General features: G+C 43.9%; 1 protein-coding gene across 1 annotated transcript; it reads right to left on the bottom strand.

Moving 5' to 3' along the window:
- Nucleotides 1-18,242: 18,242 nt before the first annotated feature.
- Nucleotides 18,243-59,689, bottom strand: mcidas (multiciliate differentiation and DNA synthesis associated cell cycle protein). Its single transcript, XM_070862526.1, has 7 exons — nt 59,588-59,689; nt 59,099-59,177; nt 58,919-59,010; nt 25,171-25,240; nt 23,383-23,612; nt 19,673-19,783; nt 18,243-18,707 (listed from the first exon to the last, which is right to left on the bottom strand). The coding sequence occupies exons 1-7, from the start codon at nt 59,687-59,689 to the stop codon at nt 18,243-18,245; spliced, it is 1,149 nt and encodes a 382-aa protein (XP_070718627.1).
- Between the last annotated feature and the right edge of the window lie 1,259 nt (nt 59,690-60,948).

Here is a 60,948-nt window from a genome sequence, read left to right on the forward strand (position 1 = left end):
ATACTGGCTTCATCAGTGGCAAAGTTAATTTAATTGGCTGACTTGTGAAACATGGCATCAGTCACCTGGGTGATGCATCTGTGGGCAGCCAACTATGAGATCCCGCAAATGTCTGCTGCAGATCCCCGGAAGGAGCCTGAGGTGAAGAAGTTGAGGGCGATGGTGACTTTGACAGCCACTGATAAGGAGTGTCCATCAGGACCTCTGGACAACAGGTCTCTGCAATAACCTGGCACGATAACCTGAGCCTCCTGTAGCACTGCTGCTTAGTCATGTTGCAGAAGCTCATCCCCTACCTGTATACCCTGTGTTAGGCGTATCACCTCCTGCACACAGCAGCCCTGTGGTGTCCCCCTCTCTCCTGTGGAGCATCAGGTCATTGAGGAGATGGTTGCTGGTGTGGCTGCTGCTGCTGGTGGTGAGGCTCATCTTGGTCCAATTCTGAGGACCAAGGTGAGACAATATAAGCGGCACCCATGCTGATGAAATAAATGGCAGGTAAAGTGAAGATCAGAGAACCAATCCCTCAATGTAGTGATAATGAGTAGCCATGTGCTGAAAGTGGCTTCTGAGGTTTCAGAAATGACCTGCAAACTGCTGATAACTAAATCTGTGGACAAAATAAGTAAGCAAGAGCCTTTCCATGAGGAAAGTAATGAGGTGTGATGTTGCTTTTCCCAGCTCTCAATGAATGGACTTGCCAATGGCCACTGAGCTTCCCTTCACAGGTGAGCTACCCGACCAAGCTGCGTGAATCCGGTGCTCCTGCAGTAAAAGTCAAAAGCTGGTGTTGAAAACCCTCTTCTGGGTCTCTCAACAAGCAGTCAATAATTTAAATGAGGTTGCATGCCTCTGCCGATCGAGTCCCTGTCGCACCTTCAAAGCCACCCGAGTTAAATGCACAAGGCGTCGGGATGACGTCGGGTTCCCGCGTGCTCGCAATTTCTGTGATTTTTACTGCTGACCCACCCCCAAACTCACATGCTCGGTAACGGGAAAATTCCAGCCACCGTGTCCGTGCCAGCCAAAAAAGAGCTATCCAGCCTAATCCACTTTCCAGCTCTTGGTCCGTAGCCTTGTAGGTTACGTCAAGTGCACATCCAAGTCATTTTTGAATGTGATGAGCGTCTGTCCTCATAAACATCTGTCCTCTCGTTTTGTTCTTATTGCCCAAGTCAAATAACATGGTTACATCTGCACCATCTATTCCTCTCAATATTTTAAAGATCTTCTCTACTCAGATCTTCCTACAATATCACAGCTGGGATGGAGACTTCAGCACAATATGATATCAAGTCAATGGAGTTCCGCATCGATGTTCCCATCTGCTACATTGTTGCAGTGCTCCTGTGATTGGACTTTTCCTATCATCTCCCACCGAAACTACCAAGAAAAAAATATAAATGAAATGATTAGCCTGTGTTGCCACCATCAATCCCTTTACCATCCAGCCTCTTATGTAAGTCATGGATCCCCATGGCACTCAGGCAATAGGGAAAAAGTGAAATCCAACCAAGACGTTACTGTTGCCAGCAGGCAAATATTCCAGTTAATAATAATGAGAAAAACCTGTTCCTGTTAACAAGAAAAAATCTTATTCTGGAGAATTTACAAAATATCTGAAAAGCCAGGCTTGCCAAAAAAACATCAACACACTTTATCATCATCATAGGCAGTCCCTCAGAATCGAGGAAGACTTGCTTCCACTCTTAAAATGAGTCCTTAGATGGCTGAACAGTCCAATACGAGAACCACAGACTCTGTCACAGGCGGGACAGATAGTCGTTGAGGGAAGGGGTGGGCAGGGAGCCTGGTTTGCCGTATGCTCTTTCCACTGCCTGCGCTTGAGTTCTGCATGCTCTCGGCGATGAGACTCGAGGTGCTCAGCGCCCTCCCGGATGCACTTCCTCCACTTAGGGTGGTCTTTGGCCAGGGACTCCCAGGTGTCGGTGGGGATGTTGCACTTTATCAGGGAGGCTTTGAGGGTGTCCTTGTAATGTTTCCTCTGCCCACATTTGGCTCGTTTGCCATGAAGGAGTTCCGAGTAAAGCGCTTGCTCTGGGAGTCTTCTGTCCTGGCATGCGGACAATGTGGCCTGCCCAGCGGAGCTGATCAAGCGTGGTCAATGCTTCTATGCTGGGGATGCTGGCCTGGTCAAGGACGCTAATGTTGGTGCGTCTGTCCTTTCAGGGGATTTGTAGGATCTTGCGGAGACATCGTTGGTGGCATTTCTCCAGTGACTTGAGGTGTCTATTGTACATGGTCCATGTCTCTGAGCCATACAGGAGGGCGGGTATTACTACAACCCTGTAGACCATGAGCTTGGTGGCAGATTTGAGGGCCTGGTCTTCGAACATTCTTTTCATCAGGCGGCCGAAGGCTGCACTGGTGCACTGGAGGCGGTGCTGGATCTCGTCATCGATGTCTGCTCTTGTTGATAAGAGGCTCCCAAGGTATGGGAAATGGTTCACGTTGTCCAGGGCTGCACCGTGGATCTTGCTGACTGTGTGGGGGCAATGCTGTGCAGCGAGGACAGGTTGGTGAAGGACATTTGTCTTACGGATGTTTAGCGTAAGGCCTTTGCATTCGTGCCCCTCAGTAAATACGTCAACTATGTCCTGGAGTTCAGCCTCTGTACGTGCGTAGACGTAGGCGTCGTCCGTGTACTGTAGCTCGACGACAGAGTTTGGGTGGTCTTGGACCTGGCCTGGCGAAGGTTGAACAGGTTCCCACTGGTTCTGTAGTCTAGTTCCACTCCAGCGGAGAACTTGTTGGCTGTGAGGTGAAACATGGCAGCGAGGAAGATTGAGAAGAGGGTTGGGGCAATGATGCAGCCCTGTTTGACACCGGTCCGGACGTGGATTGGGTCTGTAATGGATCCGTTGGTAAGTTTAATGGGAATACTAGGGATTATCTTGATCCGTTTAATGGGAATAATAGGGATCATCTTGAAATATTTAGCTTTCAAATAAATCAGCATATCCGTATCTAGCAGCATTAAGCAAGTATCACGTTCATTATTACTGTATGAAAGTGACATTACAAACTCGGAGTGCATCTGGTCCTCCGAACACCTTTCTCATAAAGAGATGAATGAAAAGCTAAACAGTGTCATTCACCAAAATCAATTTACAAAAATATTTTCTTTACTACAAAAAGCAAATACAGTAGCATAATTAATCACAGGCAGCAGCGTTTAAACAGGTGTATAGTACAGAGGAGTGTTGTGTGGTTTCATATATCAAAGAGGCTGCTGAGTCAAAGCAAATGACTGTCCATTTTTTTACTTAATCCATTTGACTTAAGATTTTCTTATTCCAAAAAAAGATTTAAAAAATAAAGAACTCTAATCCAGAATGAGTCAGTGTTTAGAAATGATTCTCAGGTTTTTAGGTTGTTGTTGACACCTAAAACTACTCTTAATTTTTTATTATTATTGTACAAGGATGTGACTACACTCAAAGCACAAAGACATCCTCATTTATCGACAGAAATGGTTTTAAAAATGTAGCATGCATGTATCTGCTTTCTTTAAGTTTTGCTTAATCTCTATGACAAACAATGATAGCAAACAAAAAGGGCTAGAACTTGCACTTTTGTGGTTATTTCCAGCCCGGGCAGTAAAAAAGGGTTTTCAGATCGCCGGCTTCTCGCCCATTCTCAAACCACCTAGTTTCCACTTTTGAAAATGGGCGTTACCGCGAGCGATATAAAATGGGCGATAGCATTAAATTTTTTTGACCTTCTGCCGTAAAGTGCGGCCGTCCTTAGCAACGGCATGGCAATGCTTGATTCCCACGATTCAGGAGGTCAAGGGTCATCATGATATGCGCAGAAGAGGAGACAGAGAGGGAGCTCAGAGGGACTGAAGGCGTGGCTGGGTGTGGTGTGGCTGCTTTGGGAGGAAGCAGGGAGACTTTAGAGCTTCACAGCAAGTAGGCAAACAAAAAGTAACTGTTACCAGCCACATATTTGATCGAATTTGCCCTATAATGGAGAGAGAGGAAGAGACATCACAGCACACTGTGGTGACTGATGCTGGAGAAAGCAGTGAGGTGGGAGAGGAGCACATTGGAGGGCGCAAAAGAGCGAGGAGGTTCTCAGATGAGGCAAATACCTCCCTCCTGCATGAGTTCAAGTTATGCTGGGGTGATTTGACACAGGGAGGACGTGGGAAGCCCACCCTAAAGGCATACCAGAAAATATGGACTGAGATAGCAGAGGTGATCTCGTCGGCAATCAACGAGGTGCGTGAGGGCAACCAATGCCGCAAACGATGGAACAACCTTGTGGGATCTGCAAGAGTAAGTATTACATTGATTTACATGTACTTATGCATTTATATAATTTGATTTGTAACAGTCATGAGTGACTATCATCAGATGTGAGGTCTTGCACTTTTACCGGGAATGTTTTACTCAAAGCCTGCAGTCATGGTGTACGTCTTTAGGTAAAGAATGATAATTATCATAATAATCATGATTACATCTGTCAGTTATGTGTTGTATCAGTCTCTGTGACAGTACCTAGCAATGATATCATGCAATGATCTCATGCCATGTCACCTTTTACAGAAGAAACTATCAATGATGAGGTCCGTGCAGAGGTGAATGGGTGGGGGGCCACCAGTCCCCTGCAACATCACTTACATGGAGGAGCAGGTGCTCGCACTCATGGGGAAGCACACCTGGACAGCCACGGACGCATCTGCAGACCCTGAAGTGATGCCACGTAAGTAAAGCTTACACCATTGCATGATGTAAAGTCAATAGTAGCCAAACCAACTCATATCCGAACAATCATATATGATAGATGATTTCTAAAATTGTCATATAAATTATAATGGCCTAATGAAAATCATTGCAATGCAAATGTGTTGATGGTCATGAAATGTGATGTCTGCGATGATTTTGATAGCGGTGGTGCTTTTATTGTGTAGATGCTGTGTGTAGCGCTGGACTCACCTTGTCACCCTAGCACCCGCATCTCCTCTAATAACCTAATTTGTGTTTTGCAGCTCAGCCAGCAGCACATCCCAAGGCAAGACCACAGTGGCCAGAAGATGGGGGCATGAGTCGGTGGACAATTCTACTACATCTGGTGCTGGGGAGATCCGATTCACGCCCGTCTATCCACTGGGTCTGTTCTCCACGAATGAGAGCGCGAACTTCGAGGAACCTGCATCACCATGCTCCAGAAGCCATTCCAGCCCAAGGCCATCTAATGGTCCTCCGGTCATACCCGCCTCCACTCTGGAGGTACCAGGCCCAAACACCTCGCCACAGGCCACCCCATTTGTCCCCAGGACGGCGCCGACCCCACGGAGGCCCCATGAACGCGGCAGGTCTGTTCCACGAGCGCCACCTAACAGCGGAGAGATGGTACAGTTGTCCAGGAGGACTGTAGACATTGGTGACCAGCTCATCGAAGCATTGGGGAGCATATCTGGCCACCATCTCCGGCACCATGACCGAGTACATTCTGCGGATGCCGGGTGCCTGGATGCGAAAGCCAGGAACACTGCTGCCACAGGCCTCCCAGTGGTCCGCAAGTGTGGCACTTCACCCCTAGGTTCTGCACCATCACTGCGAACGAGAGATGAGAGCACGGACCAAGATCCTGCTTCTGCATCAGAGAATGTTGCCCCCTCGGCACCCCCCGCTCCCGTACCCGTGCAATACTGCATCTGCCTTCATCCCCCCCAATGAGGCACCGCCTGAGGAGCTCCTCAGCCAGGCGCCGTGGAGCGAGGAGGGGAAGGGGTAGAGGTGGGGAGAAGAAGGGGAGAGGGGAAGGAAAGTGAAGCGCATGTCCGTGGGTGATGGCTATGTTATATCTCCATCTGGGTGTATGCAATTTGTTGCAATGTATGGGGGCTGGGGACCACGCTCCTGCTTTGCTTTTGTATTCTGTGTTGCTGGACATGTTGAACATGTGATGTATGTCAATGGTGGAAAAAGTGGGGTATGGGCAGGAGTTGGGTGTTATTGTCTGTGATGCTTATGATTTCAGACCAATGTTGATATAAATTTTTTTTATCGCACATAACCTTGTTGCGGATTGTCTCAGATAGCTGGACCGTTACACACTGGTGATTCCTTAACATGAAAGGGTTAAATACAACTTAACATCAATCAACGTAAACTTTAACTGGCACCAAGCTGATGGGCACTATTGATGTCTGAGCTGCACACACACAGCAATGTGTCAGCGTTGTCACTCACATCAGCGCTCTTTCAGGTAAATCGTTTGGATATCAGCTCCTCACGTGAGAGTGGGATTTTAAAAATGCCAGCCACACCGCTGGCGTTCGTTCAGAACAGTTCCACTTTTTGTGGGCGGTTTTTTGGGTGAGCGATATTGTGGGCGATATGTGTGCGAGGTGGTGAAATTGACGTTGGCCGATCTGCTGGGCGTTAGTTTCGTTAAATATGCTCTTCATGACAAAAGCATGGGCGGGCATTAATATTGAATCTCGGCGTTAAATCAGTGTGGAAATTAACGCTGGGTGATATTATGGGCGTTGATTTCGTCCATTCTGCTGATTCCGCCCAAAAAAATGGGCGGGCAGTAATATTTTTTCACGTCATTAAGCACATGGGGAAAGTAACGCTCAGCAATAAGTTTCCTAAAAACGGGCATCAGTTTCCATTTTGTGGCTAAATGGGCGATACCTGGGCGTTCTACGTCATTTCACCGGTAAAATGGGCGTTAAGTGGGCGTTAAGCATGCAAAATAAGTGAAGGTTCTAGCCCATAGAATTGATTCCTTGAAAATTCAATGAATACAAAACAAAACACAGCACACTAAGGAGTGTATCGCATTCTAGAGTACCCCATGTGCTATTTCCTACTGTTTTAACTTCCTTTGAACCCCAGATTATTCTTGTAATTTTCTGTTAAAAAGATGTTTGAATCATCTTTTATTTGATTACTCATACTTGATGGACTATGGTGACCAATGACATCTTGAAAATTAACATAAACATTTCAAAGTAGTGGGATGAGTCACATAAAAGTTGACTAAATAGATGTTAAAAACAACAAATGTTCCCATTGCAATGGACATGAAATGATTAACCTTCCCAAGTCCTGAATCTTTCCCCAAATTCCCCCCAGCAGGACAGGAATAAAAGCTCACACTTGCAGATATTGACAGGGGCGAAATTGCCCCTTTTACAGAGGCCTGTTAGCACTTCCAGGGGGGGGTTAATGGGGCACAAGACACTTTTCGCCCCAGTGGAGTGAGAGGAGCGTTACAGGCTCACAGGTTAATGCCCGGGAGTTTACGAAGGTGCTGCCACTGTGCCCCACGGGTAGCACCCCGGGCCACCGAGCAACTGGCAATGACGTCATCGCCGTGCACAGTGACCCCTCAGCACCGCGTGCCGACTCCTTACTGCCCCATGGAGGAAATTGCCTCATGGACCACAAGACTGGCACAAGAGGGTGTCAACGCCAGCTTTGCGGGTCGGCTCACTAACCTGTATTTTCACGTGGTCCGGGCCGCCATCGTGCAGCCCAGCACTCCATGCTGCCCTGGTGGTCAAGTGGAGGCCATCAGAGGCCTTGCAGAGTGTGCAGCGGCCCTCCCCGTTAAACGAAGGGGAGGGGCGTTGAAGTGTATCAGCGATACGCGGAGCACGCTGCACAACTTGACCAGCATCGCCCTGGGACCCGACCCAGCAGGAAGTGGAGCATGTGAGATTGAGGGGCGGAAAGCCCAATTCAGCGGCCGGGCGGGACCACTGTACCAGGCGCAGGAAGGCCCAGCCCCAGCAGGTTACCACCCCCAATCGGGGCACCAGGCAATTTTGCACCCCCCTTACCAATCCGCTTAACTTATAACTTAGTACATTCTTACATTCTTAGTACTTCTTACATTCAAAGCCCAATGTTGTGATTTGAGAGTAAATATGAAATAATGGCTAGACATGGTCTAGAATTAATGCAATTTTAAGCTGAAACCAGAATTTTTATATTTTGAATCCTCTACAGGAGTAGGACAGTAAAGATAATCAGACCGATTTATGCCACCCCTCCCCCCACCCCCCCACTACCACCACCTTAGCATCCACGTTAACGACTGCCAGAATATTGATAAGAACAGATTTCCTCCCATGTTGATGTATCAGGTAAATGAACAAATGTTGTTATATCAATCCTGATAGTGTCAGCCATGATTCAGTTGGTAGCCTCTGAGGCTTCTTCTTTCATATGGTAGTAGCAAAAAACAAATTAAATATCAATATCTAAGTCAGATATCCAGGCCAAAGCTTCCGGTGTAACAGCGTGGATATCTTATAGGCTGCCTGTGAATTTCCTCTGAGGGCAGTGTTCGATGATATGCACCAGGGTCTGATTAGAAGCTCCACAGTCGCATGATGGGGATGTTTTAATCTGCCATCTATGGAGATGGTGGCAGCATCTACCATGACCGGTTGATTAGTTGTGGTCTAATATCACATAACAGATTAAATGATGACGGCCTTCTTGCGGCCCACCCTGTTATGTGATCTTAGATCACAACTAATGTCATCTCAAAGGACAGCAAACTTGTCATTAAATCAACCTCCCAGTAGCAAATCAAGCAAATCAAGAACCAGTTCTGACAAATGGTCATTGACCTGAAACATTAACTCTGTTTCTCTCTCCACAGCTGCTGCCTGACCTGCTGAGTATTTCCAGCATTTTCTGGTTTTATTTTAGATTTCCAGCATCCGCAGTATTTTGCTTTTTCATTATTATCTGCTCATTATCATATTGCTGTTTTTGGGAGCTTGCTGTGTGCAAGTTGGCTGCCCGTTTCCTACATTACAACAGTGACTAGATCTCAAAAGTAGTTAATTGGCTGGAAAGCACTGTGGGACATCCTGAGGTCATGAAAGGCACTATGCAAGTCTTTTTTTTTTCTTTTACTAGCAGATTTTCTGTGGTATTGCTCACTGTAAGTCAGAGAATATGTTGTTTTATAAGGACAGGAGCATTGTATCATGAAGTGCACAAGGCTTTATTCTGGTGCTGAAGTGTAGCTCTGTGTAACTTACGTTCCTTTAAGCTGATGTTTCTGCCACCTTTATATTTTGAGGATGATGATGAAAAAGCTAAGGAACATTGTCCTTCAGAGGTGAATGAGGAAGACCGATATGTGAATAAAAATAAAATCAAAATATGAGCGATTGAAAGCAACACAGAGTAAAAAAGGAAGTGGAAGTGTAAAGGAACTGTCGTGGGACTTGTTAATATATACTTCCTACACACCACTGCTGAGAATCACTGATAACAGGTTGTGTATAAATCATTATTCCAAGTAATTCATCATTAAAGATGGAAAGTTAAGTAAATGGGAGTTAAAATCCAATTTGTATGCAGTACTTATCAGAATGTTGAGATTAACTACTTTGAAACACCTGAAGATTAACTCCCCTCTGCAAACAAGCCATACCTGAATGCCTTTTTAACATTTGCTCTAGTGAATTTTGGAATAAACATCCTGACAGAAGCTAAACAAATGGGCGGAAATTCTGCATGTGATATTAATAACAAATTACTGTGAGCTTGATCGGACACATCTCTGTCCGCTATTTAACCAATACATTTGGTTTATGGCTTTGGTGAAGCAACAGACATTGGAATTGCATATCAATGTGTTACACATTTATTACTAAAATCACATGGCAGGATTACATCCCCAAGGACTCAACATACAGCACTTTTCATGTTCCATTTATATTACAGAACCGTTTTCCTTGCTGCAAACCTGGAATCGTGGTGTGGGTTCGGCAACATTACTTTGTTTAAAGGATTATTTTGAATGCTGAGCTCGCCATCACAAGATCACAAGATAATTACAGATGAGAGATACCAATCAGCCCACCTTAAATCAAGGAGTACCAGGTCAAGAGGAGCACTGCTTGTCATGGATTTCTTGAGGCACTGAGTCATGGACCAGTCTGTGCATTACACCACGAGCTCTAACTCTGATCCACTTGGGTTTTCCAGTTTATTAAAGGTTGATTGAAGTTCCATTAAAATAACTTTAATCTTCTCGTATATCTCTTATGCTGACTTGTAACATCCCCCTAGTGTTAGCTTCGATTTTATTTCTGTGTGTGTGACGTCTAACCAGAGTTGTTCATTTTGTAGTTTTCTACCTCCCACAAGATGTTTTATCTCCTAGATGTCCCTGATGTATGGGCTACAACACCTCTTTTTCTGTCCATTCTATCTTTTCGAAACACTCTTTCCATCCTCTATATTTAGCCATGTTTCTGACATTCCAACCACACTGTAGTTCCCCACTGCCACAACAGCCCGCAGTTCCAACAGTTCATTTCGAATGCTTCTCGGATTCATGTATATGCATCATATACATGCATATGCATTTGCCTCCTTTCATGACCCCACCCCCAATCACATCACAACATCCAGGGGTATTCAACATTCAGGAAGGATAGAATAAAAGGAAAAGGAGGTGGGGTAGCATTGCTGGTTAAGGAGGAGATTAATGCAATAGTTAGGAAGGACATTAGCTTGGATGATGTGGAATCTATATGGGTAGAGCTGCAGAACACCAAAGGGCAAAAAACATTAGTGGGAGTTGTGTACAGACCTCCAAACGGTAGTAGTGATGTTGGGGAGGGCATCAAACAGGAAATTAGGGGTGCATGCAATAAAGGTGCAGCAATTATAATGGGTGACTTTAATATGCACATAGATTGGGCTAACCAAACTGGAAGCAATACGGTGGAGGAGGATTTCCTGGAATGCATAAGGGATGGTTTTCTAGACCAATATATCGAGGAACCAACTAGGGGGGAGGCCATCTTCGACTGGGTGTTGTGAAATGAGAGAGGATTAATTAGCAATCTCGTTGTGCGAGGCCCCTTGGGGAAGAATGACCATAATATGGTGGAATTCTGCATTAGGATGGAGAATGAAACAGTTAATTCAGAGACCCTGGTCCAGAGCTTAAAGAAGGGTAACTTTGAAGGTATGAGGCGTGAATTGGCTAGGATAGATTGGCGAATAATACTTAAGGGATTGACTGTGGATGGGCAATGGCAGATATTTAGAGACCGCATGGATGAACTACAACAATTGTACATTCCTGTCTGGAGCAAAAATAAAAAAGGGAAGATGGCTCAACCGTAGCGATCAAGGGAAATCAGGGATTGTATTAAAGCCAAGGAGGTGGCATACAAATTAGCCAGAAATAGCAGCAAACCCGGGGACTGGGAGAAATTTAGAACTCAGCAGAGGAGGACAAAGGGTTTGATTAGGGCAGGGAAAATGGAGTACGAGAAGAAGCTTGCAGGGAACATTAAGACAGATTGCAAAAGTTTCTATAGATATGGAAAGAGAAAAAGGTTAGTAAAGACAAACGTAGGTCCCCTGCAGTCAGAATCAGGGGAAGTCATAACGGGGAACAAAGAAATGGCAGACCAATTGAACAAGTACTTTGGTTCGGTATTCACTAAGGAGACACAACAACCTTCCGGATATAAAAGAGGTCATTGGGTCTAGTAAGGAGGAGGAACTGAGGGAAATCCTTATTAGTCGGGAAATTGTGTTGGGGAAATTGATGGGATTGAAGGCCGATAAATCCCCAGGGCCTGATGGACTGCATTCCAGAGTACTTAAGGAGGTGGCCTTGGAAATAGCGGATGCATTGACAGTCATTTTCCAACATTCCATTGACTCTGGATCAGTTTCTATCGAGTGGAGGGTAGCCAATGTAACCCCACTTTTAAAAAAAGGAGGGAGAGAGAAAACAGGGAATTATAGACCGGTCAGCCTGACCTCAGTAGTGGGTAAAATGATGGAATCAATTATTAAGGATGTCATAGCAGCGCATTTGGAAAGAGGTGACATGATAGGTCCAAGTCAGCATGGATTTGTGAAAGGGAAATCATGTTTGACAAATCTTCTGGAATTTTTTGAGGATGTTTCCAGTAGAGTGGACAAGGGAGAACCAGTTGATGTGGTATGTTTGGACTTTCAGAAGGCTTTCGACAAGGTCCCACACAAGAGATTAATGTGCAAAGTTAAAGCACATGGAATTGGGGGTAGTGTGCTGACATGGATTGAGAACTGGTTGTCAGACAGGAAGCAAAGAATAGGAGTAAATGGGTACTTTTCAGAATGGCAGGCAGTGACTGGAGGGGTACCGCAAGGTTCTGTGCTGTGGCCCCAGCTGTTTACACTGTACATTAATGATTTAGACGAGGGGATTAAACGTAGTATCTCCAAATTTGCGGATGACACTAAGTTAGGTGGCAGTGTGAGCTGCGAGGAGGATGCTATGAGGCTGCAGAGTGACTTGGATAGGTTAGGTGAGTGAGCAAATACATGGCAAATGAAGTATAATGTGGATAAATGTGAGGTTATCCACTTTGGTGGTAAAAACAGAGAGACAGACTATTATCTGAATGGTGACAGATTAGGAAAAGGGGAGGTGCAACGAGACCTGGGTGTCATGGTACATCAGTCATTGAAGGTTGGCATGCAGGTACAATAGGCGGTTAAGAAAGCAAATGGCATGTTGGCCTTCATAGCGAGGGGATTTGAGTACAGCGGCAGGGAGGTGTTGCTACAGTTGTACAGGGCCTTGTTGAGGCCACACCTGGAGTATTGTGTACAGTTTTGATCTCCTAACTTGAGGAAGGACATTCTTGCTATTGAAGGAGTGCAGCGAGGGTTCACCAGACTGATTCCCGGGATGGCGGGACTGACCTATCAAGAAAGACTGGATCAACTGGGCTTGTATTCACTGGAGTTCAGAAGAATGAGAGGGGACCTCATAGAAACGTTTAAAATTCTGATGGGTTCAGACAGGTTAGATGCAGGAAGAATGTTCCCAATGTTGGGGAAGTCCAGAACCAGAGGTCACAGTTTAAGGATAAGGGGTAAGCCAGTTAGGACCGAGATGAGGAGAAACTTCTTCACCCAGAGAGTGGTGAATCTGTGGAATTCTCTACCACAGAAAGTTGTTGAGGCCAATTCACTAAATATATTCAAAAAGGAGTTAGATGAAGTTCTTACTACTCGGGGGATCAAGGGGTATGGCGAGAAAGCAGGAATGGGGTACTGAAGTTGCATGTTCAGCCATGAACTCATTGAATGGCGGTGCAGGCTAGAAGGGCCGAATGGCCTACTCCTGCACCTATTTTCTATGTTTCTATGTTACTATGTAAAACTGAAGCAGTGTAATTGACCTCAGCCTGAATAGGCTGAATTGTACCTCAGAAGAATATTTTTAAACAAGAGAATGATGTACCCTCATTTATCCTGAAAATATTTTAGAAAATAATGTTTTATACATTGGACGCTCAATCCAGTCGGTCCGGTGTCCGGTTTGTTATCTCTGGTTGAGCTTCAGCGAGAGGTGTAATGATTGGCCCATTTTATCTGTCACTCGACCACATGCTGCCTCGGAAAATAAGTCAGGGAATAAATGGCTGAAGCGCACAAATATGGTTATCTAATTCCTCTCACGTGGGATTGCTAGGGTGGTACATCGGATTGTCATTAGCCCAGGGAAAATAATTATTTTAATGACATACTTTTACTTGCTAGATAGAACCACAGTTTTAAAGCACGCTGTTGCTTTAAGTACAACAGACAGATTTGCACTATTAGTAAGTATGGACTTTTTATGATTTGGTTATGCAGAGTCTCATTTTTAGACTGCTCTTCTGATTCCAAAATGGAGAAATGGATTCCAGAATTTCCCAGCAGTTATGCTGGTTTGGATTTCGAGGCGATCTGCGTGGTTAAAAAAATGACATGACCCTTCTACACCTAAAGCATTGGGGGGAATCTTCAGCTTCCACCCAAAATGGGCACAAAGTCAGCAGAGTGGCTATACCTCCTGCCTGAAGCCAGTGTTAGGAGGCATGAACCATTTTCAAAATGGATGCCAATTTTGGGAGGGCAAGAGATCAGTCAGCTCCAACACTGGCTGGCTGGCAAATGAGGCCTGGGAGTGAGGGGAGCTGATCCCAGAGCGGGCGAGCATGGGCTAGTTGTAGGTGGCAGTATTTTTGTGCAGCCAACAAGAGCACTCCTGCTCCTCCTGGCCCCACAAAAGTAAAAGAAAAAAGCCTTCGGGCGTTTTGTGGAGCAGCACACCAGTATCCTTCTAAGGACTGCTGGTTAGGTCGCTCAATGCCTGGTACAAATGGGCTGAGTGCACAGCGCACTCTCCATCCATTTGTACTTCAAAATTGCAATCGAGGTCCTACAATGTCATAGAATCCCAATTTGTATATTTGAACAACCTCCCACCAGATGGGTGCTATGTTGACCCATTTACAGGCCCACCTAAAAATTGTATCAGGGAGGCCTGTACGTCCAAGGTGCCCCATCCCCCTCGATTTCAAATTACCTGTCTCCCATTTTTCTAGCAAAATACAGGTGGTCTGCAGTTGAAAATTGTCAGCATTAATTTATCTGTTCTCGGCACTGATGCTGATTGACCTGCTGAGTGTTTCCAATATTTTCTGTTTTGGTTTCAGATTTCCAGCAGCTGCAGTTTTTTGCTTCTGTTTGTGACGATATTTGCTTGGCTTTCTTTTGCCTTAACTCATAACAAGTTTTCAACAATTATAATTGCACATGAAACTGTGAATTCTGCGCAATTTTGCAGTTATTCTGATCCCTGATGCAGAATTCTCGGGATCTTTGTCTATTTGCACTGAGTCTTTGCCTGATTCTAGCAGTACTGGTGATGGACTCTGAAAAGATTCAATTTGAATAAGTACTAGCACAGGATTAGAAAATGTAAGACGGTCAAAGCAGGGAATAATGGTAAAATAATTAAATTAAAGGCTCTTAAGCATTCATAACAAGATAGATGAACTAGTGGCACAAAGAGATAAATGGGTTTGATCTAATAGCCATTACAGAGACATGGTTGCAAGGTGATCAAGGTTGAGAAATAAATGTTCCAGGGTACTTGACATTTCAAAAAGACAGGCAGAATGGAAAAGGAGGGGGGTAGCCCTAATAGTAAATGATGACATAAGAACAGTAGAGAGAAAGGATCTCAGCTCGGAAGATCAGGAAGTAGAATCAATATGGGTGGAGATAAGGAATAACAAGGGGCAGAAAACATTGGTGGAAGTAGTATGTAGGCTCCCTAACAGTAGCTATACCATTGGACAGAATATTAATCAAGAAATAGTTGGAGCTTGTAACAAAGCTAATGCAATAACAATGGGGGACTTTAATCTCCATATTGACTAGACAAATCAAATGGGCAAAGGTCGTCTGGAGGACGAGTTCATGGAATGCATTTGGGACAGTTTCCTAGAACAATACACCATGGAACCAACTAGGGAACAGACTATTTTAGATCTGATATTATGTAATGAGATAAGGTTAATTAGCAATCTCATAGTAAAGGATCCGTTGGGCGGAGTGATCATAATTTGATAGAATTTCACATTACGTTTGGGAGTGACTTGCCTATGTCCGAAACTAGAATCTTAAACTTAAATAATGCCAATTATATAGTTATGAAGGGCGAGTTGGCCAAGACTGAAAAACAGATTAAAAGTTATGGCAGTAGAGAAGCAGTGGCTAGTATTTAAAGACATATTTCATAATTCTCAACAAAAATGCATTCCATTAAGAAATAAAAACTCCACAGGTAAAGTGATCCATCCTTGACTAACTAAAGAAGTTAAGGATAGCATTAGATTGAAAGAAGAAGCTTATAATGTTGCGAAGAATAGTGGTAAGCCTGTGGATTTGGGGAGAGCTTCAGAAACCAGCAAAGGATGACCAAAAAATTGATTGAAAGGGAAAAAATAGATTCTGAGAGAAAACTAGCAAGAAAGCAGATTGTAAGAGCTTCTACAAGTATGTAAAAAGATAAAGAGTAGCAAAAGTAAACATTGGTCCCATAGGGGTTGAGGCGGGAGAAATTATTATGGGGAATAAGGAAACGGCAGAAACGTTGAACAAATATTTTGTATCTGTCTTCACAGTAGAAGATGCAAACAGCATACCTAAAATGGTGGGGAACCATGGGTCTAATGAGGGTGAGGAACTTAATGTAATTAATAGAAATAGAGAAAATATACTGGAGAAACTAATGTGACTAATAGCCGACAAATCCCCTGGACCTGAAGATCTGCATCCTAGGTTTTTAAGAGGTAGCTGCAGAGATGGTGAATGCATTGGTTTTGATCTTCCAAAATTCCCTAGATTCTATAGCGGATTGGAAGATAGCAAATGTAACCCCGCTATTCAAGAAAGGAGGGAGTGAGAAAACAGGTCACTACAGGCCAGTTAGCCTGACATCAGACATCGGGAAAATACTGGAATCCATTGTTAAGGAAGTGGTATCAGGGTACTTAGAAAATCATAGTATGATTAGGCAGAGTCAACATGGTTTTATGAAAGGGAAATCATGTTTGACAAATTTATTAGAGTTTTTTGAGGATGTAACTAGCAGGATGTAAGATATAAAGAAGAACCAGTTAATGTAGTATATTTGGATTTCCAAAAGGCATTAGATAAGGTGTCACATAAAAGGTTAATGATACGGGCTAATGGGATTGGAGTTAATGTATTAGCATGGATAGAGGATTAGGTAACAGACAAAAAATAGAGAGTAGGGATAAACAGGTCTTTTTCAAGTTGGCAGGCTGTACCTAGTGAGGTGCCGCAAGGACCAGTGCTGGGGCCTCAGCTATTTACAATCTATATTAATGATCTAAATGAAGGGACCGAGTGTAACGTATCCAAGTTTTCTGATGATACAAAGCTAGGTGGGACAGTAAGCTGTGAGAACACAAAGCGTCGGCAAAGGGATATAGATAGACTAAGTGAGTGGGCAGTAAGTTGGCAGATGGAGCATAATGTAGGGCAATGTGAGGTTATTCACTTTGGTAGGAAAAATAGAAAAACAGAATATTTTTTAAATGGTGAGAAACTTTTAAATGCTGGTGTTCATAGAGATTTGGGTGTCCTTGTGCAAGAAACACAGATAGCTAGCATGCTGCAGGTACAGCAGGCAAATGGCATGTTGTTCTTTATTGCAAGGGGGCTGGAGTATAAGAGTAAGGAAGTATTTCTACAATTGTACAAGACCTTGATGAGACCACACCTGGAGTACTTTTTACAATTTTGGTCTCCTTTTCTAAAGAAGGATATACTTGCCTTGGAGGTGGTACAATGGAGGTTCACTAGATTGATTCCTGGGATGAGAGGGCTGTCTTATGATGAGAGATTGTGTCGAATGGGCCTATACTCTCTGGAGTTTAGAAGAATGAGAGGGATCGAATTGAAACATACAAGATTCTGAAGGGGACTGGCAGGGTAGATGCTGAGAGGTTGTTTCCCCTGGCTGGAGTGTCTGGAGCTAGAGGGCACAGTCTCAGGATAAGGGGTAGGCCAGTTAAGAGAGAGATAAGGAGGAATTTTTTTCACTCAGAGCATTGTGAAACTTTGGAATCTCTGCCCCAGAGGACTGTGGATGCTGAGTCTCTGAGTATATTCAAGGCTGAGATAGATAGATTTGTGGAGCCTAGGAGAATCAAGGGATATGGAGAATGGGCAGGAAAGTGGAGTTGAGGTCGATAATCAGCCATGATCTTAGTGAATGGCGGAGCAGGCTCGAAGGGCCATATGGTCTACTCCTGTTCCTATTTCCCATGTTCTTATATACAGATCTAGAGCTGTTTCCTCGATATTCAAGTGTCCCCACCGATGTGTACAGCAGCATAAACAAACAGTCATGAATTTTCTCACCAGAATAAGTTGCACCGACATTTTTACATTTCTTCTGTTGTGTGAGATATTTACACTGCAAATATGAACTATAACCATTATGTTAATAAGCAAACAAAATCAAACTATTCATAAAACAAACATAAACAGGAAATAACTTATTTTCTTTCTAAGAACTTTGTATTTTAAACCCTGAAGGATATAACTTGTAGATTGTTTCTGTGCATATGGCATTTTCTGTAAATAATAATGGGATATTAAGCTAAAATTTATATTTGTTATGTCATATTTTGGTAGAGTATATACACACACGCAAACCACAATTATAAATGACTTTGAAATACTCAGTGGACCTGAAATATAATGCCTGTTGGGGAAGATTTAATCTTCTAAGTGCTGGCAGTGCAAAGGTGTTGCATGGAATTCCTTCATGTACAGTATTTGCTAAAAAGTAAAATTAGTAATGTCCTACTGGTCAGTGTAGTTAGCTGATCATCCCAATCAACTGGGAATCCATCGAAATTTAAAACCACCACTAGGTGTCCTGGTGGTAAATGCATTACCCTGAGGAAAAGCTAATGTTCTTATTGTACAGTGATTGCGAATTGAAGTCTTGAAAGACATATCATTTTCCAGCTCACTGGTACTTAAACTAGCCGTGTTGCAGGCCATTGACGTTTGAAGCCCATTGAAGCTCCCATACATGTTGATGGTTTCCTGGCTTTCATTGTAACTGGCTTCTCCTGAGTAGTGGTTTCTCTTGAGATGTTTAGAGTCTGTGGCATTCAGTGTTTGCAAGGCTGCGTTGCATTTTTCTGAGATGTCTCTTAAAATCTCATCCACTTTATCACAGTCTTGGTTGTCAAAGTAGGTATCCTCAACTTTTTGCCGCTTAGCTGGGGATCTCAAGGGAAAGGTCTCAGACATAGTATCATTGGCATTCTGGCATTCCTGCTTCATTAATTTCTAGTAAAAGATAAAAGTAACAATTCTTGAATGAACTGATTGCTTTAGGTATCTCACTTACAGTTGCACCCTACTATATATATGCAGACTGACATTAAAACTGGACTGTTACAATGCTCTAGTCCATTAGTGGGTTAAGATGCTGTCATAAACCATCAACGGGGTGACTGCTGCCAACGAACCAGAAGCTGCGCAGAAGTGTACTGCGCAAGAGAAAGCTCTGTGCAAAAATGCTTACACAGATGCGCAGAGGTCCACATTCAATTGGTGCATTTAAAATATTTTGAGATCATGGGCCACCGTATTTCTGAGTAAGTAAAGTGTCCAGGAGCTCTAATGATGAGCACTTTGTAAACCCAGTTTGATACCACAATGGAATTATACTCTGTACGGTGTTAAAATGAAACAATGTGAGACTGCCTCCTCAAGGGGGATTCACAAATTTCGTGAAGTTGGGTAAGGAAGAGAGTTATGTTGTTACTTTTGGCAGCGATGCAAAATAGCTGCGCGCCTGTGCCCTAAGGTTCCTCCAGCCTAGGTCACCAATGAGATATGTTTGAAGTCCTTTCCTATTCTGTGCTCTACTTTGTGGGTATGTTGCTTAAAAGAGCAAAGAACAATTTGCTGTGTTTATTTTCACCAAGAGATCAATTGTTAGTTTCTTATACAGTGTAAAATGATTAGTGTAGCTGTGATCAGACAGCATTCTGAAGGCAAAGGTCAGGTTTTGTTGTGCTAACTGTGCTGCTATATTGTGAGAGACAGCCTGTCTAGTCCAGAAACCAGCACATATATACACACACCCTTATCTCCGACTCGCCAGGTTTCCAACGTCTTAAAAGCAAGTGTGTCCTCAAATTAGTGGGCCCCACCACTTCTTGAAGCAGGCATGCCCCGAAATGCAATTAAACCATGTTCCTGTCATGAAAGTGGGAATTCATGGTGTGAACGTTTAGAATACTTACATCAAGTATAGATGCCAAATGTTTTGCTTTACTGGCAAGCTCTTTCAGTTGGACATTTCTTTCCTTCAGTGACACAATTTCATATTGTTTTCTATTTAAAGTGACTTGCAGCTGCAATAGAAAGCACTAATCAGCCACAAAAGCTAACATTCTACAAATTGAGAATATAATGCAGCATATTACTTTTAGATTATCAAAAATTTCAATTACACTTTAAGCTTCATGAAAAATCTTGATGGAAAGGTAGAATTCCCTTTAGTCCCAGTCCCCTGCCTTTCCTCATTCCCTTTTGTTTATTTATTTTCAAATATTTATCCACCACCATTTTAAAAGCTATTTGGAATTCTGCTTCCATCACTGTTTCTGGCAGAGGATTCCATGTCCTAACAATCCTGTGTAAAAACAATTCAAACTTTTCCCTTCATTCTTTTGGTGATGATCTCGAATTTATTGCCTCTTATTACCAACACCCATTGGGTACATCACTTCCAACTCTTTTTCAGTCTCAGCAACACCCTTTTATACTAAGGCATTGTCTCCTGTTCATCAACCACTTTCCATTCGACTACATTCCCTCTTATACCATACTCCTGAACGTTCTGAAGCACCTTATCAAATCCCCCCTGAAAAACGATGTAAACTACATCGACTGCATTTCCTTTATCTGTCCAATTGATTACTTTCAAAAAACTCTATTAAATTTGACAAGCACAATTTGTCTTTAGTGGATCCATGCTGGTTGTCACTGATTACAAGGGAAATTAAGGATAGTGTTAAATCCAAGGAATAGGCATATAAATTGGCCAGAAAAAGCAACAAACCTGAGGACTAGAAGAAATTTAGAATTCAGCAGAGAAGGACAAAGGGTTTAATTAGCAGGAGGGAAATAGAGTATGAGAAGAAGCTTGCCGGGAACATAAAAACTGACTGCAAAAGCTTCTATAGATATGTGAAGAGAAAAAGATTAGCAAAGACAAACGTAGGTCCCTTGCAGTTGGATTCAGGTGAATTTATAATGGGGAACAAAGAAATGGCAGACCAATTGAACAAATACTTTGGTTCTGTCTTCACGAAGGAACACAAATAACCTTCCGGAAGTGCTAGGGGACCGAGGGTCGAGTGAGAAGGAGGAATTGAAGGATATCCTTATTAGGCGGGAAATAGGGAAATTGATAGGATTGAAGGCCGATAAATCCCCGGGGCCTGATAGTCTGCATCCCAAAATACTTAAGGAAGTGGCCCTAGAAATAGTGGATGCATTGGTGATTATTTTCCAACAGTCTATCGACTCTGGATCAGATCCTAAGGTCTGGAGGGTAGCTAATGTAACACCGCTTTTTAAAAAGGGAGGGAGAGAGAAAGCGAGTAATTATAGACCGGTTAGCCTGACATCAGTAGTGGGGAAAATGTTGGAATCAATTATTAAAGATGAAATAGCAGCACATTTGGAAAGCGGTGACAGGATCGGTCCAAGTCAGCATGGATTTATGAAAGGGAAATCATGCTTGACAAATCTTCTGGAATTTTTTGAAGATGTAACTAGTAGAGTAGACAAGGGAGAACCAGTGGATATGGTGTATTTAGACTTTCAAAAGGCTTTTGACAAGGCCCCACACAAGAGATTGGTGTGCAAAATCAAAGAACATGGTATTGGGGGTAATATACTGACATGGATAGAGAATTGGTTGGCAGACAGGAAGCAGAGAGTCGGGATAAACGGGTCCTTTTCAGATTGGCAGGCAGTGACTAGTGGAGTGCCACAGGGCACAGTGCTGGGACCCCAGCTCTTTACAATATACATCAATGATTTGGATGAAGGAATTGAGTGTAATATCTCCAAGTTTGCAGATGATACTAAACTGGGTGGCAGTGGGAGCTGTGAGGGGGATGCTAAGAGGCTGCAGGGTGACTTGGACAGGTTAGGTGAGTGGGCAAATGCATGGCAGATGCAGTATAATGTGGATAAATGTGAGGTTATCCATTTTGGGGGCAAAAACGCAAAGACAGAATATTATCTGAATGGTGGCAGATTAGGAAAAGGGGAGGTGCAACGGGACCTGGGTGTCATGGTTCATCAGTCATTGAAAGTTGGCATACAGGTACAGCAGGCAGTGAAGAAGGCAAATGGTATGTTGGCCTTCATAGCTAGGGGATTTGCGTATAGGAGCAGGGAGGTCTTACTGCAGTTGTACAGAGCCTTAGTGAGGCCTCACCTGGAATATTGTGTTCAGTTTTGTTCTCCTAATCTGAGGAAGGACGTTCTTGCTATTGAAGGAGTGCAGCGAAGGTTCACCAGACTGATTCCAGGGATGGCAGGACTGACATATAAGGAGAGACTGGATCAACTGGGCCTTTATACATTGGAGTTTAGAAGGATGAGAGGGGATCTCATAGAAACATCTAAAATTCTGACGGGACGGGACAGGTTAGATGCGGGGAGAATGTTTCCGATGTTGGGGAAGTCCAAAACCAGGGGACACAGTCTTAGAATAAAGGGTAGGCCATTTAGGACTGAGATGAGGAGAAACTTCTTCACTCAGAGAGTTGTTAACTTGTAGAATTCCCTGCCGCAGAGAGTTGTTGATGCCAGTTCATTGGATATATTCAAGAGGGAGTTAGATATGGCCTTTACGGCTAAAGGGATCAAGGGGTATGGAGAGAAAGCAGGAAAGGGGTACTGAGGGAATGATCAGCCATGATCTTATTGAATGGCGGTGCAGGCTCGAAGGGCCGAATGGCCTACTCCTGCACCTATTTTCTATGTTTCTATCTTTCTATGTTTACCCTATGTATTTCTAAATGCTTCCTAATTAATTAAGTTTAGGTACTTCTATGACATCTATTCTTAACTTTCCTTGTTCTACTAAAAAGAACTATAACCTGTGATCATCTTAGTGAATCTTTTCTGTACCCTGGCCATTGCCTTGACATCTTTTCTCAAGTACACTTTCCGAAACTAGATTTAATATATTTCTGAGTAGTTAGGTATGGTATGATCACCACATTGGGTTCATCTGTACCCTGGTATTACTGACACTACCATCTAATTATCATCGGTAAAAGTTTTAAAGATTATAAATGGGTTATGATGTAACTCTAATTGATAGCTTCAGGTTCTTTTAACTTGAGGAGTTAAAGCAGTTACAGCAGTTAACATTATCAGTTGTAGATAAAGATAAATAGACTACTTTTCATTTGTGTTTTGTTTAAAACAAAACTATAATTTCATTTAGTAAACAATGAATTATAAGATTTGCCCAAATTCTGCAAGATCATATTTCACACAAACATTTCCAATAAAAAGGAAGTTCAGTTGTTCTTGCTCAACAAAGCTAGCCAGTCGTGCTAAATATGTGAAACTTGCAGATACACGGATATTTAGCAAGGACCAGCTAGTTTTGATAAGCTTGACCTTTTTTTAATTATTCCTTTTCAGGATCTGGGTAGTGCTGGCAAGGCCGGCATTTATTGCCCATCCTTAGTTGCCCTTGAGAATGTGGTGGTGGGCCTTCCTCTTGAACCACAGTGGTGAAGGTGCTCCCACAATGCTGTGTGCAAAATATACATATCCACCACTGGAGCTGTAACATTTCATACAAATTAGCTAATCATTCTCCAGTATTTGTTGATCTAGGTTTTTATTATACAGTCTTTGTTATTATGATCAAATCTGTCACAGCAGGTGAAATATTTCTATGTATTTTTCTTACATGTTCATTTTCCTCCAGAGCATCTCCTAGAGCTCTTTGATTTTCTTCTGCCACATCCTTCCAAAACTGCTCAGGTGGTTGCGAGTGGTCTGTTTGCAAATTCAGCTCCAGTAGAGCGTCATGCGCGCCCGGAATTGAGGACGAAATGCATGCTTCAAGATCAGACACATAGTCAGAAAGCGGCAAGTCTGCATCAGTCATGGACATAGGTTGCAACAAAGATGATGGGTCTGTGGACAAAAGGAAAGGTAGTTGCAGCATAAATAGAGGCATAGAGTATAAAATCAAGGAAGTTATGGTAAACCTTTATAAATCACTGGTTAGACCTCAGCTGGAGTATTGTGTTCAATTCTGAGCACCATACTTTAGAATGGATGTCAAGACCTTGGCGAGGGTGCAGAGGAGATTTACTAGAATGGTTCCAGGGATGAGGGAATTCAGTTATGTGGAGAGACTGGAGAATCTTTGATTATTCTCCTTAGAGCAAAGAAGGTTAATAGAGTTGCTCAAAATGATGGCAGGTTTTGATAAAGTAGATAGGGAGAAACTGTTTCCACTGGCAGGGGGGGTCACAACCAGAGCACATAGATTTTAAATAATTGGCAAAAAAAAAGCCAGGGGGAGATGAGGAGAATGTCTTTACTCAACCAGTTGTTATAATCTGAAAGATGGTTGAAGCAGATTCAATAGTAACTTTCAAAAGCGAGTTGGGTAAATACTTAAAAGGTGAAAGATACAGGGTTATGGGGAAAGAGCAGGGGAATGGAACTAATTGGACGGCTCTTTCGGGGAGCCGGCAAATGCGCGATGGGCCGAATGGCCTCCTTCTGTGCTGTGTGATTCTATGAAAATATTGTTAAGACTCGCTTGATTGTCCACCGGTTATTCTTTGCATCTGTCGTTTTCCAAATACACCGCTGGGGCGTTCGGGAGCTCCAGCGAATAGTGTTCTGGCTGAGTTGAAGGAACAACGAGCAGAAAAATGTTATTTCCTGCCTGGTTTCGAAAATTACTGGACAAACTCCATCCCTGCAGAAAAAAAATTGTATCTATATATGCATCGATATAGCTGTTAGTTATTCAACCTTGCATGTTTTGCATTTTGTTGTGGTTCGATGTGATAAAGCAGAAATGTATCTGGAAATGTATTGCTTGATGTCCCTTCGCACACTCCCTGCAGCTAAATTGTAATTAGCTTCACTTCACTATCGGTCGCGTGGGCATGTTGATAAACAATCCGTCTCAAATGTCTTTAAATGATCTCATTTATTCTGCACTAATTAATCGCAGTAATGATTCTACTCTGATCGATGCCCAGTGTGCTCCGCGTTCCTCTCGAACTATAGGTTGTTTTCGTGAAATGTTATGAAAGTAACTTGTGTAATAGACTAAAGGTGTTTTTTGTTTGTGTATCCGGATTACTTTAAACATAGTTCGAGTTTGTGCATACGAGGTAGCTAAAAAAAGATCACAGTTAATTTGAAATCGTTTTGCAATATTTTTAGAAACATTCCCTTTAAACGACTTTCATCACCTTAATGTTCCGACCTTTGGAAGGCTGTCATAAAATGACGACAGATTTACTGGAGCAGCAAGTTCAGGCACGCTGTGGGTTTCTTTTTTTTTAACTGCTCATTGTTATATCTTTCAGCACTGTGTTCCTTTGTTTCCAGTGGCAACGACTGATGAGGACATGGGAACAACATTAATGTGTAATCACGATTCCTCTAAAACTACGTGTACTTTCTGAAGGTTTCATAAAGGCACAATGAAATTTAATGTACTTACCGCACATTATAATATCAACATCCTTGAAATCTTGCAGGTCAAACGCTGATGCTTCTTCCAGTGGCTGATTCTGCAAGAAGAAAATAATTCTTGGTAATGAAATCGCATCCCCCAAAGAATGATTATAGTTTACTCTGATATTACTCTATACAAGGAAGCTTTGCGGTGGTTTATGAGTTGTAGGACATGTAGTCAATGTTAATGTAAGTGTCAAATTCCTCCTCGTCAGTTACAGATCCCATCATGGCCTCGCCCAGTCCTCCCTCTGCCACCTCGTCCAGTCTGTCCTTTCCTCTGGCCTCCCTCTGCTCCACTATCAATGGGTCAGCCCTCTTAGCCTGACTGTCTGCAACTACCTCGCTAATCCTTGTTACCTTTCTCCCCACTTTGTAAAGTCGATTTCTTTGACCATGCTTTGATCATGTCCCCTGACTCTCCTATTATTGCTGGGGTCCATTTCTCTGAAATGCTTTTGAATGTATGTTGCATTAAAGGCACTACAATAATGTAAGTTTCTATTGCGAGCATGTTTATGTGTGTGCATTTAATATATGTGCGCGCACAAATATGTGCACTAAACACAACCCCAAATATAATAAATACTGTACATATGCACTAAACACAACTCAAAATATAATGCAAAACAATACAAAAGCAAACATACCTGGAATTCAAACCCCCATTGAGCAAATTGCATGTAACAGGTTTGGAGTGCCATTGGAAGAGCTGCCGGTGGATGGTCTTTTATTTGCTTACAAGGGTCTATCACTACTTTTAAATAACACCAGCCCAGGGAGAATTGCCTGCTCTATCTGTTCAAGTAATCACAGCAGCAAATAGCCCGACTATCTGCAATAGCAGTACTCCCGAGCAGCAAAGATTAAACTGAGAATGATCTATGAGGGTGAAAAAGTAATAATAAACCTAACGAGTCACCATCAAAGTGATCCGTTCCCTAGCGCTCTGTCCCCACTGATAATATTGACCAATAACTTGAAGTACCGCAGTGGCCCGAGTCGATGGCATTGGATGTACCGGTGATAAGCTGGAAAGGCGTTTCGCTAACTGCCACTCGTGTCCGGAGCAGCCATTATGCAGACAGCCTGCTTCATTTCAATAGGACAGCCACACGAGCCAACCACATTGCACCTGGACCCAGCAAATACTTTCACACTTAAGCACAGTCAAAGATTAACACGGCCTCCGTTCGCGAAGTTTGGCACTGATTCCAGGCAGCATTTCTATCACATCCCAGAGCACGTGTGTGCCCAGATTTACGTAATGCAAACTTTCTAAATAAGGACGCGCCCAAACTGAGTTCAGGCACATGATCCAATGGACACTTTCTTCGGTCAAATTTTGATTAATTACATCCCCTACGAGAAGATAAAATTCATTCAGCTTTCCTACCTCCCGCTTACTCTGGAACATACTAAACACGAGTTTAGTAACACGCCAGGAGGTATCACTAGTACTTCATTTTCTGGTCGACTTCAATCAAACTGCTCACTCAGTCCACCTCCGAGTCCCACCTCTGTCTCCAATGTATTGTGCAGCTCCTACCAATGTTGGTGTTTTAAAAAAAATCATTCTTGGGATATGAGCATCGCTGGCAAAGCCGGCATTTATTGCCCATCCCTAGTTGCCCTTAAGAAAGTGGTGGTGGGTCTTCTTGGTGGGCGTTCCAAAATGTTGACCCTAAGAAAATATGCCCAAGTTGGGATGGTGTGAAATGTGGAGGGGAACCTGCAGGCGATGGTCTTCCCATCCATCTGCTGCCCTTGTCCATCTAGATGGTGGAGGGTGCACAACTTGCTATAGAGAGGACATACTGCAGCCATGGTACACAGTGGAGGGAGTGATTATTTTGCCCTAGATGGTGTTGAGCTTTCTAATGAAAGGAAAAGCAGCTGCGCTTGGATGAAATCACTGTCGGTGGGAAAATATTCTGGATTTGTATTGAAACTTTTTTTTAAATCCTTGCAATTTCTTTCACTCCTCCCCTAATGGGCCTGGCTCAAATAACCAGCCTTCAGTGTAGGTGTATGCAGTATAGGTCAGGCAGAGTCAGCATGGATTTATGAAGGGAAAGTCATGTTTGACAAATTTGCTAGAATTCTTTGAGGATGTAACGAACGGGTGGATAAAGGGGAACCAGTGGATGTGGTGTAATTGGACTTCCTGAAGGCATTTGACAAGGTGTCACATAAAAGTTTACTGCACAAGATAAAAGTTCACGGCGTTGGGGGTAATATATTAGCATGGATAGAGAATTGGCTAACTAACAGAAAACAGAGAGTAGGGATAAATGGTTTATTCTCTGGTTGGCAATCAGTAACCAGTGGGGTACCGCAGGGATCAGTGCTGGGACCCCAACTATTTACAATCTATGGATGAAGGGACTGAGTGTAATGTAGCCAAGTTTGCTGATGATACAATGATGAGAGGAAAAGCAATGTGTGAGGACACAAAAAATCTGCAAAAGGACATAGACAGGCTAAGTGAGTGGGCAAAGATTTGGCAGATGGAGTATAATGTTGGAAAGTGTGAGGTCATGTACTTTGGCAGAAAAAATCAAAGAACAAGTTATTATTTAAATGGAGAAAGATTGCAAAGTGCTCAGTACAGCTGAACCTGGGGGTCCTGGTGCATGAAACACAAAAGGTTAGTATGCAGGTACAGCAAGTGATCAGGAAGGCCAATGGAATCTCGGCCTTCATTGCAAAAGTGATGGAGTATAAAAGCAGGGAAGTCTTCCTACAGTTGTACAGGGTATTGGTGAGGCCACACCTGGAATACTGCATGCAATTTTGGTTTCCATATTCATGAAAGGATATACTTGCTTTGGAGGCAGTTCAGAGAAGGTTCACAAGATTGATTCCGTAGATGAGGGGGTTGACTTATGAGGAAACATTGAGTAGGTTGGGCCCCTACTCCTTGGAATTCAGAAGAGAGGTGATCTTATCGAAATGTATAAGATTATGAGGGGGCTTGACAAGGTGGATGCAGAGAGGATGTTTCCACTGATAGGGTGACTAGAAATAGGGGGCATCATTTTAGAATAAGGGGCCACCCATTTAAAACTGAGATGAGGAGAAATTTCTTCTCTCAGAGAGTTGTGGATCTGTGGAATTCGCTGCCTCAGAGAGTTGTGGAAGCTGGGACATTGAATAAATTTAAGACAGAAATAGACAGTTTCTTAAACAATAAGGGAATAAATGGTTATGGGGAGTGGGCAGGGAAGTGAACCTGAGTCCATGATCAGATCAGCCATGATCGTATAAAATGGTGGAGCAGGCTCGAGGGGCCATATGGCCTTCTTCTGCTCCTATTTCTTATGTTCTTATGTTCTTATGAGTGTGGACAGACATCAGGACTGCGCCCATTCTATCCTTACCAGATATCCACATATGTGTGCTGCACTATAGGAGTCGCTGGATCATGATCAGCAGTATAAACCCTAGCTGATTTTCTCCTTTCTCTTTAGTGGAACTAGGATACAAATTGTAACACTCCTGCCATGCAATAGCAAAGATTAGAGCTTGTATAACAATAATCCTAATGGAGAGATACCACCTTCAGCTCAGCGGGTTAAATCCGCCATGTGGTGTGAAACTGAACTATACAGACACAGTGGAACATCAATATACTCTGTGGTAGTATAGCGAAGAATTAGCCAGGATTCTGGTTTCTGATTTATCCAGTGACTCTTGCTGAAAACTGTAGGAAGTGAATGTCAAATGATGACAGAATCTAATGGTCCAGAATCCTGAGATGCCTCTTCATGGTGGACCAATGTGCCCATTTCACTGTCTAAGCTCACCGATGAAACATAGAAGAATCAGTCATTGGTATAGATAATGGAAGCCCACTATCCCTGGTGGATCTGTACTGCTGGGAGTCATCCCCTTCAGGAAAGGGAAAAATGGAATAAAAATTAAAACAAAATCCCTCTTGCTGTTGTGTTACTGAAAAATATTATTATTGTGCTGGGCCTCAGCTGTTTTGCTTTTTATAAATTCCCTCTCTGCCCCTCTGATCACCCTTTTAATATATTTTGTATTTTCTTGCATTTATCCCAGTGAGTTCCTTCTCCTTTCTTCCCACAGGATTTATAAAGACAATTTTCCTTTTTAAGTCACTCTTAATTTGAACCTTAATCAATGTACGGTCACATTTGTTTAGTCTGAGCTTGTATTTATCCTGCATGCTTACCATTATACCTTTAAAGGTGTCCCACTTGTCTTCGACTGAACTGTTGTTGAACAACCTCCCCCAGTTTATTTGCTTTAGCTGTTCTCTCATTTCATTGAATTTAGCCTTTTAAAGTTATATACCTGGCACCAGGTCTTAGGTTTTGCAGACTCCCTGCCCATGTTAAATTTTGTGGTCACTGTCCTCGAGCACAGCGTCTTCAACTTCTTGTACATTTTCTGCGTTATTAATGAAGACCAGATCAAGATTAGCAATGCCTGTCATGGATTCTTCAATGCACTGGGTCAAGAAGCAGTCATGAATTACTTTATCAACTCTAACTTGAAACAACATGGGCCCGAAATTCATCGATGTACTGCCCACTAGCGCCCGCTTACCGACCAAAAATATAATTTTGGTGAACAAACACCTACATATCACCTACATATCGCCCGCGGAAAATTCATCAATGATATACCACCGGATGGTATGCACATCGCCCGCCCATGCAGACCACCAAGATACAGCCCAAACGTGCAAAATTCATGACATACTACCGAACATACCGCCGGAAATGCATACCGTCCTAGAGAAGGTGCTTTTAAATGGATCTTAAGTGGGCGGTATGTACACAGAGCTGACAGGTTTGTTTGATATTTATAGTTCTCCACAGTTTGATGTATTTTTAAATGGATTGTAGTATTTTCTAGTGTTAAGCAATAATATAAATGGTCTATTAAAGCCTTATTTACTCCTTTATTAATGAACTATAATAAAAATGTTATTAGTGTCTCTCATGCCCCAGTCTCTCTCTCTCTCTCTCACACCCCCCAGTCTCTTCCCCCCCACCCCCCCATAGCAATCTTCCCCCCATAGCGATCTCTCCTTCCCCCCCCCCCCCACCACCACAGCGATCTCCACCACCACCTCCCCCTGCCCACAGCGCTCTCAGGCCAGCAGTCTCTGGCCTATCGTCGATGCCTCTTGGGGGGGCGAAGCTTGAGAGCCGCATGCGCACAACTCGGGAGCCAAAGATTCCCAAGTCAAAAGGCCTCCTCCACCGTGCACCGCCCACTGCACTCTGCTCCGCTTACCACCGAGAAAAGTGCGATGAAATTCCCGCCCACTCAGCCCCAGCGGTACCGCCCGGTAAAAAATGATGCACCGCCCGGAGACCGCCGAAAAACGGATCATGTGTTTGACCAATTTCAGTCCCCTTGGGTTTTCCCTGTTTATATTAGGTTGATTGAAGTTTTCCATTAAAATAACTTTACTGTTCTAACATACCCTTCCTATCTCTTCATAGAGCAAATTATCCTTTTTCTTATACTGGCCTAGTGATCTATAAGCATACTCTGAGTGTTAACCTGGATTTTCTTTTTAATTCGAGATTAATTTACTTATATATCTCAAGTTACTGCTATCATCTTTCTATTCTGATTTAGGGTTTCTCCATCAATGAGGGAGCAGTGTCATGAACAGTCCTTTTCAAGTCTCCAGCTCATAACATTGAAATCAGACAACCTTTGAATAATAAACATGAATACAAATAGGACTAGGTTGCTTGGATTAGGGCCTCACAACATGGACAACACTCCTGGACTTAGAACACAGAGAAAATTGTCAACCAATTTTCATAAACAATTTTGTTGCAAGTTATTAGAATGATACAACACCTATTTAGCTAATAGAATCATAGAAAAATTACAACACAGATGTAGGCCATTCGGCCCATCATGTCCGTGCCAGTCAAAAAAAAGCTACCCAGCTTCCAGCACTAGATCCGTAGCCCTGTAGGTCACGGCTCTTCAAGTGCACATCCAAGTACCTTTTAAATATGATGAGTGTTTCTGCCACTACCACCCTTTCAGGCAGTGAGTTCCATACACCTACCATCCTCTGGGCATTTTTTTTTTCCTTCATCTCCCCTCTATTCCTTTTACCAACTACTTTAAATCTATGCCCCCTGGTTATTGACCCCCTCTGCTAAGGGAAATACGTCCTTCCTATCCACACTATCTAGGCCCCTCATAATTTTGTACACCTCAATTAAATCTCCCTTCAGCCGCCTCCATTCCAAAGAAAACAACCCCAGCCTAACCAATCTTTCCTCATAGCTAAAACATTCCAATCCTGGCAACATCTTCGTCAATCTCCTCTGCACCCTCCCTAGTGCAATCACATCCTTTCTGTAATATGGTGACCAGAACTGCATGCAGTACTCAAGCTGTGGCCTAACTAGTGTTGTAACATAACTTCCCGGCTCTTATTTTCTATGCCTCAGCTAATAAAGGAAAGTATTCCATATGCCTTTTTAACTTCCTTATCGACCTGTCCTGCTATCTTTAAGGAACTGTGGACATACACTCCAAGGTCCCTCTGTTCCTCCACACCTCTGAGTATCCTCCCATTTATTGTTTATTCCCTTGCCTTGTTGCACCTCCCCAAATGCATTATCTCACACTTCTCCAGATTGAATTCCATTTTCTAGTTTTCTGCCCAACTGACCAGTTCATTGATATCTTCCTGCAGCCTAAAGCGCTCCTCTTCACTGTCAACCACACGGCCAATTTTTCTATCATCTGCAAACTTCTTTATCATGCCCCCTACATTTAAGTCTAAATCATTCATATATACTACAAAAAGCAAGGGACCAAGTACTGAGCCCTGTGGAACCCCACTGGAAACAGCCTTCCAATTGCAAAACCACCGGTCAAACATTACCCTTTGCTTCCTGCCACTAAGCCAATTTTGGATCCTGTTTGACACTCTCCCTTGGATCTCATGAGGTTTTACTTTTTTGATCAACCTGCCATGTGAGACCTTGTCACGCTTCTTTCCCCATTGTGCTTATTATCTTTAAGTTTAGTTGTTAATATTAACAATGACTAAAATATTTTGAATGTAGAGTACCTCTCCAAGATATAATTGTATCTTAGTTTATTTAACTATATTGTAAATTTCTTTCCTGAAACGTTTCACTTGTACAATATTTTCATCTCTATGGCGCACCAGTATTTATCTGAAACTTTATACGGAAACAACATAGTACCAGTTAGTTTCTGGTGAAATTGTACACCAGTTAGTGCAAAATGCAAGATCTAAAACATTATGGGCTGAAATTTGATGAGCATTTCCGTCGGGATTTTCAGCGGTATTCTTTGTTTTCAGCGAAAAACCACCCGGTGCAAGTTTGGTCAAAGTGTTCCACCGGTAGTTTCAAAATACCGCTGGGGAGCGGACCGCCAGCGTGCACTGCCAATAAAACGCTACCGCCCAGCGGTGACCTGTAGGTGAGCAGAAAAAAAATGCCCACGAAACCCAGCCGGAGCTGGGCGATAGGTATGAAACCCTTCAAAAAAAGGTAAGTTCAAGGTTTTTTAAAAATTCTTTACCGGCGATTCAGTGGAAAAGGGTCCTGAGAATGTTTTCCAATTTTTTATTTTTTGTTTTATTGAAAAATATTTTTTGTGTTTTTCCACCAACTTGCAGCCTCGGTCTAAATTTGACGAGGGTCGGGTTTTCCGCCGAGAATCGACATACAACGCCGATTTTTCTCGCATGATGGATTTTTTTCCCTTTTTTAATTAATTTTCCGCCGGGCTTAATTTAATAATCTTTGCATTTTTGGGGGCGATATACCAACGGTGGTGGTTTTTCTTCAAATTCCAGCCCTATGAAACAATCTGATTCATTCTCCAGGAGTTCAGTTGCTGGATGTTGTATCTTTAACAACAGGGAGGTGGTTATTAAAACTGAAATACTGACAGGTGGGCTACGGATCAGTTCTGCTGGGATATTGGTGTTTATTTGCAGATTGTTAACACTACATTCACTCGAGGATTTCAAAGCAACCTCCTCCCTCGGTATATTCTGTTGTGAAATATATGGCTGCTTCTACATAAGTAATATCACAATCAAGATGTTTTGAATGTTATTTACAACCGGATGCATTTTTGCGTGTATTTTGAAAAGGAGTTAGATATACAATTTAAAGAGTCGACTCCATTAGAATAAACCGATCAACACAGGAACAAGAGTAGGCAGTTCAGCCACTTGAACCTGTTCCGCCATTCAATTAGATCATTAATGATCTGTTTCTTAACTCCATTGGTTCTATATCCCTTAATAACCCTGCCTAAGAAAAACCTATCAATCTCAATTTTGAAATTTTCAATTGACCTTGCCTCAGCAGCTTTTTGGGGCAGAGATTTCCACAGATTTCCACAAATTTCCACTACCCTTTACGTTTAGAAGTGTTTCTGACATCACTCCTGAACGGCCTAGCTCTAATTTTAAGATTATGCCCCCTTGTCTTGGAGACCCCCACCAGAGAAAATAGTTTCTATTCTCCCCTTTAAACATCTTAAACACCTCAATTAGATCACCCCTTAATCTTCCATATTCAAGGAAATACAAGCCTAGTCCATGCAACCTCATAATTTTTTTAAAATCTATAGTTTTTCTATTTTTTAATCATTCTGTTTTCTATAATAGTGTGTGCCCGGTGTAGTATCAGGATCTCCTCCAGCGGCGGTGGACCTTCACTCCTCCAGCAGCGATCGGGCCTTTCCTCAATGACAGCTGGACCTCCTTCCCCACAGGTGATCTCCTCCTTCAGCGACGACTGGAGCTCTCCTCCTCCTCCAGCATGTGGTGAGCATCATGACTGTGACACCCCTGACCTCCCACTCTGAACCCCAGTGGGCCACTGCCCCTTCCAATGCCTGCCCCCAACCAAGCATCGGACCACCTACCATCAAGGGTGCTATCCAGCGCTGAGCCTGCGGCCAACATCTCGCTATGGGCAATTAGGCCCATATAGCAGTGCCTGGTCTCCAATCGTCTTTGACCCCCTTGCCCCTTAACTTGCTCAGCTAAGCCCATGTGGTAGCCGGTGTGCAACGGCCACACCACATTAAAATAACTCACGCACAGGCATCTTCCACTCCTCTGACATGATGTACAGGACCTGGACCGTCAGGACCTTTATGGACAACATCAACAGCGACAGGCCGGAACGCCTCACCTGTCTTAGTTGCCCAGGAACTTAGATGCTTTGCTATCGACATCGCCGCCCTAAACGAGATCCGGCGGGCAGGGGAAGGCCAGCTCAAGGAAAAAGGTGGAGGTTACACCTTCTTCTGGAAAGGGAAAAACTGGATCAACTGGGCTTGTATTCACTGGAGTTCAGAAGAATGAGAGGGGACCTCATAGAAACGTTTAAAATTCTGACGGGGTTAGACAGGTTAGATGCAGGAAGAATGTTCCCAATGTTGGGGAAGTCCAGAACCAGGGGTCACAGTCTAAGGATAAGGGGTAAGCCATTTAGGACCGAGATAAGGAGGAACTTCTTCACCCAGAGAGTGGTGAACCTGTGGAATTCTCTACCACAGAAAGTTGTTGAGGCCAATTCACTAAATATATTCAATAAGGAGTTAGATGAAGTCCTTACTACTAGGGGGATCAAGGGGTATGGCGAGAAAGCAGGAATGGGGTGCTAAAGTTACATGTTCAGCCATGAACTCATTGAATGGCGGTGCAGGCTAGAAGGGCCGAATGGCCTACTCCTGCACCTATTTTCTATGTTTCTATGTTTCTATGAAACCAGAGGAAGAACGCAACCTCCACGGAGTCGGCTTCGCCATCAAAAACGAGCTGGTCAACCGCCTCATAGACTCCCCCTGCAGGGTTAACGAACGCCTCTTGACTCTTCGACTCACCTGATCCCGGAATCAATGCGCCACAGTCATCAGTGCATACGCCCCAACACTCGATGCAACAGATGAGACCAACGAGGGTGTCTACTCCAACCTCAAAAAATCCCTGTCCCGCGTACAATGTAACACCACTGTATTACTGTATACACGCAACTTAGATGCACACTTTGACCACAGGGGATGAACTTGTGGGAGACACTCCTTACCTGATCACACAGGTATATAAAGGGAGGTCCCACGCAGGGTCATCACTTCTGGAGTTCTGTAATAAAGAGTTAAGGTCACAGGGTGGCCTTGTCCCTGGAATGTGCCTCGTGTGGTTTCATGCTGTGGAGTCAGGACTTTACAGTGGTGATGAGAAACGGGAATTCACGACCCACGAGAATGGCCACCAGTAGCACAGAGGAACGGTACTGTGTTGGGGAAGACTGAGACGCTTTTGTCGAGAGGCTTCAGCAAAGCTTCGTAACTAAAGACTGGCTGGGGGATGCAGCGGCCAACAAGCGACTGGCTAATCTCCTGACCAGCTGCGGACCAAAGACTTATGCGCTCATGAAGGACTTACTGGCACCCGAAAAGCCGTCGGACAAAACCTTTGAAAAGCTCAGCAAACTAATCGGGGAGCACCTCAAACCGGCGAGCAGCATACACATGGCTCGACACAGATTCTACACCCACCGACGTCGTGAAGGACAGAGCATACCGGACTTTGTAGCGGACCTCTGGCGTTTGGCCAGCCTCTGTAAGTTCACAGACGCCTGCAGGGGGGAGATGCTAAGGGACTTCTTCATCGAGGGTATCGGTCATGTGGGAATTTTTCGCAAGTTAATTGAGACCAAGGATTTGACCTTGGAAGCGGCAGCTCAAACTTTCACGGCGGGGGAGGAAGAGACGAAAATGATTTACGCGCGTAATTTTGCCTCTAATGCGGCGATGGATCAGGGAGTCAACATCATAACTGCTACACAGAGCCCCGCAGGCAGGCAGGGGCAGTCCGATATTTACCAGGCAGCAATAGATCCCAGAGCAGGATCTCAACAGATACAATGGCAGGTTGAAACATTAGCTTGGGTGATGTGGAATCTATATGGGTAGAGCTGCAGAATACCAAAGGGCAAAAAACGTTAGTGGGAGTTGTGTACAGACCTCCAAACAGTAGCAGTGATGTTGGGGAGGGCATCAAACAGGAAATTAGGGGTGCATGCAATCAAGGTGCAGCAGTTATAATGGGTGACTTTAATATGCACATAGATTGGGCTAGCCAAACTGGAAGCAATACGGTGGAGGAGGATTTCCTGGAGTGCATAAGGGATGGTTTTCTAGACCAATATGTCGAGGAACCAACTAGGGGGGAGGCCATCTTAGACTGGGTGTTGTGTAATGAGAGAGGATTAATTAACAATCTCATTGTGCGAGGCCCCTTGGGGAAGAGTGACCATAATATGGTGGAATTCTGCATTAGGATGGAGAATGAAACAGTTAATTCAGAGACCATGGTCCAGAACTTAAAGAAGAGTAACTTTGAAGGTATGAGGCGTGAATTGGCTAAGATAGATTGGCGAATGATACTTAAGGGGTTGACTGTGGATGGGCAATGGCAGACATTTAGAGACCGCATGGATGAATTACAACAATTGTACATTCCTGTCTGGCGTAAAAATAAAAAAGGGAAGGTGGCTCAACCGTGGCTATCTAGGGAAATCAGGGATAGTATTAAAGCCAAGGAAGTGGCATACAAATTGGCCAGAAATAGCAGCGAACCTGGGGTCTGGGAGAAATTTAGAACTCAGCAGAGGAGCACAAAGGGTTTGATTAGGGCAGGGAAAATGGAGTACGAGAAGAAGCTTGCAGGGAACATTAAGGCGGATTGCAAAAGTTTCTATAGGTATGTAAAGAGAAAAAGGTTAGTAAAGACAAACGTAGGTCCCCTGCAGTCAGAATCAGGGGAAGTCATAACGGGGAACAAAGAAATGGCAGACCAATTGAACAAGTACTTTGGTTCAGTATTCACTAAGGAGGACACAAACAACCTTCCAGATATAAAAGGGGTCAGAGGGTCTAGTAAGGAGGAGGAACTGAGGGAAATCCTTATTAGTCGGGAAATTGTGTTGGGGAAATTGATGGGATTGAAGGCCGATAAATCCCCAGGGCCTGATGGACTGCATCCCAGAGTACTTAAGGAGGTGGCCTTGGAAATAGCGGATGCATTGACAGTCATTTTCCAACATTCCATTGACTCTGGATCAGTTCCTATCGAGTGGAGGGTAGCCAATGTAACCCCACTTTTTAAAAAAGGAGGGAGAGAGAAAGCAGGGAATTATAGACCGGTCAGTCTGACCTCTGTAGTGGGTAAAATGATGGAATCAATTATTAAGGATGTCAAAGCAGCGCATTTGGAAAATGGTGACATGATAGGTCCAAGTCAGCATGGATTTGTGAAAGTGAAATCATGCTTGACTAATCTTCTGGAATTTTTTGAGGATGTTTCCAGTAAAGTGGACAAAGGAGAACCAGTTGATGTGGTATATTTGGACTTTCAAAAGGCTTTCGACAAGGTCCCACACAGGAGATTAATGTGCAAAGTTAAAGCACATGGGATTGGGGGTAGTGTGCTAACGTGGATTGAGAACTGGTTGGCAGACAGGAAGCAAAGAGTAGGAGTAAATGGGTACTTTTCAGAATGGCAGGCAGTGACTAGTGGGGTCCCGCAAGGTTCTGTGCTGGGGCCCCAGCTGTTTACATTGTACATTAATGATTTAGACGAGGGGATTAAATGTAGTCTCTCCAAATTTGCGGATGACACTAAGTTGGGTGGCAGTGTGAGCTGCGAGGAGGATGCTATGAGGCTGCAGAGTGACTTGGATAGGTTAGGTGAGTGGGCAAATGCGTGGCAGATGAAGTATAATGTGGATAAATGTGAGGTTATCCACTTTGGTGGTAAAAACAGAAAGACAGACTATTATCTGAATTGTGACAGATTAGGAAAAGGGAAGGTGCAACGAGACCTGGGTGTCATGGTACATCAGTCATTGAAGGTTGGCATGCAGGTACAGCAGGCGGTTAAGAAAGCAAATGGCATGTTGGCCTTCATAGCGAGGGGATTTGAGTACAGGGGCAGGGAGGTGTTGCTACAGTTGTACAGTGCCTTGGTGAGGCCACACCTGGAGTATTGTGTACAGTTTTGGTCTCCTAACTTGAGGAAGGACATTCTTGCTATTGAGGGAGTGCAGCGAAGATTCACCAGACTGATTCCCGGGATGGTGGGACTGACCTATCAAGAAAGACTGGATCAACTGGGCTTGTATTCACTGGAGTTCAGAAGAGTGAGAGGGGACCTCATAGAAACGTTTAAAATTCTGACGGGTTTGGACAGGTTGGATGCAGGAAGAAGGTTCCCAATGTTGGGGAAGTCCAGAACCAGGGGTCACAGTCTAAGGATAAGGGGTAAGCCATTTAGGACCGAGATGAGGAGAAACTTCTTCACCCAGAGAGTGGTGAACCTGTGGAATTCTCTACCACAGAAAGTAGTTGAGGCCAATTCACCAAATATATTCAAAAGGGAGATAGATGAAGTCCTTACTACTCGGGGGATCAAGGGGTATGGCGTGAAAGCAGGAAGGAGGTACTGAAGTTTGATGTTCAGCCATGAACTCATTGAATGGCGGTGCAGGCTAGAAGGGCTGAATGGCCTGCTCCTGCACCTATTTTCTATGTTTCTATGAACGGATGTTCAGCAATTCGAGAAGCTATGGCCACGCAAAGCCAGTAGACCCAAATTAGAACGTATTGAGACACAATTACGGACTTACACCAAGGAAATAATTCCGGTGCTAGGCAGTGCAATGATGGTTGTCACACACAATGGGCTAGTGAACCGGCTGCCACTCTGGATTGTCCCGGGCAATGGTCCCACTCTGTTGGGAAGGAGCTGGTTAGCCAAGATGAACTGGAAATGGGGGGATGTTCACGCAATGTCCTCGGTGGAGCGAAGTTCGTGCTCACAAGTCCTACAACAATTCGAGTCACTATTTCAACCGGCCATCGGGACTTTCAAAGGCACTAAAGTAAGGATACACATCATCCCGGACGCCAGGCCAGTGCACCACAAAGCCAGAGCGGTGCCGTATGTGATGCGGGAAAAAATCGAGAGCGAATTGGACTGGCTGTTGCGAGAGGGCATCATCTCGCCCGTTGAATTCAGCGACTGGGTGAGCCCCATCGTTCCCGTTCTAAAAGCGGATGGCTCTGTCAGGATCTGTGGCGACTACAAGGCCACCATCAATCGGATGTCACTACAAGACCAATACCCGCTCCCAAGAGTGGAGGATCTTTTCGCCATGCTGGTAGGCGGCAAGCTGTTCACCAAGTTGGACCTCACTTCAGCCTATATGACCCAGGAACTGACCGACGAATCCAAACTACTGACCACCATCACCACGCACAAGGGACTGTTTGCGTATAACAGATGCCCGTTTGGCATTCGATCAGCGGCCGCGATTTTTCAACGTAACATGGAAAGCCTGCTTAAATCCATTCCTGGAACGATCGGACGACATCCTCATCACGGATCGAGATACCGAGGAACACCTCCACAACCTGGAGGAGGTGCTATGCCAACTGGACCGGGTAGGCCTACGACTCAAGAAGTCTAAATGTGTGTTTTTAGCTCCTAAGGTTGAGTTTCTGGGCAGGAGGGTTGCTGCAGATGGGATTCGGCCCACCGAATCCAAAACAGAGGCGATTCGATGAATACCCAGGCCCTGCAACACATCGGAGCTGCTTTCATTCCTGGGACTGTTGAACTATTTCAGGAACTTTCTGCCGAACTTGAGTACGTTGTTGGAGCCGCTACACATGCTCCTACATAAGGGTTGCGATTGGTTTTGGGGGGGACTGTCAGGAACGGGCTTTCGTTCGGGTGCGAAACCTACTTTGTTCAAACAAATTGTTGACCCTGTACGACCCCTGTAAATGTTTAGTTCTGACTTGTGATGCATCGTCCTATGGGGTTGGGTGCGTGTTGCAGCAGGGTAATACTGAGGGTCAGCTACAACCTGTGGCTTATGCCTCCAGGTCGCTCTCTCAAGCAGAACGGGGATATGGCCTGATCGAGAAGGAAGCGCTTGCATGTGTCTATGGTGTAAAAAAAATGCATCAGTACTTCTTCGGTAGAAAGTTTGAATTAGAGACAGACCACAAGCCACTCACATCCCTGTTGTCAGACAGCAAGGCTTTCAATGCCAACACATCAGCTCACATACAGCGGTGGGCCCTCACGCTAGCTGCTTATGACTACTCCATCCGGCACCGGCCCGGCACTGAAAACTGCGCTGACGCACTCAACAGGCTCCAAATGGCCACCACCGAGGGGGCAGCTGAGCAAAGCGCTGAGATGGTCATGGCTGTCGATGCCTTTGACAGTGCCCCATCACAGCCCGCCAGATCAAAATCTGGACAAACAGAGATCCCCTCCTATCCTTGATTAAGAAATGTGTCCTGACTGGAGATTGGGCGCCCGCACACGAAGCATGCTCTGAGGAGGTCAGACCGTTCCACAGACGGATGGATGAGCTTTCCATCCAAGCCTACTGCCTACTATGGGGCAGCTGGTTTGCCATGCCCCAGAAGGGCAGGGAGGCATTCATCAGGGAACTCCACAGCGAGCACCTAGGCATTGTGATGATGAAGGTCATTGCCCGGTCACACGTTTGGTGGTCTGGAATTGATTCAGATCTGGAACACTGTGTTCGCAAGTACACGACCTGTGCCCAGCTGGGTAATGCCCCCAGGGAGGCCCCAGGGAGGCCCCACTCAGCCTGTGGCCCTGGCCCACCAAGCCATGGTCACGCATTCATGTTGACTACGCGGGCCCTTTCATGGGGAAGATGTTCCTCATTGTAGTAGATGCGTACTCGAAATGGATCGAGTGCATCATCCTGAATTCATGCACGTCTTCCACCACCGTGGAATGCCTACATGCGATCTTTGCAACCCATGGCTTGCAGGACATCCTGGTTAGTGACAATGGCCCGTGTTTCACAAGCTATGAATTCCGGGAGTTTATGTCAGACAATGGCATCAACCACATCAGGACTGCACCATTCAAGCCGGCCTCCAATGGCCAAGCGGAATGGGCAGTCCAAATCATTAAGCAAGGTATGCTCAGAATTCAAGGACCCTCCCTACAATGCCGTCTATCGCGCCTCCTGCTGGCCTATAGATCTCGCCCGCACTCGCTCACGGGAGTACCGCCCGCAGAGCTACTCATGAAACGGACACTCAAAACTCGGTTGTCCCTCATTCACCCAGTCCTGACCGACATAGTTGAGGCCAAGCGCAAGTAACAAAACGAGTACCTTGACCGAAATTCAAGGAGGAGATGTACAGAAATAAATGATCCTGTATTCGTCCTCAATTACGCCATGGGGCCCAAATGGCTTGAGGGTATTGTAATTGGCAAAGAGGGGAATAGGATCATCGTGGTAAAACTCAACAATGGCCAGATATGCCGTAAGCATCTGGACCAAGTAAAAAAAAGGTTCAGCATGGACACGGAGGAACCTGAAGAAGACCATGAGATGGAGCTCACACTACCGCCAGCGAACGTGCAACAAGAGCAATCGGAAGAATGCACAGTCCCTGAGGTCAGCCCGAACAGGCCGGAATCACCACAGGTGACAGATACTCACGTCAGTGTCCAACAACCAGAGCCCCAGCTGCGGCGCTCCACGAGGGAGCGTAGACCACCTGAAAGAATGAACCTATGATCCCAGTAAGACTTTGGGGGTGGGGGGGGGGGAAGGTGATGTCAGGTCTGTAACTGCAATGTAACACCACTGTATTACTGTATACACTCAACTTAGATGCACACCTTGACCACAGAGGGTGAATTTGTGGGAGACACTCCTTACCTGATCACACAGGTATATAAAGGGAGGTCCCACGCAGGGTCATCACTTCTGGGTCCTGTAATAAAGATTTAAGGGTGGCCTTGTCACTGGAATGTGCCTCGTGTGGTTTCATGCTGTTTAGTAAGTACTTTACAAAACTGATCCTACTCGGTGACTTCAACGCCAGGGTCGGCAAGGACACAGCACTCTGTTGAGGCATGATTGGCAGAGAGGGGGTAGGGAAAGCCAACTCCAGTGGTACCCTACTCCTGACAAAATGTCTAGAACATGAACTTGTCATCACCAACACCCTGTTCCGCCAGAAGGACAAATACATGGCAACACCCTCGCTCCAAACAGTGGCACCTGCTCGACCATGTCATCGTCCGAGCCAGGGATCGCAAGGATGTGCACATCACCCAAAATGCTGGACAGACCACCGCCTAATCCGATGCATCATTGACATCAACATAGCCCCAAAGCAGAGGTGGCAGCAGAAGCAGTGCCGCAAAAAAGTCAATGCCGGGGCACTTAAAGACCCAGTTAAGAGAGCCCTATACAGTCAGCGCCTCACAGCTAACCTGGCGTGCCTCAATGACCCTGAGACGCAGAATGCCCACAGAGCTTGGTCTGTCCTCCAGGCCTTCATAACCAATGCCTGCAAAGAGACACTCTGTTACTCGACCAGGAAACACCAGGATTGGTTTGATGAGAATGATCAGGAGATCTAAGAGCTAATAGATCGCAAGTGCAGGGCATTTCTGAGCCTTAAGCAGCAACCCAACTCTGGAGCAGAAAAGCAGCATTACAGACGTCTCAAAACTGAGGTCCAACAAAAAACCCTGGACCTAAAGAACAGGTGGTGGATGGAGAGGAGATACAGCAGCTGGCCGACAGCCATGATGTGCGAGGATTCTTCATCGCAGTCAAGGCCACCTACGGGTCAAACACCCAAGGCCACACCCCACTCTTGGCCAAGAATGGGGAAACACTCATGAAAACCACTGAGGCAGTCAGGGTCCGCTGGAAGGAGCACTTCGAAGATCTCCTCAACCGAGACTCTGCCTTTGACTCGAGTGTTCTCGACTCCATCCCGCAGCATGCGACCTGCCACCACTTCAGTAAAACCCCAACACTGCACGAGGTAGAGAAAGCCATAAGACAGCTTAAGAACAACAAGGCTACGGGAGCGGATGGAATTCCTGCCGAGGCATTGAAGTATGGTGGAGAGGCACTACTGGCGCAGATACATGACCTCATCTCTCTCATCTGGAGTGAGGAGAGCATGCCGGGAGAGCTCAGAGATGCAGTGAGCGTGACCATCTTTAAAAAAGGGGACAAGTCTGACTGCGACAACTACAGAGGAATCTCCCTGATCAGCCAGTGGGAAAGTCGTCGCTAGAGTCCTCCTCAACCATCTTCTCCCTGTGGCCGAGGAGCTCCTCCCGGAGTCACAGTGGGGATTTCGTCCCCTTCGGGGCACAACGGACATGATTTTTGCAGCACGATAGCTGCAGGGAAAATGCAGGGAACAGCACCAGCCCTTATACATGGCCTTCGTCGACCTTACAAAGGCCTTTGACACGGTTAACCGCGAGGGTCTATGGAGTGTCCTCCTCCATTTCGGATGCCCCCAAAAGTTCGGCACCATCTTCTGCCTGCTCCACGACGACATGCAGATCCATTATAGACCCAATCCACGTCCGGACCGGGGTCAAACAGGGCTGCGTCATCGCCCCAACCCTCTTCTCAATCTTCCTCGCTGCCATGCCCTACCTCACAGCTGACAAGCTCCCCGCTGGAGTGGAACTAAACTACAGAACCAGTGGGAAGCTGTTAAATCTTCGCCAGGCCAGGTCCAAGACCACCCCAACCTCTGTCGTCGAGCTACAGTACACGGACGACGTCTGCGTCTGCACGCATACAGAGGCTGAACTCCAGGACGTAGTCGACGTATTTACTGAGGTGCACAAAAGCATGGGCCTTATGCTAAACATTAGCAAGACAAAGGTTCTCCACCAGCCTATCCTTACCGCACAGCACTGTCTCCCAGTCATCAAGATCCAAGGCGCGGCCCTGGACAATGTGAACCACTTCCCATATCTCGGGAGCCTCCTATCAACAAGAGCAGGCGTTGACGATGAGATCCAACACCGCCTCCAGTGCGCCAGTGCAGCCTTCGGCCGCCTGAGGAAAAGCGTGTTTGAAGATCAGGCCCTCAAAACTGCCACCAAGCTCATGGCCTACAGGGCTGCAGTAATATCCACCCTCCTATATAGCTCAGAAACATGGACCATGTACAGCAGACACCTCAAGTCGCTGGAGAAATACCACCAACGACGTCTCCGCAAGATCCTACAAATCCCCTGGGAGGACAGATGCACCAACATTAGTGTCCTCAACCAAGCCAACATCCCCAGCATCGAAGCACTGACCACACTCGATCAGCTCCGCTGGGCAGGCCACATTGTTCGCATGCCAGACACGAGACTTCCAAAGCAAACACTCTACTCGGAACTCCTTCACGGCAAATGAGCTAAGGGTGGGCAGCAGAAACATTACAAGGACACCCTCAAAACCTCCCTGATAAAGTGCAACATCCCCATTGACACCTGGGAGTTTCTGGCCAAAGACCGCCCTAAGTGGAGGAAGCGCACCCAGGAGGGTGCTGAACACCTCGAGTCTCGTCGCCAAGAGCGTGCAGAAATCAAGCGCAGGCAGTGGAAAGAGCGTGCAGTAAATCAATCCCACCCACCTCTTCCCTCAATGACTATCTGCCCCACCTTGACAGAGACTGTGGTTCTCGTTTTGGACTGTACAGCCACCTAAGAACTTATGTTAAGAGTGGAAGCAAGTCTTCCACAAAACCAAGGGACTGCCTATGATGATGATGATCAGGGTCTTATCTACTTTAATCATTCAAACACTGCATTTCCTTTTCAGCTTTCAAATTGCAAATTTTACAGCAGTATTTTCAAACACTAGAAGGAGCTAAATATGTAGCCAATAGAATTTTGGTCATATGAACATCGGACTTGGTCCAGAAGGTCTTGAGTCCAAACCCTGGCGGAATTCACTCAGCCTTTTATCCTTAAAGATGGATAAATTAGTCCCATGTCTTAGAATGTGGGGAGATATGGGACTCCAAGAAGGGAGAGAAGGATAGACTGGTAATTTAGTGTCAGTTGTGGGCAAATAGATATAATTTGAGATAAAATTAACAAGCATTTAGAAATGTGTGGGTTAATAAAGGGCAAGGATTGGAAAGTCATGCTTGAAAAATGTCATATAATTTTTTGAAGAGGTGTCTAATTAGAGAAATAAAGGGAATGCAGCACATGAGGAGTATATAGATTCTCAGAAGTCATTCAATGAGATGGCTCTCAGAAATTCAGGTTTCTGCTGTCAGAGTGAATGTAACAGGATGGATAGATGGTTGGTCAGGTAAACGCAAATTGAAGAAGGGTAATTAAAGCCATACAAAAGATAATTGAAATTTTGAGTTTTATATATAGAGGCATAGAATACAACAGTAAAAAAGTAATAATGAACATAAACAAAACATTGGTTAGGCCACAGTTACAGTTCTGTGTGCAGTTTTGATCACTCTATTATAGAAAAGGCAATAAAGCTCTAGAGAGTATACAGCTTAGATCCAAAATGATGAGGCCAAGGATGGGAAACTATTGTTAAGAGAAGAGATTTCAACTACCGTGGCTAGTTACACTAGAGCAGAGAAAACTTAGGGGAGCTTTATTAGATTTTTTTAAACTATGAAGGGTTTTGATGGGATGAATAGGAAAAGACTGGACAAATATTTGAAGCCGAGAAAGATACAAGGCTATGGGGAGAAAGCAGGGCAGTACGATTTATTTTGAAATAAAAACAGAAATTGCTGGAAATGCTCCAGGTTGGGAAAGAGAAACAGAGATGGTCGATGATCTTTCATCAAAACTCAGACTCTCTCCACAGATGCTGCCTGCTTCAAGCATTAACTGTTTTTATTTCAGATATCCAGCATCCGCAGTACTTTGCTTTTGTTTTAGAGATTCATTTTGAATTGTTCTGCAAAGAGCCAGCACAGACATGATGGTCTACCTATGTGCTATAAACTTCTCTGGTTCTATGGCTCTAACAAAAGTCACTTCACATAATTGTAAAGTAGAACTATTTCTTCTTTTGCTAAACTCCTGACTGTATTCAGTGGGGAAGAGTGACCATAATATGGTGGAATTCTGCATTAGGATGGAGAATGAAACAGTTAATTCAGAGACCATGGTCCAGAACTTAAAGAAGGGTAACTTTGAAGGCATGAGGTGTGAATTGGCTAGGATAGATTAGCGAATGATACTTAAGGGGTTGACTGTGGATGGGCAATGGCAGACATTAAGAGACCGCATGGATGAACTACAACAATTGTACATTCCTGTCTGGAGCAAAAATAAAAAAGGGAAGGTGGCTCAAGGGAAATCAGGGATAGTATTAAAGCCAAGGAAGTGGCATACAAATTGGCCAGAAATAGCAGTGAACCCGGGGACTGGGAGAAATTTAGAACTCGGCAGAGGAGGACAAAGGGTTTGATTAGGGCAGGGAAAATGGATTATGAGAAGAAGCTTGCATGGAACATTAAGACGGATTGCAAAAGTTTCTATAGCTATGGAAAGAGAAAAAGGTTAGTAAAGACAAACGTAGGTCCCCTGCAGTCAGAATCAGGGGAAGTCATAACGGGGAACAAAGAAATGGCGGACCAATTGAACAAGTACTTTGGTTCGGTATTCACTAAGGAGGACACAAACAACCTTCCGGATATAAAAGGGGTCAGAGGGTCTAGTAAGGAGGAGGAACTGAGGGAAATCCTTATTAGTCGGGAAATTGTGTTGGGAAATTGATGGGATTGAAGGCCGATAAATCCCCAGGGCCTGATGGACTGCATCCCAGAGTACTTAAGGAGGTGGCCTTGGAAATAGCGGATGCATTGACAGTCATTTTCCAACATTCCATTGACTCTGGATCAGTTCCTATCGAGTGGAGGGTAGCCAATGTAACCCCACTTTTTAAAAAATAAGGGAGAGAGAAAACAGAGAATTATAGACCGATCAGTCTGACATCAGTAGTGGGTAAAATGATGGAATCAATTATTAAGGATGTCATAGCAGCGCATTTGGAAAGAGGTGACATGATAGGTCCAAGTCAGCATGGATTTGTGAAAGTGAAATCATGCTTGACAAATCTTCTGGAATTTTTTAAGGATGTTTCCAGTAGAGTGGACAAGGGAGAACCAGTTGATGTGGTATATTTGGACGTTCAGAAGGCTTTCAACAAGGTCCCACACAAGAGATTAATGTGCAAAGTTAAAGCATGGGGGTAGTGTGCTGACATGGATTGAGAACTGGTTGTCAGATAGGAAGCAAAGAGCAGGAGTAAATGGGGACTTTTCAGAATGGCAGGCAGTGACTAGTGGGGTACCGCAAGGTTCTATGCTGGGGCCCCAGCTGTTTACACTGTACATTAATGATTTAGACGAGGGGATTAAATGTAGTATCTCCAAATTTGCGGATGACACTAAGTTGGGTGGCCGTGTGAGCTGCGAGGAGGATGCTATGAGGCTGAAGAGTGACTTGGATAGGTTAGGTGAGTGGGCAAATGCATGGCAGATGAAGTATAATGTGGATACTTTGCAATATGGGTTGGAAATTGGTTGGAAGCTAGTACAGGCAACTCTCGATTATCCGTACATGGATCTAATGGAGAACCCACCGTAACGGCATATTTAAAAACTGTCGCACACGTGAATATCTCGATCACCTCAAGTGTCAATCACACATAAATTGACTCAGGCGTGCACTCCTTTCTCACTTCGCAACTGACACAGGCATTAAATAACTGTCACACACGTGAAAATCTCGATCACTTCAACTAGCAAGCACACATAAATTGAAGCAGGTGAATCCATTGTCATGTATTTTATTACGTTCACGCTATGATAACACAAACTAAGTCTTCGTGGTTGGTTCTATCACTGTCAAATTTCAGCTCTGAGACGTGCACTTGCCCTTGTGCCCTACCCGGAATATCCCAATCCCCAAGGGACCCGGATAATCGAGAGTTGCCTGGAGATGGAAGATAAGGATAAATTAGCGGGATGTGACAAGTTGGGTTCCCCAGAAAACTGTACTAGGGCCTCAGCTTTTCACCATATTTATCAATGACCTGGATGAATAAATAGAGAGTTGCAAGTTTTCAGATGACACTAAGTTGCGAGGTAGAGTAAGCATCGCATTAAAGAGCAGAAAGGGACATAGACAGATTAGGTGCATGAGAAAAGCCTTGGCAAATAGAGTTTAATGTGCGGAAGTGTGGGGTCATCCACTTTCTGAAAGATAAATCAGAATATTTTCTTAACAACAATAACTTGTATTTAATGGTAAGAGACTAGGAGCTGTGAAGGAGCACAGGAATTTATTGTCTATGTACACAAATCACCAAAAGCCAGTGCACAGGTACAAAAAGTCATCTAAAAGGCAAATGGAATGTTGGCCTTTATCTTAAGGAGGCTGATATAAAAAGGGGAGGAAGACTCCATTTGGAGTACTGAGTTCAATTCTGGGCATCGCATCTCAAAAAGGAGATACTGGCCTTGGAGGGTGTGCAGCATAGATTCACCAGAATGTTACTGGGGCTTAAAGGGTTAAATTATGAGGACTGATGGCATAGACTAGGCTTATATTTCCTTGAGTATAGAAGATTAAGGGGTGATCTAATTGAGGTGTTTAAGATGATTAATGTTGATAGGGTAGATAGAGAGAAACTATTCCCAAATACACACAACTGATGAAGTTCTGATGAAGGTTTACAGCCAAAACATTAACTTGTCTGTTCTTTCCACAAATAATGACTGGCTTGCAATATATTTTCAGCATTTCCTGTTTTGTTTTGGGTTTTCAGCATTTGGAGCTTTTTGATTTTTATTTATTTGCATTGTTATCTGTTTATTGTAAAACTGTACACGTTATTCAATGGACTAATGATTAATACTTTGTATCCTGGATAATACTTTGCATAAAATACCAAATACCCTGGAAGAAAATGTGGTTCACAATGGGTACCTGGGAGTAATTATACAAAGCCTCATAGATAACCAAGGGAGATTATATCAACAATGGAGACCTAGCAGTGATTATATAAAGATTAATGGATAACTTTGAGTGAAATCAAGCAGTTTATAACTATCATCTGATCCTGAATATGACTTATTCCAACCCACCCACTTTTAAAAAGATTTACATGCTTAAGAGTTGGTGAGACTTTTCATTTTCTTATCATTCTATTTTCCTCCTTGACCAGTGAGAAGTATACTCGTGGACATCAGGCTGCTCTGTGGATTTATGTAATATGATGAAAATTAAGATAATATGTGAAGGGCTTATTTTAATGCAAAGTACTGCAAGGACTTATAATACCAAAATGAGTAAAATTATCTTACCTTATACCAACAGTTGATTATCAGGATATAATGCAATCAATATATGCAATAGTGTGTAACTTAATCAAATGATTATTACACTTCACATGCAGTTTGTCACGGCACATGAACCCCTTTGATTGAATTGCATCCTTATAGAAACATAGAAACATAGAAAATAGGTGCAGGAGTAAGCCATTCGGCCCTTCTAGCCTGCACCGCCATTCAATATGATCATGACTGATCATGCAACTTCAGAGAAACATAGAAACATAGAAAATAGGTGCAGGAGTAGGCCATTTGGCCCTTCGAGCCTGCACCGCCATTCAATGAGTTCATGGCTGAACATGCAACTTCAGTACCCCATTTTTGCTTTCTCGTCATACCCCTTGATCTCCCTAGTAGTAAGGACTACATCTAACTCCTTTTTGAATATATTTAGTGAATTGGCCTCAACAACTTTCTGTGGTAGAGAATTTCACAGGTTCACCACTCTCTGGGTGAAGAAGTTTCTCCTCATTTCGGTCCTAAATGGCTCACCCTTTATCCTTAGACTGTGACCCCTGGTTCTGGACTTCCCCAACATTGGAAACATTCTTCCTGCATCTAACCTGTCTAAACCCATCAGAATTTTAAACGTTTCTATGAGATCCCCTCTCATTCTTCTGAACTCCAGTGAATACAAGCAAGGTTGATCCAGTCTTTCTTGATATGTCAGTCCCGCCATCCCGGGAATCAGTCTGTTGAACCTTCGCTGCACTCCCTCAATAGCAAGAATGTCCTTCCTCAAGTTAGGAGACCAAAACTGCACACAATACTCCAGGTGTGACCTCACCAAGGCCCTGTACAACTGCAGTAAGACCTCCCTGCTCCTGTACTCAAATCCCCTCACTATGAAGGCCAACATGTCATTTGCTTTCTTAACTGCCTGCTGTACCTGCATGCTAACCTTCAATGACTGATGTACCATGACACCCAGGTCTCGTTGCACCTCCCCTTTTCCTAATCTGTCACCATTCAGATAATAGTCTGTCTCTCTGTTTTTACTACCAAAATGGATAACCTCACATTTATCCACATTATACTTCATCTGCCATGCATTTGCCCACTCACCTAACCTATCCAAGTCACTCTGCAGCCTCATAGCATCCTCCTCGCAGTTCACACTGCCACCCAACTTAGTGTCATTTGCAAATTTGGAGATACTACATTTAATCCCCTCGTCTAAATCATTAATGTACAATGTAAACAGCTGGGGCCCCAGCACAGTACCTTGCGGTATCCCACTAGTCACTGCCTGCCATTCTGAAAAGTACCCATTTACTCCTACTCTTTGCTTCCTATCTGCCAACCAGTTCTCAATCCACATCAGCACACTACCCCCAATCCCATGTGCTTTAACTTTGCACATTAATCTCTTGTGTGGGACCTTGTCGAAAGCCTTCTGAAAGTCCAAATACACCACATCAACTGGTTCTCCCTTGTCCACTCTACTGGAAACATCCTCAAAAAATTCCAGAAGATTTGTCAAGCATGATTTCCATTTCACAAATCCATGCTGACTTGGACCTATCATGTCACCTCTTTCCAAATGCGCTGCTATGACATCCTTAATACTTGATTCCGTCATTTTACCCTCTACCGATGTCAGGCTGTGGGTAATTTCCTGTTTTCTCTCTCCCTCCTTTTTTAAAAAGTGGGGTTACATTGGCTACCCTCCACTCGATAGGAACTGATCGAGAGTCTATGGAATGTTGGAAAATGACTGTCAATGTATCCGCTTTTTCCAAGGCCACCTCCTTAAGTACTCTGGGATGCAGACCATCAGGCCCTGGGGAATTATCGGCCTTCAATCCCATCAATTTCCCAACACAATGTACCGACTAATAAGGATTTCCCTCAGTTCCTCCTTCTTACTAGACCCTCTGACCCCTTTTATATCCGGAAGGTTGTTTGTGTCCTCCTTAGTGAATACCGAACCAAAGTACTTGTTCAATTAGTCTGCCATTTCTTTGTTCCCCGTTATGACTTCCCCTCATTCTGACTGCAGGGGACCTACGTTTGTCTTTACTAACCTTTTTCTCTTTACATATCTACAGAAGCTTTTGCAGTCCATCTTAATGTTCCCTGCAAGCTTCCTTTCGTACTCTATTTTCCCTGCCCTAATCAAACCCTTTGTCCTCACTGGAGTTCAGAAGAATGAGAGGGGACCTCATAGAAACGTTTAAAATTCTGACGGGTTTAGACAGGTTAGATGCAGAAAGAATGTTCCCAATGTTGGGGAGGTCCAGAACCAGGGGTCACAGTCTGAGGATAAGGGGTAAGCCATTTAGGACCGAGATGAGGAGAAACTTCTTCACCCAGAGAGTGGTGAACCTGTGGAATTCTCTACCACAGAAAGTAGTTGAGGCCAATTCACTAAATATATTCAAAAGGGAGTTAGATGAAGTCCTTACTACTCGGGGGATCAAGGGTTATGGCGAGAAAGCAGGAAGGGGGTACTGAAGTTTCATGTTCAGCCATGAACTCATTGAATGGCGGTGCAGGCTAGAAGGGCTGAATGGCCTGCTCCTGCACCTATTTTCTATGTTTCTATGTTTCTGCTGAGTTCTAAATTTCTCCCAGTCCCCGGGTTCGCTGCTATTTCTGGCCAATTTGTATGCCACTTCCTTGGCTTTAATACTATCCCTGATTTCCCTTGATAGCCACGGTTGAGCCACCTTCCCTTTTTTATTTTTATGCCAGACAGGGATGTACAAATGTTGTAGTTCATCCATGTGGTCTCTAAATGTCTGCCATTGCCCATCCACTGTCAACCCTTTAAGTATAATTCACCAATCTATCCTAGCCAATTCACGCCTCATACCTTCAAAGTTACCCTCCTTTAAGTTCTGGACCATGGTCTCTGAGTATTATAATAATACTCTTGATGAATCTATTCTAGAGTACCTTGCCCGTATCATATGGTTGAAAATTACATTAGCTTTTTAAAAGTTCATCAACAATATTAAACCTCTACCATGCAACTGGATTAGCTCATGATCTTGATAACAATAAGAAAAGCCAAAAGTAAATGTTATGTAGAAATCATAATAAATTGTTCAGGATATAGCTCTCAGTGACTTGAAAGTTTTAATTAGATCTCAGTTTCTATTGATGTTCATAAATTGATGTCTGACTGTTTATGATGCAATTAGAACGCCTTAATTGAATTACAGGTTGTAACTTACTGCCAGCTACTGTATACTTCATAGGTCCTCATTGAGTATGTTATAGATACCACAAGTGTAATTTGTCTTTTTTTTAGTAATTAGTTCTAATTAGTTTTGTTTACTCATAATGAGAACAATTACAGGAATAGGGGGATCATCCTCAACAGGGCATTAAGGCTGTTTCTCGCACCTCTTGAGATGTGAAAACGTCATCTTAAAAGTCCTCTTTCAGCAAGCATAAAGAACTCAATGAGTCTTTTCCCGCAAACGAGAACATGCTGCAACTGTCAGGAAGTTAGGGTAAAGTTTTAGCTCTGAGACTCAAAAATGTAAAATTCTTATATACTCATTTCAGCTACAATAAAGGGACTTAAACAGTGCAGTTTATAGTGATGGATTTGAAGTACTAATGATAAGTTTGAATTTTGTTAAATACATGAAATCTAACTTATTTTGTTACACGACTTATGCTTGATTTGCCTTCTATTTTAGATTGGCACCCTTGTGAATGTTATTCTTGATGCCCAGTAAAAGGATTTTAAAAATGGTCCACATCAAATGAAAAAACTGCAAATGTTGGGTATTTCAAATACAAACAGAATATGCTGAAACTGCACAGCAGATCTGTCAGCAGATCTATATCCAAAATGTTAATTTGGCTTTTCTCTTTTTAGATGCTGAAAAACCTGTTGTATAATTTCAGCATTTTCTGTTCTTATTTGTGGTCATACAGTTGTTGAATGACTTATTGACATATGTACAATGAAACATAGCATAAAAATAAGAATGATCACTCTGAATTTTGTATCTATTGTGTTTTACAATGAAATTGTACCTCTATTCATTGAACCATAACTGGCCATACTATCAAAACTTTTCTTTTTGCAAATAGTGGATCTCTATGAATCAAATATTCAAAATCACAAAGCTACATTTACATGCAATGGCCCAAAAATAACTACTGTTTTGGCTAATACTATTTCTATTTATGATGTTCACTGTGCTCTAAATGGATATTCCCATGATGACTGTCATTAGCTGAACAAATAACAGAATCACTGCATAGATTCAACTCACAACATCTTATACAGTCTGTTTATAACACAGTGACAATAAAATGTTCATGCAGGGCCAATTTTCCTCTCCTATCACCCAATTGGGCACAGGAGAGGCTCATCACCCCAGAGATGCACTGCACCTGTGAGAGACACAAAGCGCCAATATTTCCTACCTCTGGCACAGGTCCGCCCCTGGCAGGGCCTTACACTGGGAACAAGTGGGAGGAAACAGAAGTTCAGCTGCAGGCATGAGAAACCTGTAGCAGTATTCCTGGCCACTAACCTCTGGGACCTTTCCACAGCTGCTGGAGAGCAGCAGCTAGAGGGGCCCTGGGCCCAAAACTTGTACTGTGTAGAAAAAACTGCCAACAGTGAGTCTCCATGTTTAGGTCGTCATTGCCACCCCCCTCCACCCCGTCCCCTCAGACCATCAATAGTCCTGCATGTGGGCGCCTCGCAGTCAAATGCAGCAGAAGCTGAGGTGCAACAGCTGTGGACACCTCCTGCCACCTCATTTCAATACTAATGGATGCACCTGTTACAGGCACAGGCCCACTCACTCCTACTCAGAGCTGTCCTGGAAATCCCAGTGATGGGTGGTGAGGACTGAGACATAACGTAAAGGGATACAGTGATCCCCTGGTGCAGCCAAGAGGAAAGTCACCTCATAATGTTTAGGAATTTGAAATCTACAGTTTTACGGTCCCATGTGCCTTCAGTGATATGCACTGATAGACTGTTCAGCTGGTAAGTATTCAGGAAAAATAAACAAACCTAAGAAGCTGATCAGCTATGATCTTATTGAATGACAGAGCAGGCTCGAGGAGCCGTATGGCCTACTCCTGCTCCTATTTCTTATGTTCTTATCTTACGTTCTTAAGTCAATGGTAAGCCTTTTTGAATTCTGATGAGTGTTCAAATTATAATCTTCTAAATAATTGGGCCCTGACTATTGTATATGAATTGGAATGAGGGACCCATTACTTGTCTATTCAAAACATATGTTGAAAATTTAAATGCAGGTGTTATTTTCAAGCTGAGTATAACATCAGCATTAGATAAATATTAAAAAACTACCTGCAATAGAAAGGTGTTCAGCTCAAGTTCTCACAGCCACGTTTCATTTGGTTAAACACATGAATCTCCTTCGTCACTGGACAGTTTTCATAGAAGGTGGACCTCAAAGTCAAGCTTTTCCATGACAAAAACTACAACTACCGTGGACTAGAAGTAAAGACACTCGGAGGGTGGGGAGAGACCTCAGTACTTGTTTTTGTATATTTGTCATGAAATCCAAGGGACCATAATTTAAACATATATAATTAAAGGTAATTAAGTGTTCTTTCTGTATTGAACATTTTAATCAAAGTGTATTTAGAAAATGTGTTATCCCACAGCTACTACGTAATCTGTACAACAGAATGATGTGCTTTAAAATATTTTTCTAAATTGAAATAATGACATGATCAGAACATTCCAACAGAATAAAAGACAGAAGCAGTACCCAAGCGGCCTCTGCACATACTTATACACCACATACACATGCACAAAAGTACACACACAGAATATATCACTCACCCATATAGAAAAAGCCATTCTCTCTCTCACACACATAGAATATATCACTCACACATAGAGAATAAGCCATTCACTCGTTTTCACACACATTCAAACACAAACACGTACAGAATAAACCACTCACTCACACACATAATAAGTAATTCATTCTCATCATCATAGGCAGTCCATCGGAGTCAAGGATGACTTGCTTCCACCCTAAAAGAGTTTTCAGGTGACTGAAGAGTCCAATGCAGGACCTACAGTCTCTGTCACAGGTGGGGCAGACGGTGTTTGAAGGAACAGGTGGGTGGGGTGACTGGGTTGCCACGCACTCCTTCCGCTGTTGATGCTTGGCTTCAGCTTGCTCTCGGCGAAAAGACTCGAGGTGTTCAGCCCCTTCCCAGATGCTTTTCCTCCACTTTCACCAATCTTGGACCAGGAATTCCCAGCTGTCGGTGGGTGGGGATATTACATTTTTTCAAGGAGTCTTCGAGGGTATCCTTGAAGCATTTCCTCTGCCCACCTGGGGCTCGCTTGCCTTGTCGGAGCTTCGACTAGAGCGCTTGTTTTATGTGTCTCATGTCAGGCATGCGGGCGATGTGGCCCGTCCAGCAGAATGGATTGAGCGTGGGCAGTGCTTCGATGCTGGGGATGTTGGCCTGAGCGAGAACGCTGACATTGGTGCATCTGTCCTGCCAATGGATTTGCAGGATCTTGCGGAGGCAGTGTTGGTGGTACTTCTCCAGTGTTTTCAGGTGCCTGCTGTACATAGTCCATGTCTCTGAGCCATATAGGAGGGCGGGTATCACCACTGCTCTGTAGACCATGAGCTTGGTGCCGGGTTTGAGGTCCTGGTCTTCAAACACTTGCTTCCTCAGGCAACCAAAGGCTGCACTGGCACATTGAAGGCGGTGTTGGACTTCGTCATCGCTGTCTGCCCTTGTTGACAGTAGGCTCCTAAGGTATGGAAAATGGTCCAATTGCCCAAGGCCTCCTCATGGATTTTGATAACTGGAGGGCAGTGCTGTTTGACGGGGGCAGGTTGGTAGAGAACCTTTGTCTTACGGATGTTTAGTGTAAGGCCCACGCTCTCGTATGCCTCGGTGAAGGTATTGATGATGGTTTGGAGTTCAGCCTCCAAGTGTATGCAGACACAGGCATTGTCTGCATACTGTAATTCGATGGCGGAGGATGGGACGACCTTCGATCTGGCCTGGAGGCGGCGGAGGTTGAACTGATTCCCGTGTGTCCTGTAATTTAGCTCCACTCCAGCAGTGAGCTTGCTGAGTGTGAGATGGAGCATTGCAGCAAGGAAGATCAAGAAGAGTGTTGGCACGATGACACAGCTTTGCTTGACCCCGGTCCGAACATGGAATGGGTCTGTGGTGGATCCGATGGTCAGGATCATGGCTTGCATGTCATCGTGGGGCAGACGGAGGATGGTGACAAACATTTGAGGGTAGCCGAATCTGAGGAGGACTCTCAATAATCCCTCATGGTTGACAGTGTCGAGGACATTTGTGAGGTCAAAGAAGGCCATGTACAGGGGTTGGTGCTGCTCCCTGCATTTCACTTGACTCTGCTGCACGGTGAAGATCATGTCCATTGTGCTCTATAGTGGGTGAAACCCGCATTGTGATTCTGGGAGGAAATCTTCAGCTACAGGAAGAAGGCGATTCAGGAGGATTCTTGCGATGACTTTCCCGGTGATCGGCAGCAGGGAGATTCCACTGTAGTTACCACAGTCGGATTTGTCACCTTTCTTGAAGATGGCCACGATTACAGCATCTCTGAGATCTCCTGACATGATTTCCTCCCTCCAGATAAGCGAGATGAGGTCATGGATCCACACCAGTAGTGCTTCTCCGCCATGTTTTAGTGCTTCAGCGAGGATTCCATCTGTTCCCAATCCAAGAATGCCTTGTGCTTGCGACATATTAGTTCCTGGATCTCCTGGTCATTCTCGTCGGACCAGTCTTGGTGTTTCCTGGTCGAGTGACCGAGTGTCTCTTCACAGGTGCTGCTTATGGAAGCCTTGAGGGTTGATCAAGCACTGTGGACACTCTGCATCTCTGGGTCACTGGGAGTCATCAGGTTGGTAGCGAGGCGTTGGCTGAATAGGGTTTTCTTAGCAGGATCTTTGAGTACACCGACGTTGATTTTCCTGTGGCATTGCTTCATGGCAACACCCTTGCTCCAAGCACTGGCATGTGCTAGACTACGTCATCGTCCAAGAGAGGGACCGCAAAGGCATGCACATCAATAACGCCATGACAGGAGCTGATAGCTGCTGGACAGACCTTCGCCTAATTCGTTCTGTTATCACCATCACTCTCACACACACAGTAGACCATTCACTCAAACATTTTAATAAACAACTCACTCTCATACAAAATAAAATGCACACACAGACACAGTAAACATGCAAATACAGAATACACCCCTCATTCACAGACACACATATAGTAAATTCACATACACAGTAAACTCAGACACACACACTCTCACAGTCACAGTAAACTACTTTCTCAAACATACAGATTAAACCACTGATGCAGTCTCCCACACACACAGGATAAACTATTCATCCACAGAGTAAACTCACATATACAAACACACACAAATACAGAGTACATCTCTAACTCACTTATACACTCACTTACGCATTCACTCACACACTCACATACAGTTATTCAGACACTTCGACACCTATTCTCATTCAGCTATTTATTCACATACATTCTCACTTATATTCACCAACTCAGATTCTCACCCTCATGTGTCAGCTGTGGCCCAGTGGGTAGCACACTTGCCTCTGAGTCAGAAGGTTGTGGGTTCAAGTCCCACTCCAGAGACTTGAGCACATAAATGTAGGCTGACACTCCAGTGCAGTGCTGAGGGAGTGCTGTACTATCGGACGGATGCCCTCTTTCGGATGAGACATTAAGCTGAGGGCCCGTCTGCTCTCTCAAGTGGACATAAAAGATCCTATGGCACTATTTTGAAGAAGAGCAGGGGAGTTATCCCGGTGTCCTGGCCATTGTTTACCCCTCAGTCAACATAACAAAAATAGATTAACAGGTCACTACCACATTGCTGTTTGTGGGAGCTTGCTGAGCACATATTGGCTGCCACGTTTCCCACATTACAACAGTGACTTTGCCTCAAAAGTACTTCATTGACTGTAAAGTGCTTTGAGCGGTCCAGGATGGTCGTGAAAGACTTACGTATAAATGTAAGTCTTTCTTTTTTTCATACAGACACTGACTCGCACACACTCTCATTCACGCATTCATATACACTCTCACTCATGCATATTCGCCTATTTAGTGCACGTTCTTACACTCTCACACAACCTTACTTATTCACTTATGCACACACGGTCACACACTCACAAACTCATATTCTCAGTCATTCACATACACATACACATACACTCATTATCACTCATCTATTAATTTACTCCCTACGCATTCGTTCTCATTGTATGTATTCACTCAGATTCTTGCTCTCTCTCTCATTTACAGAATCACTCTCACTCACTCATATGTGAGTATTTCCACACACCCATTCGCTCTCAGATATACACATGTTCGAACGCTCACCAACACACAACAAAGAGGAACGAGAATAATTCAGCCGGGACACACACCTGCCGAGAGAGTTCAATTGAAGATTCCTGGTGTAGAACTGATGTGCAATCTGCCAAATCCTGCCATACCGTTTCATCTATAGTCACGAATGCTAAAAACAAAGCGGTCTGGGGTTTGTATAAAAATGACACGGTGTACATCTGTGTGTCAAAAAGATGGAATAAAACAGCTGCCTGTACCTGAGTCTGGTGCAATCGCTGCTGCTTCGGAATAAATGGTTACCTGCGAGGTCGTCCCACGCACCTTCTGGTGATCTTTCTGCGCACCGCAAGAGAACAGCAATATAAAGGCAATATAAAGCAGTGTTTTTGTAAATCTAATTTCAAACACTAAAATGTGTATATTAAACAAATGCGGAAATAATAAGCATTCAGAAATGTAAACAAAATATCCGCATATCAAAACTCTACAATGAGCAGAGGAAATCACGGGATGGTTGTATTGATTGGAGCATTATCCGTTTACATCTAATCTAAGATTATATTAAAACGGCAAGTTTTACTAAAACAATTCCGTGAATTAAATATAAGTAAGGCAGCTTACTTATACAGGAATATGAAGTACAAGCAACGCACCAACTCTGACACCCATTAGTATTTGAAATTGGAACTCACTTCACTCTCCTCTGGTAAGAGATGATTTAAAAAACATTGCTGTGTAATGTGTACCTTTTTTTCAACTTTCGGTTGCTTTTTGCCAGAAGTGCGGATGGGCAACTCCACCATTCTGTTCGGGTAAATTTCTCCAAAGATTTTTCTTCCATTTTGCATTTACACTAGCTTTTCAGTTAAAATAATAAATATTTATTTTCACTTCTATTCACCGTTGCTGTATAACACCTTTTCCCCTGTGGTATATACTCTGAAGGCTTATCACTTATATATTCGGGTAAGTTGCTGATTTATATTTTTAAAAACCTAAAGGTAAAGAATAAAATGACTGTCGGTTGCAAAGATGCCGGTCTTATAGCGGGGATATGCACCGTTATTTGCTTCACCCAATCAAACCCTTCCCACTCCGTCTCTATGGGTGAAGCGTCCCTGGAGATGTTTAATTGTAGCAGAAAGGAGCGATTAATGAATGTCCTTTCCAAACAGGCAGAGCGAGCGCCAGAGGTGGCGCCATAAAGACAAGGCAACCTGTGCACGGCCAGAGCGCTAAATTTAAAGCGCCGCAGCCTCCAGAGACCATTCGTTTTTAATCTGCTGTAATACTCCGCGTTGCGCCCTTTTCTCTTTCATTGGCGCCACCTCAACTGTAATTTTACACAACTGCACAACTGTTTAGAAATGCAGCCTTTAACGAGGTCCGGCGTTAAGTCCAAGTCCCCTGTTATATGGCAGCGTGAAAAACGTTTGTACTTTCAGCCCCGAGAGATCGGATTATTTGGCTTATGGTGATCATAGTAAAGGACAATTACTGAGCTTTGTCAGTTTGACATAGTGATATTAATGTGGGCATAAAACAATCCCGCGATGAAAGCATTTCAGCACCTATTATATGCTGGTTTAACACAGCCCATCATTAATGCAATGAATTGTACAAATGTACTTTATGTAGTCATTTATTACGATTATTATCGGACTCCATTATTTCTTGCTTACGGTGTGCCCGTTTAAGAGCTTGTCGATGTAAGATGGAGAAACAAAATGTTTAAATAAATTGCTAGCTGTAATTTATCTAAACAAACAAATGCTATGAATCGTTTAAGATTCAGATTTAAAATATTGCTTTGCAGGAGCCGGTCAGAGCCAACACATTTATATAGAATGAAGAACTGAATAAATGTGAATAATTACTTAGTAATGTCTCTCGTGGGTGACTTGTATTTGCAAAGTTGTATTTAAATGAAATGATCAATAATAAATTTATATAGGTGGGTGCGGCTGGGAGGGCACTTGTATTTCTGTACTTTTCACCATTCATTTATATAATTTTCTACGGAAAGACTAATTATTGTGAAATTTGGAGGCGATCTCTTTTTTTACTTAACTATCAACCATTATTAGTTCCTTTATATATGGAAAGT

This window comes from Pristiophorus japonicus, chromosome 2, assembly GCF_044704955.1.
Source record: "Pristiophorus japonicus isolate sPriJap1 chromosome 2, sPriJap1.hap1, whole genome shotgun sequence".
Classification (NCBI taxonomy): domain Eukaryota; kingdom Metazoa; phylum Chordata; class Chondrichthyes; family Pristiophoridae; genus Pristiophorus; species Pristiophorus japonicus.

Coding starts and splice junctions, on each gene's coding strand:
- mcidas (XM_070862526.1), bottom strand. CDS start 59,689: ATGCAAAATGGAAGAAAAATCTTTGGAGAAATTTACCCGAACAGAATG. Junction 59,011..59,098: donor AGCGATTGCACCAGACTCAG/GTACAGGCAGCT, acceptor CTTTGTTTTTAG/CATTCGTGACTATAGATGAA. Junction 23,613..25,170: donor TGTTGATATTATAATGTGCG/GTAAGTACATTA, acceptor TTTTGTCCACAG/ACCCATCATCTTTGTTGCAA.